The 72,089-nt window shown below is 39.1% G+C and overlaps 3 protein-coding genes across 3 annotated transcripts; 1 reads left to right on the forward strand and 2 right to left on the reverse strand.

Moving 5' to 3' along the window:
* Window positions 1-8,492: 8,492 nt before the first annotated feature.
* On the reverse strand, window positions 8,493-9,193 carry LOC122039865 (histone H3.2). Its single transcript, XM_042599286.1, has one exon. It carries the CDS (start codon window positions 9,108-9,110, stop codon window positions 8,700-8,702), a length of 411 nt encoding a protein of 136 aa, XP_042455220.1. The 5' UTR covers window positions 9,111-9,193; the 3' UTR covers window positions 8,493-8,699.
* A 7,823-nt stretch (window positions 9,194-17,016) lies between these two features.
* On the forward strand, window positions 17,017-17,409 carry LOC122043885. The gene has a single exon (XM_042604450.1). The coding sequence runs from the start codon at window positions 17,017-17,019 to the stop codon at window positions 17,407-17,409; it is 393 nt and encodes a 130-aa protein (XP_042460384.1).
* A 2,054-nt stretch (window positions 17,410-19,463) lies between these two features.
* On the reverse strand, window positions 19,464-21,914 carry LOC122043886 (zinc finger MYM-type protein 1-like). The gene is made up of 2 exons (XM_042604451.1): window positions 21,569-21,914; window positions 19,464-21,445 (listed from the first exon to the last, which is right to left on the reverse strand). Exons 1-2 carry the CDS (start codon window positions 21,912-21,914, stop codon window positions 19,464-19,466), a joined length of 2,328 nt encoding a protein of 775 aa, XP_042460385.1.
* Between the last annotated feature and the right edge of the window lie 50,175 nt (window positions 21,915-72,089).

Here is a 72,089-nt window from a genome sequence, read left to right on the forward strand (position 1 = left end):
CATGTCCGATCCTCGACCCACTAGGTCTTCCTGCCCATCGGTCCACCCGACCTACTAGGACTTCCTGCCTAGTGTCTGGTCCTCTTGATTCGAACATAGGAGCCCCCACTTTCTTTGTTCGAGGTCAATATTGTACCCACATGGCTCAAACAGACTTAGCTCTTGTGCACAGTCAGCGGTTAAACTTTCTGGCAGTCCGGACTCTGATACCAATTGTAGAATCGAAAAGAATTTAGATATCTCCACAATGACATGATATTGTCCACTTTGGGCCTAATCCCTCATGGTTTTGTTCTTGGGTTCTACCCAAAAGGTCTCATGCCAATGGAGATATCTTTTCTCTTATAAACCCATGATCTTTCCCATGTGTTTCCAATATGGGACTATGTTTGCAACCTTGCAACCCCAACAACTACCGGTTTCTTTGCTCTCCATGAGGAGATTACCGTTAGTTTTCAGCAGGTCCTACGAACTGTGCGAGCACCTGAGTAGCCCCACCTCTAGCTAATGATCAACTTTGACTTTATTTATTATACAGTGCATGTTTTGGATATTTACCACTTTTTACCTCTATTGTTTGATCAATCTAGGAATGTGTTTGATAGAATAGAATTGCTAATTTTTTTATTTTCTTTAAAATAGTTTAAAAATTCTAAGGAAAAATCTTTACTTTTATTTTCTTAAAATTCTAATTTTCTTAGACGTTTAAAATTGATTTTAGCCTTAGTCTAGATAAGATTCATAGAAAGCATGTTCATATAGATCTAGGACTCGAGTATCTCACAAATGCACTAGACTTACCTTGAATGTGTAATCACTAACTTTGAACTATGTGAGATGCATAGGCAGATTCTTTGGACTTAAGATGCTTATTTTTATGCATCAACACAAGTCTGGGTAAGAAATACCAAATTATAGTAATCATGTTAAGTAATTCATCTTAGTATAATACTAACTGGACACTTACTTAACTTGACTAACCAAGTGAATATTGCTATCTTCTGATGGTTAGTCAGTAACTACTAGCTAGACATGGAAGGACATTTTCTAGAAGTTTAAATATCATATTTGGGGGGGATATTTAAAATAAATTTTAAAAATAATTTCAAGTGTCTTTGAAAACTACTTTAAATATACTTTTGAAAAATATTTTCGAAAACACTCAACTTTTCCAAAATTCCTTTTTAAAAATTATACTTCCATATCATGTTGACTACATTTGCAAGTAGGTTGAAAAAGATAATACAACTTGTCTTCAAATATTTTCAAGTTCAAAATTCTTAATAAGGAATTATGAAAATATTCCAAATTCTTGTTTACGATTCTTTGAAATTCCTTATGCATAAATTCTTCAAAACTCATTTCAAAATACAAAACTACTTTTCAAACCACTATTATGCTATTTTTGAAAATTACCTTGAAAGTTTCTTCAAAGCTATTTAAACTTTAAACTTTGAAATTTATAAAAGTTATCTTTCAAAACCTAGTATAAAACTTCTAAACTTTTTGTGTACAAAATTATGATTTTTTTTATAAAATATAAGTGTTTTGATGAAAGTTTCTTTTAAGGTTTATAAACTCTTTAACTCTTTTCCCCAATAATCCTGAAAGCTTTTCTTGTGTTAAGTAAATTTTATTATTTTCACTGATTACTTTACTTATCACACAGTTTTTGTTAACTCATTTATTTACTCATGTTTTTTTTATGAATGTCAAAGGGGGGGGTTTAGGAGCTAAGTTAGAAAATGAACGCAAATAAGAATAACTTAACTCTAAAAATGATAAAGAGAATGAAACCAACTATCTCTTTTTTTTTTTGTGTGTGCCACTTCTCTTAGAATAATGTTATGTGTATATGTTATATTTTTCTCTAACTTAACCCAAGTTATCATTGCATAAAAAAGGGGAGATTGCTGGTACAGTTTTACACTAACGGTTTAACTCAGGTTTTGATGAATGACAAGTGAGTTAAGTTAGAGATTTTGTAATCAATTGTTTTACGAGTATGCAGGAATTGACGAGTCCAAAAGACTAGACTCCGGGTTGAAATCCAGTTAGGTCTACGAGACTAGATAGTTGGTGCGAAGTCCAGATAGGTCAACAGATCGATCGGATATCTAGCAGGAAGTCCAGTTGGGTCTGCGGGATCGGACAACCGACAGAAGTCTAGCTCGGTCTGCGGACCGGACAATTGGCATGAAGACCTAGTGGTCAGAAGACTAGTCAACCAACTTCAAGATGGTAAGTAAAGGTAAGTCATTAGAGGAGAGTGACTTTATGAGGACGCGCCCCAGTTTAGGGACTGTAGGCGTCAGTCCAGGTTATGCCCATTTTGAGTCTCTAATCTGAGACCTTGGCTAGTTCCTGGTCCTGGAAGGATAGGAGTTAATTACTACTTATTTTCACTGTGTTAACTTTGTTTTACATGTTAAATGTTTTAGTTTTGGACTAACACAACTTGCAAGGCAAAAAGAAGCAAAAAGTCTTCGGATGAACAGTACTCGAAGGTGCCTTCAAGCATTGGAAGATGTCTTCACACTGTTCATGGAAGGTATAAAATTTAGATCTCAGTGCAGATAAGGCACAGCAAAAATAGGATAAAGTGTGTCTCATTGGAGGTGCCTTCAACACCTGTAGAAGGCACCTTTCATTCCCTATTTAAGGCAGTCTCGACCAAGCTTTAAAAAACAACTAATATACGAGCTACTACGCATCTATTTGAGGTCTGCTACGAAGGTGCTGCATCCGACTACTACTTCGAGAACTTTCGATCGCGGCCAGTACATCGACACCAACACTCGAGCGCTCTCATTTCAATTCATACGCGTCAGTAATAGAAGTTTTTTTTAATTAATTATTGCAAAAGAACAAATGTAGGATGTTGTACTTGTTTTAACTTTCTTTGTACTCGATTACCTCTTTCGGAGGTACCGAAAAAGGTATTTTAGTGGATTATCCATCGATAGGTCAATGAGACTTGAGTCTTAGAGTAGGAGTCACCAAAAGCTCTAAACCAAGTAAAATCAACTGTATTTTCTTGTGTTATTTTTCTTCTCAATTTTCCCTTGCGTACTTAAATTTCACAAAGAAGCAAGTTTTCAAAACCACGTGATTCACCCCCACTCCCCCCCTCTCACGTGCAACTCGATCCAACATGGTCCATTGCTGCAGAATAAACATCATTAGAAGTATTCAAAATGAAAGAAAGTCGTAAAGTTAAAGCATACCGTAGTTAAATCATATGAATACTCGTTCGTCGATTTCGCTGGACTGTGCTCGCCAAACCAGCTCATAGTTGTCTCCCAGGCTTTCATTAACTGGCCTCTCAATAATATTCAACTACTGAGCGGTTGAGGAGTTGATAAAGAAGTTATTACCTAGGCGGACGGTAGGTTATAAGCGGTCGAGAATTGGTAGATCCTTTTTGGCTCGCTGATGGAAGTTATAGTCGATGGAATCTTATCAAGTGGAGCAATTTAGGGAGGGAATAGTGGACGCAAGGCATAAGTTGGAGAGCTGCCCGGTTGAGATATAACCTCCTCTTGGGCTGGATTGCTAGGAGGAAGAACGGACAGAGTCTGCTCGGAGGATTGAGCTGAGGTTTCCTCCTAAACAAGGTGAGATGGGGAAAAGACACATTAATGGGAGACGCTCACCCCTCAGGAACTTGGGTCGAAGAGGCGAATCAGCATCTCTTGCGCCTCCTCTTTAAAGGCACCTCGGCTCTAGAGGATGGAGAATCTTCGAGTGTTGGCAAAGGGCGAAGGGTTCATCTGCAGATATAGATATCGTGCTAGAATTTGTCGCCCGACTACTGGACACCTCGATAGAGGGGTCAGCCAGTTGTTACGCTCGCTCAGCCAAAAGCATTCTCTTGCCAAGCAAATTCTTCATCTTCTAGCTAGATATGCTTGAAAGCCAAGGCCTTGGAACAAGCATCCACTATGTAAAAAAAAAAAAATCTTAGTTAGTGATAACATAATGAACAAGTTAATAAGGCTTATCGAAAGAATAATGAAACAATGCTCGAACAGAACTTAGTCCAAACAAATAGAGTTGGCCCTCTTATAGTAGCTTAGGAGTCTTGAATTGTACACCACCTAGCTTCTTTGACTATGAGGTGAAGGTCGGGGATAGGAGTAGGTCGGACCGCCACTCGGTCGACCAAGAGACAGACTCGAGTATTTGAATAAAAAAGTAATGGGATTTCCATCATTTATTTGAGGAAGACAGTTCCTTAAAGAACACTGCCTTGGGACGAGATTGGAACAAAAAGACCCATGATTCCAATTTTTAGGATAAGAAAACAAATGAAAGTTACGAGGAGTTGGGGAATGTCATATAGGCAAAACAAAATGAACATCCCGCACATAGTGCGGAAGGTGTTCGGGGCAAGCTGTTGGAGAGGGATATTAAAGTAATGACTTATCTCAGACAGAAAACAGGGGATTGGGAAGCACAAACCGATTAGAAGTTGGTCTTTAAAAAAATAATATGACCGGGAGGAAGGTGATGGAGATGATCCTGAGGGGTTGGGATGCGAATGAAGTAGTTTTTGGAGATTTCAAAAGAAAGGCAAAGCAACTCTCAATCTGCGTTATCGAAGTCAGAACGAGTGAAGGTGTATCATTGAGCGAATGTTTCCTGTGCCATGAGCAAATATGAGGAAAGTAGAGGAAGATAGAGGGAGAAACTTACTAGCATTGGTTACAAGAAGAAGGTCATTGATAGAAATCGCCAGAGAGAAGGTCAGAGAAGATGAAGCACAAGTGATTGATTTCCTCATCACTTAGGGTTTTAAACAAAAGTCATGAGCTACTTACCAATCTCAACCGTTCGATTAAAACTGCCTACTCACTGATAACCATTAGATTGCAAAGAAGAGAGTAACATTAGTCCGTACGAAAAGTCATGCGTCAACTATTGCTTTGGAGAATAAAATAATGGGGCATATGACGTTTATCCATAAATGGGCATTTATGATAAATAAGACAACCACATCATTATGCTAAAAAAATACTTTCACACATATCATTAACACATTACTTGGCTTGTCAAAATCCTGGCATGCATCTTTCCAAGATAAAAGATGATCAAAATATTGAAAATATGAGTGGGAACATGGTCGAACGGTCAGGTCAAAAGAACATCCAGTCAGTTGAACCAAAAAATTGGGCAATCAGGCGAAAATAAGATTCAGGTCCAGTCAGTCGACTATGAACCTTCTTCGACTAAATTTGAAGGGGAGGCTAGTGATATACAACGATACGAGAGGACCCAAATATAACATGACAGTCAAAGTCAAGGTGAGGTGCTGGTCAAAGTCAAGGGAAAATGATAGCCAACGGGACACCCTCAACATGACTTTACTCCCCATCCAGCTCTAAGGCCTTCAATACGAGAATGATTGGTCCAAAGGCCGGTCGAACCCAAGGGACCCAGTGCTCCATTTCTTTGCTAAGATATCTATATTGTATATCTAATCAACCAATAGATGATCAAGTTTAAGGAATGGTCAGCCTACTAAGAAGTCGGTCGGTAACAATACCAATCAGGTTTACGTAGCTCGATACGCTTGTCTCCTATACGCACATAAGATAAATGTACAAGACAATTCTAATTATAGATTCAATCGAGCTTCCAGATCTCAAGTTATTATCTCAAGGATAAGCCTCCAAACATATGGACGATCAACTAAAAGTACCGATCGAAGCTCTCAGAATATAGTTCCCCATTTCTAATAGTTAAGTATCCCAATATATAATCGGTCGGTCATAGAACTGACCGGGCCTGTGAGACTAGCTCCATATTATTTCAATATCAAAGCTCTAGCATTACACAATACATAGTGACTCAGCTAATAGGTTAAACGACCCTACCATACTAGATACTTCACTTATGTATTATTCTACCAATATACAACCAGTTGGTTAAAAATCCAATCAAAATATATTTAGGGGACAACATTGTCAGAGAATCACAATAACTTATTAAAGAATAATAGTTATTCGTTAGAGAATATTCGTCTATTATAACAAATGCATTCAATAAAATTTTTCCGAAAATGATTATAGATCTTCCAGCAACCAACAGAATAATCTCTTAACCTCCTTACTAATTACATAAGTTACAAAAGGAGTGCATATGTATAACAAAAGATTCTTCGAACAATGGCTATATATCTTCTAAGATATACTTTTGTTTTACTTGATAAATACTTAAGGGGCGTTTGGTTCTCTCTTAGAAATCGAAATGGAAATGGATATCATAGTATTATGGAATGTGAATGAGTATGAGCTTGGATATCATTCTTAAAAATGATGTTTGATTAGTTAAATATTTTCAATCGGAATGAACCTAAATTTTCTTTTTTACCCTTACAGGAAAATAAGAGAAAAAATTAGATGGAGAGAAAATTAATGTGAGAGAAACATATGATAAGAGAAAAAGTGTGATGGAAAAAATGAAAAGAGAAAAAATATGATGAGAGAAAATGAGACAGTGCATGATAGGAGATATTGAGAAAAGAAAAAGTATGTTGAGAGAAAAAGTGTGCTGAGAGAGAAAAAATGAAGTGAGAGAAAGTATTATGAGAGAAAATGAAAGAGTGAAGAGAAAGAAAGTACGATGAGAGAGAAAATGAGTTGAAAGAAAGAGTGATGGGAAAAATGAAAAGAGAGAAAGTATTATGAGAAAAAAACAAACTGAAAAGAGAGAAAATATACTGAGAGAAAAAGAGTGATAGAAAATGAATAGAAAGAAAGTATTATGAGAGAAAATGAAAAGGTGAAAAGAGAGAAAATATGATGAGAGAGAAAGTGAGTTGAGAGAAAAAGTGGGTTGAGAGAGAAAAAGTGATGAAAAAATTGAAAAGAAAAAAAATATAATGAGAGAAAATGACAAATTCGGGAAAAAGAAAGTATGATGAAAGAAAAAGTGTACTAAAAAAAATAAAAAGAGAGTCTAATGAGAAAAAAAGTATGATGAAGAAAATGAGGAGAAAGAATATGTTAAGAGAGATTAAGGAGAGAGAAAATACGATGAGAAAAAAAGTACGATGAGAAAAAAAATATGATAAAAAAATAAGGAAAAAATGTGTAATGAAAAAAAAAATGTAATAGAAGAAAATGAAGAAAGAGAAAATAAGGAGAGAAAATATATCATGGGAGATAATATAGAAAGAATATAATAAAGAATATATATGTGATACAAAAAATGAGAAGAAAAAAATATATTGAGAGATAAAATGTGATGATAAAATAAGGAGAGAGAAAATATGATAAAAAAAAATAAGAAGAGAAAATTTGAAATTTTAAAAAATTGAACAAATATACTAAAGATATTTTTATTTAAAACTTAATTCACATTTTTATTCCATTAAAACCCAAGGGAGGAGATAAATTTCATCCATACTCAAGCTTTTAGATTTTATTCCAAAATCTTAATTCCATTTCCATCAACCAAACACAAGATTTAGAAATGAATTCATTCCCTTATTCCTAAATCCATAAATTAAACACCACCTCATACTCAACATTTTCTATCATCTAATAATTACAAAGATTATAAAAAATGACATATAAAATAATTCCTATCCAGTGACAAAATATACATAAACGTTCACACAATTTACAACAGTATCACTTTCTTTCCACTCAGGTGATCTACTAATTTTATAACAATTCATATTATTCTACCAATATACTTAACTCGTCATCTCTTCAATTTTTAGACAAAATCAATTATAATTATTTATTATACATATTTTCAAACTATTGTTATTATTAATTTAATTTATTAAAATTTTAATTAATAACAAATTAATTAAATTTTAATTGATCATTTTAAAAAAATGATAATATAATACAATTCTATAATCCAATACCAACCAATCCAATTCTAACTCCAAATTAATCCACAATAAAATCACAATCCTACAAACTAGAGAAATAATATTAAAAAAATAATTATAATTTAAGAAATAAAGGGTTACTAACTCAGTTATTTTAAGTTCTATTTTAATCTATAAATTATTTATTTATTATTAACAAAAATGGAGCCAACATTATCTTTTTCACTTCTTTATATCCTCAACTTTCTCCTCTCCTCATTATTATTATTATTATTATTATTATTATTAAACAAAACTATGCCTGACAAGAAAATTTAAAAAAAAACTAAAGAAACAAATTAAAATCTAACTTGGGATGTTGATCCGTGCTAAATATATCAACTAAATTAACAAAAGGATTAGTTCGGGATTAAATAAAACCTAACTTGTCGTCATTTTATTTATTTTTGCACATTAGATGCTTCGACGAAGCGTACACATGAAACCTTCTCCAATTTGATATTATTTTGTAGACATCGTTTATTCAATTCTGAAATACGTAAAAGGCCACACTGCAAGAGTTGAGGCGATTTAATGCATGAAAATGGATGTTCAGATAACATAAAAGGATTCAATAGATTATTTTTGTAGAACTATTCCAAAGAAGAAAAGAATCAAACGAACCATCATCAAAAGTTTAGAACAGACGCAATAACCAGCTAAAAACGAAGTAACAAAGCTCTAGATTTGTAAACTGCTAGAATAACATCTTAACAAGCCGAAGATAAGCAAAGCGTGATGTTAAGAAAAATCCATCGAACCTTCTGGAAAAGTCTAGAAAATACAACATCGAACAGAGAAATCGCACTCAAGCCCTCTCACCGCGGATGCGACGAGCAAGCTGGATGTCCTTGGGCATGATGGTGACCCGCTTGGCGTGGATGGCGCACAGATTGGTGTCTTCGAAGAGGCCGACGAGGTACGCCTCGGCCGCCTCCTGGAGCGCCGCCACGGCCGAGCTCTGAAACCGGAGGTCGGTCTTGAAGTCCTGCGCGATCTCGCGAACGAGCCGCTGGAAGGGCAGCTTGCGGATGAGCAGCTCGGTGCTCTTCTGGTACTTGCGGATCTCCCTGAGCGCCACCGTCCCGGGGCGGAAACGATGGGGCTTCTTCACGCCGCCGGTCGCCGGCGCCGACTTCCTCGCAGCCTTCGTGGCCAGCTGCTTCCTGGGGGCCTTACCACCGGTAGACTTGCGAGCCGTCTGCTTCGTCCTCGCCATCGCTTGCCTATCCGAAGAGGAATCCACGAACCAACGGGCGAATTGAGAGATCGAGAGCCGGTACGGAGAGGCAGCTCGGAGAAGGGGGCATTAAGTAGAGGGGAAAAAACAGGCGGGATTGGAATCAAGAATTCGAAGGTTTCGAGATTTTAGGCGCCGCGTTGTTACTGTTCGTCGGATTAGATAACCTCGAACGGTTAGGATGAGTTTAGTGGATGGCGATCCGTGGGGTTCCCGCTGATTGGTTGTTCTTCGTAAATTTGTTTCAGCCCATAAACCATTTTTTTTAAAAAAAAAATCAAATACATATTCTAGGTTTTCTTTTATTTGTCAACATATTTTATATAATTTTTAAATTATATTAGTGATCTTAAATAACAATTTTATTTTTTAATTTTTTTTCATGATTTTTATTGTTTTAAAATAATTTTGAGCTGATTGTTTCGCCTTCATCATTTCGTCTTGATTCGATCTATCGTAGTTCGGTCGACATCGTAAATCACTGACGACCTAAATTCATCGGGGAGATCGGAGCGAAAGAAGAAGGGAGGGCTTGTTTCGTAGGTGAGTTTGGCTTCCTAATATTAGTTTTTGTCTTGTGGCTTTTGGAATTCTTAGTGATACGGGATATTATGAGCGGACCCACATATGGCGTGGCAGTCAAAGTCAAGAGGAGGTGGCAGCTAGCGTGTCACCCTCCACAGGACTTTGCTCCTCGTCTAGTGCTAAGACCTTCAGTACAAGGACGACCAGCCTAGGAGTCGGTCGAACCTAGAGGACCTAATGCTATATTTTTGTATTAAGACATTTATTATATATCCAATCATTCGATAGACAACTAAGTTTAAGGGATGTCTGACCTACCACAGAGCTGGTCGGTTGTACATCTAGCCGGAGTAAGGGTATCCAGCTTCCTACTCAATACAAGTTTCTCAGCATATAACCAATCGACTTTATTGGTTTTCTCACATGCTACTCCTTATTCATATAGCAGGTCAGTAATAACTCCGGTCAGGTTTATACAACTCTACATACCCATCTCTTATACGTACAAAAAAAAAAGTGTAAAACAACTCTCCTTATAAACTTGGTCAGCCTTCTAGATCTCAGATTCTCATTTCAAAGGCAAGACTTCTCTCATATGGACTACCAACTCAAGGTACTGATCGAATCTCTTGGGACTTAATTCCCCATTTCTCAGATGCAAGTATCTTGGTATTGTTGGTTGCTACTGGGAATATCATACCGGTTCCCCTGTACAAAAATTTTGTACAAGTCCTGAACCATTCCTAATAACCTATTGTGTTCTTTAGAAATTAAATTTGGAATCGCAAACAGAACTTATCATTACTGATTCCAAATTCAACTTATCTGTTCTTAGAGGTTTAGACTTGGATCACAAACGATGCTTAACATTATTGATCCAAATTCACCCATGTTACAAATTCAATTAAATATTAATTTTAGAGATCGGCTTTCAGGTTAAACATGGTGAGGCACTAGGTCTTCTTGGGTATGGGAGCATTCACCACTTCCTAGACAAAGCCTTTCAATGAAATTCAATATTTAATTTTCTTATAGTAACCCTAGGTTTAACCAAAAAGAACAATCGAATCATAAATTCGAAAAAGCAAAAGAAATACAAAATCGAAAATATAAATTTGATAACCTAGATTCATTAGCCTCTTGTGTTTGGTATTTCAAGATCTAAATAAAAGGATGAAGTAGTTATGATGCGGAAACTAATAACTAGTTATACCTTTTATAGCTTATAGACCTCACGATCTTCTACTGTATTCCTCTTCTTATCTCGGACAACGTGTGGGCGACAATCTACCGAGATGAGAATCCACCCAAGCTTCCTTTTCTCCAAGCAAGTTTCGGCCAACAACAAACTCCTTGAGTTGAAGAACTTCGACCACCAACCAAGCTCCAAGGGATGCTAAGAAACAATACCTCCTATCTCTCCTTCTTCTCCAAGCAAAATCTGGCACCGGCCACTTAAGAAGAAGAATAGGGGAAGAGGAAGAAGAGAGGGCCGACCACAACAAGGAAGAGAGGAATAGAAGACAGATTGTATAAGGTGAGGCACCTCTACCCTCTCTTTTATATTCCTTGGTATTGGCAAATAAGGAAAGTTTTAATTAAAACTTCCTTAATTTCCTTGCCAATGAAAAGGAAAATTTAATTAAAAATTCTTTTTATTTATTAATGTGGCCGGCCATATCAAATCCTCCAAAGAAGGAAAGTTTTAAACATAAAATTAAAACTTCCTAATTTGTTTTCGAAAAATTTTAAAATAAAATTTTCTCTTTAAAAAATTTCCTTCATGGTTGGTTATAAAAGGAAACTTTTATAAATTAAAATCTCTCTATTAAAATATATGGATGATTACAATAAGAAAAGTTTTCTCCAAAATTAAAATCTTCATTTCAATCTACAAATAAGGAAAGATATCAATCATTTCTCTTAATCTTTTGTAGAAACTATAAAAGAAAAGATTTAATTTTAAAACTCTCTTTTAAATCATGAGGATGGTTACAAAAAAGGAAAGTTTTATCACAAATTAAAATCTTTCTTTTAACTACAAATAAGGAAAGATATCAAACCTTTCTCTTAATCCTTTGTAGAAAACTATAAAATGAAAGATTTAAATTTTAAACTCTCTTTTAAAACCATGACTTTCACATAAGAAAATATTTTAAAAATTAAAATCCCTTTTAATTTATTGTGGCCAACCACCTAAGCTTGAGTTCAAGCTAGGGCCGACCACCAACTCACCTTGGTTTGGTCGGCCCTAGCTTGGGCTCCAAGCTAGGCTTAGCCGACCACCTTAAGTTGGGTAAGAAGATGAGTATGAGTGGGTATAAGACTTTATAAATAAGAGGCTACGACAGGGACTGAGAGGAGGAATTGATTTTGGTCTCCTGATGAACTTGAGCTTCCCGTGTTCGCCCCAAACACCCAACTCGAGTTCATCAATAATAACTCATACCACTAAAGAGTTATTATTGAACTACCGCACCAATCTCATATTACTATATGGGCTCCTTTTTATCATGAGTGTGTTAGTCTTCCTGTGTTTAAGATATCAAATGTCTACTAATTAAATGAGTTACTGACAACTCACTTTAATTAATATCTAGCTCCAACAGTAGTACCACTCAACCTTACCGTCATGTCGGACTAAGCCCACCTGCAGGGTTTACATGACAATCCTTATGAGCTCCTCTTGGGGGCATCATCAACCTAGATTCCTAGGACATAGTTTCCTTCTATAATCAACAACACATACTATAAATAATATTATTTTCTAACTTATCGGGCCTATTGATTTATCGAACTAAATCGCACCCCTTGATTAATTAAAGAAATAAATATTAAGTATATGTGCTTGTTATTATATTAGGATTAAGAGCACACACTTTCATAATAACAGAAGTCTTGTTCTTTTATTTAGTCAGTATAAAAAGAAGCTACCTCAAATGGTCTTGCTCAATATACTCAGAGTGTACTAGTGTAATTTTATAGTCAAGATAAACTAATACTAAATTACACTACGACTATTCTAATGGTTTGTTCCTATCCATCTTAGTCATGAGCTATTGTTTATAATTTATAATGAATTGATAACATGATCTTCTGTGTGTGACACTACACACCATGTTATCTACAATATAAATTAATTGAACAACTACACTTAGCATAAATGTAGACATTTGACTAATGTGATTCTTTATTTCAAAATAAATGTTTACAAAAAGCTAGGCTTTTAGTATACACTCTAATAGGTATATGGTCGATCGATCATAGTACCGGTCAGGCCTAGGGGACTTAGCTTCATATTACTCCAAGTGCAGATCTCCTGCATCACCTAGTGCATAACCTAGCAGCTTAAGGGAATGACAACTATACGGTCAGCCGATTTAAAGGTATGGTCGAGATACACTCAGCAGACAACATGATCAAAGAATCATAATAACCTGTTAAAGTAACAACCGTTTATCAAAGAATATTCCTATATTATAATATGAGAATTCACCAAAACCTTCTTTGAAGGTGACTTTACACTTCTCATCAGCTGACATATTATGACAGTATTTTCCTTCAACCGTCTCATTATTGATATAAGTTACAAAAGGGGTGCATACGAGTAATGAAAAATTCCTCGGATGGTGACTATGCACCTCTCTTGCTCTATATATTCCCTTACTCAACAACTTCTAACACTCGACTTTCTTTGTCATCTCATGATGTGGAGGTTATGTGAGGTGGTATTTAAAGAAGGAGTCCTCTCTGTTGGCTAGGTAAATGAGATCAAATTAAGTTACTCTCAATTATGCTCGGCTATCCACACTCATCTACTATTCTTATTTCCGCTCGGCCAACATATTGACTTGAGCATCGAAGAGTCTACACCAAAGACCCCTTCCCTAGTTTTTGGCATTGATGTCTTGTCTTTTCTCTTTGGTGTCTGTAAAAAGGAAGAAGAAGCTCATTTTTCTCTAATTCAAAGTCTCCATGCAGTCAACAATGCATCCACCTGCCTAGCACGTCATCTCTCCAACTTTCAGACAGGATCAAATTTGGCGTTGTCTGTGGGAACTTTCGCCTGAATCTGAAGTGTAGAGATGGACGAAGTTGGACAATTCACTATCGTCACCTTGTCTCAAGAAGATTTTGAGCTGCTAGTCACATCCCGAGCCCAAAAGATGATGCAACAATAACAAGCAACTATCGCTGGTACACTGTCGCATGATCCGGTCACGTCCTGGACGAGTCCTCATACCGAAAGGGGGACTTGAGTAAAAGGCTCCACTAGGTTTCAGCAGATCCTCCACCAGTGGCTGGCTTCGTACAACCACCCATCCAGCCAATAAACCCACCACCTATGCCACCATCCTTGATAGTGAATCATTTATTCCACACTCCTTTCAAGGAAATGGGCTGAGAAGAAAAAACTAAAGTATCATCTTCTAGGGATGCACCCCTTGCAGGATGCGCGCAAGGGGAAAGCCTCGAGAGTTAGCGTCGCTCTTGAGCTGGTAAGCATGTCATTCTCCCAGGAAATATTGGGAGACAATATGTTAAAACATTCCCCTAACGATAAGGGTACATGGAGAATCAACTGATCTAGAATATCACCTCCTTAAGTTTGAGAACGCCACCCTCTTTCACCAATACACGGATGGCGTGAAGTGTTGAGTGTTCCTCACTACACTCTCTAGCTCGACACAAAGGTGGTTTAAACGATAGCTGCCCGAATCCATCTATTGTTTAAGGATTTTCACAAGGTTATCCTTCATCATTTCGCCAGCAGACATCATTACCACAAAACCCCCTAAGCCTTTTTTCACTCAAACAGTGGCCCAAAGAGATACTCAAGGTCTTAAGAAATTCAATCAGGTGCCCATGGATGCCCCCTCGGCCACCCTGAAAATTCTTACGAGTGTCTTTTCTCAAGGGCTCACAGATAATGATTTCTTTTGTTCCCTAATAAGGAAGTCCCCCAGAGACTTCGATCATCTACTGGGCTGAGCGACCGAGTATATCAATGTCAAAGGGTGCAGTCTGCCCAGAAGAAGGAAGTCGCCATGCCCACTCCACCCTCAGCTCCCAAGCGCCTAGTGCCACCATCTCTTCCATATAAAGGACCTCGGGTGGGCCCTCAGCCTCATCATCAAGAGTCGCGGCCTCACGTCGTACAACATGTGGAGGCAGAGTGGGCAAGATATCGTGAGCCCCTAAGATGGACTCCGTGAAAGTTTTGTACATACCACCGATCGGAGATCCAAGATACCCGGTATTATTACAATTTGGGGAATCATCTAGCAGCCAACCAAGGGTTCTGTTGGCGCTCACCGTAGCCTAATCATCATCATTACCAGCAGCCGAATGGACCTCCACAAAGAGACTACCAGGGCACTGAGTGGAGTCAAAGAACACCTCAACAACAAGAAGATCGGGCCCCGACCCCAACCTGAGTCCAATAGGAGCACCCCCCACCCCCCGACATGGCAATAGGAAAATAGTAATAATGCTGCTCGGGGGATATTGGCATGATCACAGGAGGCCCGACTGATGGAGACACCAACCGGGCGAGGAAGTCACACACTCACCGACTGAAGATCTACACGGTCAACTGTAATAAGGAGCAAGCCCAGGGACCTGAAATAAGCTTTGGGCCCAAAGATTTGGAAGGGATCGAAGGACTCTAGGATGATGCTTTAATAATTAAGGTTGTCATAGTCAATTATAACATCTATCGTACCTTTATTGATACAGATAGCTCGGTTAACATCATCTTCAAACAAACATTCGAGTAGCTACAGATTGACAAAGGTGAGCTTCAACCCATGATGACTCCGCTAATGGATTTACGGGTAATGAGGTCCAGTCAATCAGCCAAATTAAGTTGGTCATATCCTTTGAGGAGGAGCTCCTAATGAGGACATGTCAATCGACTTTTATAGTGGTGGATGCGCGGGTGAGCATTCGGTTAATTCGGTCCATAAATTAACCGAATTAATCGAAAACCGATTTAGTGTTGGCTAACCGAATCAAATCAAAGTTTTACTAAAACTGAATTAACCGAATTAGTTATTTCAGTTAACATCGAATTAACTAAATTTGTTTAAAATAACAATAAAAATAATTTATACAAAATAAATATCAAATTAACCGAATGCTCACCCCTAGATGCGCCCTGCATCTATAATGTCATTTTGGGCCGACCGGCCCTAAATGAATTCCGAACAATTGTGCCAACCTTCTACTAAAAAATAAAGTTTCCCGTGGATGTTTAGGCCAGGGAAGTTAAAAGAGATTAACTGGTGGCAGGTAAGTGCTACGTTGACATTGTCAAGACGGAGGCCAACGTTGCTCGGAAGATTCAGCAGATGAAGGTCAACACCATTTGGGAAGCTCCTCCTACACTCATATACGAAGAAAAAGAAGAGGTGCAAATTTGACCAGACCGGTCGGAGGCTACTACTCAAGTGGCAGTTGACTTGTCCCTAGAGCTTAAAGCAAAACTCGTTGCGTGTCTAACACGCAATAATGATGTATTTGTCTGGGAGCCCAAGGAAATAATGGGCATCTCACCTACAGTTATGGATAGGGGCGTAGCCAGGATTTACAATTAGAGGGGGCGAATTCAATAAATTTTAAAAAGTAATACAACACAAAATTAAATTATCCAATTCTAAAATTCAAAAATATTTTAAAAAATATTAATTATTTAAAAAAGGTAGATCCGCTACCTTAGCGGCCCCCCTAGTGCTGGCCCCACAGATATGGAGGGAGGTCCATGCAGATACACAGGCCATAGGCGCATGGTGGGATAAACCCTAGGTCGTTAGTTCCTGAGAATCGACCCCTGACTATTACGCCAGAGATATCATGCGCCTACCGTCTGCGCTAAACATTAGTGTAGATCGACTTTCACAAACTAAAAGCTTAAATTTTGAATTTAAATAGTTGAAAATTAATTTAAAATCAAAATTTCATACTTAGTCTTGGTTCTATTTAAAACAACAATCCGTCAATCCCCAAAGTTTATCTATAACTCAAAGTCGAAGAATCATCTGTGACCTCATTTCCTCATAATATTTAACATTCTTACGTTTGAGACTTCCATTTCGATCTAAATAACTATCAACTATCAACCTACTAAAAAAATGTTCATAATTTTTCAATTCTCCTTCAATTAATAAACAACTTGTTTCTTGTTGACATGATTTAAAAAAAAAAACAAAGGGAAAAAAGAGTTGAGTAATTTGAATTAGTCGAACAAATTCCATTTTTTAGAATTTTAAAATCAGATGAAAATTTAATCCAATCAATGGAGTAGGAGCTTGTGGGGTTCAGACATTGTAGTGGAGAGGCAACGAGGGATCAAAATGTGATGGTGATGCATCACGACAACTGGATCGACCACATGAAGTCGCTCTGGGCGGCGCACGAGCAGCGTCCTTGGGACATGCCGCTGGCCGACGAGGGCCGGATCTGGCCGTGGACAGTCGGGAAGCAGCTTCATGTTTCTGGATTCCTAATCCATCGCGTCGTCGTCTCTCTTTTCCTCCGCTGCTTGCAAACATATGTCGAGGTTGTCTGCACCCTCTGTTGCGTCGTCGATGACCACCAGCTCCTGCTCTCCATGGAGACAAGCTGCTATGCTTTCCTCAATCCCTCTCATGTCAAAGTGCACCTCATTTTTCCTTGCTCGTTTCAGATTCTTCTCAAATATTGTTGCGATTCACCAATCTTTACCCCTCAAATCATTGCTTCCTCATTGTAAAGGGGAGTAATTCAATTTACATGAAAACCTAAGATTTTTTTTTTAAAATCTGAGTTGGGGGGGGTGGGGCGATCGCACCCTCTCGTCCTCAAGTAAATACGCCCCTGGTTATGTAACATGCGTTCCATGTTTATCTAGATACCCAGCTGATCATGTAAAGAAAACGGGATTTTGGAGCCTAGCAAAATAAAAGGGCTAAGATAGACAAACTACTAGAGGCTGGTTATATTCGAGAAGTGTAGTTCCTGAGTTGACTAGCAAAGGTGGTCTTGGTGTCTAAGATAAAAAATAAATGGAGGGTCTGTATTGACTTTAGAGATCTCAATAAGGTGTGCCCTAAGGACTTTTATCCCCTACCTCGCATTGAATCAAGAAAAAGGAGTGGGAATAATATTAATTCCAATATCTATATCAAGTACCATCAATCCAACATTCATTTCCATTACCATTAACCCCTCAATCAAAACCTATTGTCATTCCCATTACTAAATGTATACCAAGCACCTCCTTAATGTTGTAATTATGTTATTCTTCATAGTTTAAATTCATGTATAGTTATTCCATTGAAATTTCTGAGTTTGTTGTAACAGGTAAGGCTTTCTTCCTCATGTTATATGATATAGATATGATGAATTTCTTCCTATCTTAATATGATTGTTGAAGTTTTATTCTTCTCAATTGATTAGGATTTAGTATAATTCTTTAGATTCTAGTAAATTAGTTTGATTTGTAATGGTATAATTTGGTTGAATCACCAAAAACACGCTTTACTAAGATTTTAAATGCAACTTATTCAGAAAAAAAATGCAATTAGTTTGAGGTATTCTCATGTGCAGGGACGGATCCAGGAATTTGAGTTGGGGGGGGGGCTTGAAATTAATGTAATAAATTATATATTATTATAAAAAATAGATGTATAACAAAAAAAAGTCATTATATTATTTTATTCAACAAAGTTGTGCTCTACGAGATTTTAAAACATAAAATTCATCTATAATAGAATCTACATCTATATCCTTAGCTAAATCTCGTTCAATATAAAGTGTCAAACAATCTTCAAGAAATTCATCCTCCATTTTATTGCGAAGTGCTGTCTTCACATTCTTCATTGCTGAAAAGGCTCGCTCAGTAGTGGCAGTAGAAACAGGTAACGTCAAAACTAGCTGAAAACAGGTAGTCACACCCCCTCGTCCTCAAGTGACTACGCCCCTGGTTATGTAACATGCGTTCCATGTTTATCTAGATACCCAGCTGATCATGTAAAGAAAACGGGATTTTGGAGCCTAGCAAAATAAAAGGGCTAAGATAGACAAACTACTAGAGGCTGGTTATATTCGAGAAGTGTAGTTCCTGAGTTGACTAGCAAAGGTGGTCTTGGTGTCTAAGATAAAAAATAAATGGAGGGTCTGTATTGACTTTAGAGATCTCAATAAGGTGTGCCCTAAGGACTTTTATCCCCTACCTCGCATTGAATCAAGAAAAAGGAGTGGGAATAATATTAATTCCAATATCTATATCAAGTACCATCAATCCAACATTCATTTCCATTACCATTAACCCCTCAATCAAAACCTATTGTCATTCCCATTACTAAATGTATACCAAGCACCTCCTTAATGTTGTAATTATGTTATTCTTCATAGTTTAAATTCATGTATAGTTATTCCATTGAAATTTCTGAGTTTGTTGTAACAGGTAAGGCTTTCTTCCTCATGTTATATGATATAGATATGATGAATTTCTTCCTATCTTAATATGATTGTTGAAGTTTTATTCTTCTCAATTGATTAGGATTTAGTATAATTCTTTAGATTCTAGTAAATTAGTTTGATTTGTAATGGTATAATTTGGTTGAATCACCAAAAACACGCTTTACTAAGATTTTAAATGCAACTTATTCAGAAAAAAAATGCAATTAGTTTGAGGTATTCTCATGTGCAGGGACGGATCCAGGAATTTGAGTTGGGGGGGGGGGGCTTGAAATTAATGTAATAAATTATATATTATTATAAAAAATAGATGTATAACAAAAAAAAGTCATTATATTATTTTATTCAACAAAGTTGTGCTCTACGAGATTTTAAAACATAAAATTCATCTATAATAGAATCTACATCTATATCCTTAGCTAAATCTCGTTCAATATAAAGTGTCAAACAATCTTCAAGAAATTCATCCTCCATTTTATTGCGAAGTGCTGTCTTCACATTCTTCATTGCTGAAAAGGCTCGCTCAGTAGTGGCAGTAGAAACAGGTAACGTCAAAACTAGATGAATCAATCTAGTCAACATAACATAAACCTTTGACCGTCCACTCTCAGTTAATTGCTGACATAACTCAACAAGTGTAGAAGCCTTCAAATTTTGTATCACATCAAGTTTATAATGTACCAATTCATACTTCAAAGCAATGATGTCTTGATTTGTGAAATCTTCAGGATAAAACTTCGTTGCAAGCTTGCAAATATCATCAGTGTTAATTGATTCAAACGAATTTTTAGGATCTAAAGCGGTACTAAGAGAAAGAAGTTCCACTGATGACTCATTAAATCGAGTATTTAACTCCACCAAGATAAAATCTATTGCTGCATTAAAAACATCAAAGTGGTAATGATGTTCAACTGTAGTTTGCTGACGGGAACGACCAATCTTATATAGACAATCAAGGTCAGGCGCATCAATTTCATTTCTCGTACAAAAAACTTTCACTTCATGAAGAAATTCTTCCCACCCGCATTCTCTAAGTTCTTGGAGGATAGTTTTGGTAGTAGAGACAAATGTAATAGCAGACAAAATATCTTGAGATTTTCTTTGAAGAATTTGACAAAGAGTATCTGTTGTTCTCATAATTTTATGCATTAAATGCAAAATGAACACAAATTCAAAACTTGCCATGTTTCTATAAATCCCCCGAACTTCAGCCTTAGCCCTTCCATTTGGAGAATGGTCACTAAGAACTTCAAAAACTTTGCAAGTTGCAGCATACATACCTATCAAGCTTTTTACTGAGTCATAGTGAGAACTCCAACGAGTAGCTCCCGCTCGCTGCAAATTACCAATCTGATTAGCCCCACTTCCAGAATCACGTTCTCCAATTGCCAACATATGCTCGATTTCAATTCTCTGTGCAGTATGTAACTCAGCAATGCATTTAGTAGCAGAAGTAACAATATTTACTATATTATCCAAATGAGAAAAGAATTCCCAAATAACACTGACATCCTTGGCTGCAGAAACTAATGTGAGTTGTAATCGATGGGCAAAGCAATGGACATAGTATGCATAGGGACAATCTTTGAGAAATAATGCCTGAAGTCCATTCCATGCGCCACGCATATTGCTAGCACTATCATATCCTTGGCCTCTGATTTTCTTAACTTGTAGGTCATGATGAACAAGAACATTTGATATTTCTTTTTTTAGGTTCAATGAGGTAGTATCGCTAACACTTTTGATGGCAAAAAATCTTTCTGTCAAAACCCCATAATTATTCACAAACCTCAAGATAATGGTCATTTGCTCTCGTTTAGATATATCTCGTGCTTCATCAACAAGAATACAGAAACATTTATCACTAACTTTTTCACGAACCATCTTTCGTACTCTATTAGCCATAATATGTAAAATCTCTTTCTGAATTTCTGGAGCGATATATTGAGCATTTTTTGGAGCATTCTCAAGTACAACTTCATCAATTTCTGTACTCATTTTTGCAAAAGCCTTTACTAATTCAAGAAAATTCCCACGATTAGATGAAGATAGAGATTCATCATTACCTCTAAAGGCACACCCTTGAAGAGCTAGCCAGCGAACAGTGACAATTGAGGTCGGCAAACGCAAACGATTTTTTTCTTTTTCCTCTTTAGATTGGGCATGCATGACATTATCAATATGTTGCGAGGGTCTCATTAAATTTTCAGCCTTTCTCTCGCACATAGTATGAGGCGAAGAAGCTGCAGAACCAATATGTGCAAGAAATGCACATGTTTTTCCTTGATTTACCCTTTTCCAATTGTCAAATCCTTCATTGACCAATGCTGAGATATTAGACGAATTAACATCATTCAGGAAAAGAAAACAATAAAAGCAATATGCCTTATTTGTTGAAGGCGAATACTCCAACCAATGAAATTTCTGGAATCATTTTTTTTGAAACCGACGATTTTGACTTCCAAATTTTGTAGCCGGATACTCCAACATATCTGGTTGATAAGGCCCCATCTTTAGATATGAACGTCTTATCTCATCTCGTTCATTAATATGATATTCACATATCTGTTTTCTTTTTCCTGGATCTCGCTCAATACAACTAGAGGATAACTGATGATCGTTGCTAGAAGTGGAAATTGAAGGAATTTGGACACTAAGAATTGGAAGACTTTCACTAGATTGATGTTGTATTTTAGGGACGGTGGGAATTGAAGTGCTTTCACTAGTTTGATGATCTCTTTTCTTAAAATACGAAGCTATCGTCTTTCCTTTCTTTGCAGCAGATTGATGTTCCATTTTAAAATAGTTCAAGTTATGTCCCTAAATAAATAATGAAATAACAATCGAATAAGTAAACAAGTAAAAGTAACAATAGATATGCTACAACTCGAAATAAAATAGACAAAATCAAAATCAAATGATTAACCATAAAAAACCAAGACGGTAGTAGCAGTCACAACGACAGCGGTTGTTAATTAGTTTTTGGTTTTCTATTTGGCCCTTATTTTTGTCCATCTTCTCACAGTATTCCCAGCATACATCTTTTTCTCGAACCAGAGGTAGCCAATTATCATAAGCAATCACTATTTGATTTTTAAATAGTGAAAAGTAATTGAAAATTCACTCATTAATCTGGACAGCATTAAAGATGAGACCAAAGAAATGAAAATGGCAAGATGCAATATCTCATGTTTTGATGGCTCAAAATGATGCTTAATAGAATAATAGTGGTGATAAAACTAAGAAAGTTTAATGAAACTTATTGATGCTAGTGGAACAATCAACAATATCCAATATGCTCTCAGCTCTCCTCTCTGTAAAATTTGAGCAAAACAAAAATAAACAAATATTATCAACGCCCGAACGCCGTATTTTAAGAAAGGATAAATCATCATAGACTCATAGTCAATAGAGATTACAGATTAGAGAAGATGGGAAATCAAAATTCCTAAAACAGTAAAGCACAACAGCCGTTCTTAAATCCTGAAAAGCAACTCCTGAGAAAATACTAACCTTTCTTGATTTCTTCTGTCGATGATGGACGATGGTCGACCGTGGACGCCGACGCTTCCTTCTGAGTTCTCTTGCTGATGCGGTGATACCTTGCCGATTAGCCTATTCGCCGATCGCCGATCGCCGACTCATACGCACGAAGGACGAAGCGTCGAAGCCAGAAAGGCAGAAAAGCAAAAATTCCCTTGATCGGACTCTTTATTATATATATCCTTATAAAAATATTTTTTGGGCTGGGCTATATCCCAGTATAGCCCTAAGGAAGATCCGTCTCTGCTCATGTGAATTTAATGTGAGAAAATTTCTTCAGATTAAAGCATTTTCAAGAATGTCAGTATTGAACTTCTAATATCTGATTAAAAATAATGTATTTATCAGTGAATTAAATAATTTTAAAAGAAGAAAATTTGATAGAAAATATCATATTTGCATAATAAATATGAGATAATTCTTTGTTTTGTGCCCAAATGATAGTGCGTCATTGAACTCGCTCATAAAAGGCGGATCTTGATGGTGCTCGGGAAGAAAATCCGGAAGCCAATCTTGTAAGGTCGATCCTCTTTGAGTTTACAACTCCAAAGTTCCATTAAACATTCTTAAATAGTTATGAAAGATGTGACCTATCAATTACCAAAGGTGTGAGATTGTTATTGAAGGTGTCGCTAATAAGTTCAGAAAAAAATTTAAACTTCTTATGGTTCATAGCCCTAAGTTGCCACTAAAGAATTATTTAATGTGTCACTAACCAATTATCAAAGGTGTTGCCAAACAATTATCTAAGGTGCCACCAATCAGTTCAAAGAAAGTTGTCTCGGTGACCTTTGAATTCTTGTTATCTATACTTGTGAAAAGGAAAGGAATAAAAGTTTTCACCAAGCAATAATCAAAGGTATTTTCTTACAAACTACTCTGTTTCTTACAAAACTACTCTATTATCGGTGAAGCAATACAGTGCTGCATTGCTTCTTTTTTGATCATTTATACAAATAAAAACACACATCCTCAAAAAGTATAAGCTTATCTCGAAGTATATCTAAAAATTCAGTACATAAATTATATTATAAAAAGAATCGCTAAGAATTTGATCAAACTATATCGATTTATTTTTAAAAAATGATTAGAAAATAGGACAAAGAAGTGACAAGACGAAAGTAGAAATTCACATTAAAATTTTCATCTTTTTAAGGATGACGAGATCGGTGGCATGAGAATTGCTCAAAACCGTACACAGGGAGAGATCGGGTTGCTTCACTCCTGGGGCGGAGGGTTTAGCCAAGAAACCCTAACTGATTCAATTAAATCGAGTTGATTTTAAATTTTTAATTGTTTAGATCCGGTTTGAATCGGACATCCCAATTACTTTCCAAAATTTTTCTAGAAAAAATATTTTAGTCTTTTTAGATTAACGAAATCATAATAAAAAGATTTTAATAATCAAATATATATTTTCTTATCTTTATTAATTATTTTTCAAATTATCAAAAAAAAATATTAGGAAAAATAATAACAACTAAGAAAATGTATATCTTTACCGAAATCTTAATAAATTCTTTCTATATAGAAAAGGAAAAAAAAATTCTAAAAGAAAATTTTTTCTTCCTGTTCTCCATCAGCCCATGTCTCTCTTGCTAGGCTTCCGGAGAAGCTGCCTCCAAATCAGTTTCATTAATTTTTGAGGTCTAGGAAAAAAAAAACCTTAATATTTTTTAAAATAAATAATAAATTTTTATATAAAATATTATTAAAGAAGTTTAATTTTATTAAAAAAATTTAAGAAGATAGCTACATTGCAAATGACTATTTTTATTTCACTAGTAATAATTTTATCTTACGATAAATTCACTTCTTGATTAGTCAAATTAAAAAATTCATTTATATTAAACTTGTAAGCATAATTTATTAAAAATTAATATATTTATCTAATAAATATTTTTAATTAAATAAAGTTAAATTTCATCAATAAAATAAAAAATATTAATTAATTTGATAATAAATGATAAATTATTATAATACTTTTAATATATATTTTAATTTTTTAATGATCGATTTTACGAATTATATAAAGAAAAAGTTTGCATAATAACTTAGGGAGGAATAAAAACATAATAATAATGGTATAACAATGATAATCAAGTATAAGAAAGTTAAGAAAAATAAAATAAAATTTAGGGAGAAATTATAGTGTGATATTAAATATGCTTTTGACTTTGAAAAGTAATTTTATACAAAATATCAATTACTAATAAGTATAGTCTATAAATATTTTTAATTCTTAAACTTAATTTTGATCCATAAATTAAATTTTTATTAATAAATAATAAAAAAATAAAAAAATTAGAATCAAATTTTAATACAAATAAAAATAAATCTTGATTAAAACTTAAACCCTAAGCTAAAAAATTACTTACCTAGTAAAAAATTTTAAATTATCAATCAAATATAATTTTGATGAATAAAAAAATTAAAAACTATTAAATTTAACTTTGACAAATCAAAAAAATTAAAAATTACTTATCAAATCTAATTTGACTAGTAAAAAATTAAAATTATCAATCAAAACAAATCTTGATTGAAACTTAAACCCTAAGCTCTTAAAAAAAATGTACCCTAAGTGTTCATGGGGTGTATAATATAACAAAATCCTATATATATTATGTTGCACACCTTATGCTACACACCCTGTGAGCACTTATTGTAATTTTTTTTAGAGATTAGAATTTATGGCATATTATTTTGGCTTAAGAAAGTGAAAAAAATTACACTAGGTGCTCACATGATGTACAACATCATTAAGATGTGCAACATATCATTCCTCATATAAGATTTTGTTATGTTGCACACCTTATGTTGTACATTCCATGAGCACCTAGTGTAATTTTTTTTAGAGCTTACGATTTAAGATTTAGGATTTAGAGTATAGTATTTAAGTTAAAGAAGGTGAAAAAATTATACTAGGTGCTCATGGGGGTGTGCAACATAATGTTGGATCGAGAAGCGCTAGAGAGGAGGGGGGGTGAATAGCGCTCGTGACTTTCACTAGTTTCGGAATCGCAAAACTCGAGTAATGACGCAGCGGAAATTAAACAATCAACACGCGAACACAAGTGATTTACTTGGTTCGGAGCCTGTGGCGACTCCTACTCTAAGGCCCACGCTCGTTGAGTGTTTACGTTGGGCAACAACTATAATCTCGTAAAATTCAGTACAAGTATAGAATGAGTACACAAGAACTTTAAAGTAATACCGACAACTAAATTATAGAAAACGGAGTGCCTGGTTGTCGAGAACTTGTCGTAGCTTGATCGGAAGCTTTCGTTAGAAGCATGTTGGAGATGGATCGCTTTTGAATTGTTATTTTTGGTTGCTGATCGAATCCCTCTTTTATACAGTGCTAGAGGCGTCTCCAATACCATCCAAGGTGCCTCTAGGTCTCCGAGTCAACCGCGTGGATCACTGTTGAACTCGTCGCACCTTATCAGCTTGAAGGCGCCTCCATGGTCGCCCAAGGCACCTCCACTCCCTGGTCCAAGGCGCCTTCAGTCCTCATGAAGGCGCCTCCAGCTCCTCTGGATAGCTGGTGTCGGCTTGCACCCGAGGCACCTCCAAGCTCCATGGAGGCGTCTCGGACACTGTTCATCCGAGGTATAAGTTGCTTCTTTATTCCTGCAAAATGTGTTAGTCCCAAACACATACCCTGCAAAACAAAGTTAGCACAGAATAGGTATACTAAATGAAATACCGACAGTCAACGGACTGTCCGGGTCTGACTTCAGATTTTCGACTAGAAACCCTAGGTCGACCCGACACCTACTGTTCCCTCTGCGGGGAACGCGTCCTCACCTACTCCCCTCAGGAGAGATTACCTGGTGCCAGTCCGGTGCTCCAGACCGACTGGACTTTCTGCCTAAGGTTACCACCCCCTAGGACCTAAGGTTACCGCCCCTTAGAATTTTCCTATCACCTAGGGTTACCACCCCCTAGGACCTAAGGTTACCCCCCTTAGGATTTTCCTCCACTTAGGGTTACCACCCCCTATGACCTAAGGTTACCGCCCCTTAGGATTTTCCTATCACCTAGGGTTACCACCCCCTAAGACCTAGGGTTACCACCCCCTAGGGTTTTTCACCTGCCTAACCGCAGTTAGGACTTTCCTACAATCTCATTTAAGCACAATAGATAACAAGGAACCTTAACTTTAAATCTCTTTGTCATTATCAAAACTTAGGTTCGATCGTCGGATGCTTCTCGCACCAACAATCTCCCCCTTTTTGATTATGGCAACAAAGATTCAAAGTTAAGTAAAACAAGATGCACAATATCAAGATAAGCAAGCTATAAGCATGATTTAAGCATCATGTATAAGGCCCCCTTAATGAGAGCTCTATTTTTCTTATCACTTAATTCAAATTAGCATACTTAATTTGAATTTGTCCTACTCTCCCCTTTTGTCATATATCAAAAAACTTTTGTAGAAAGAAGGGGACAAGTTGAAATGTCTAAGTTTTTAAAACCAATAAGTTACGTTTTCAACCAAGCAATATTTCTAGTAGGTTTAAAATTACCTTAGTTTTGAAGAACTTAGCCAAAATATGGGCAAAGGTAGGTTAAATTTTAAAACGATTTTTGAAAGGCAAGTTTCGAAAAATATTTTTGAAAGGTAGCCAAAATAAAGTAAGTTTTGAAGAACTTCCTTTAGGCTAAGTTTGCAAAAGAGAAATTTTTGAAAGGCTTTGTTGAAGAAATATTTCGTTAAAAAATTTTTAAAGCCTTTAAAACCATTAATTTCGAAGTTTGTTTAAAAGCTCTTTTTAAAAAATTGGGTTAACTGGAGACCCTAATTTTTGAAATACAGTTCAAAGAGTGCTTAGTTATTTTTGATTAAGGGTATAGAAGTCAGAAAAGAAATTTTTAATAGGTTTGAAAATCCTTAAAGGCAAGGGAGGAGCAGTAAGGTTAAAACCCTAATGTCCAAGTATGAGTATGAAAATTAATCAATTACCTTTAGCAGAGTATTAGAGCCTTAACGTGCAAGCTGAGTTAATTTGAACTTTTAATATCCTTAACTAGCTGTTTAACCTTTAGCTACTGGCTGAATACCTAGAGGGCACCAGTTTTCACTTGGTTAGTCAAGTTAAGTTAGTAATCCAATTAGATTTGACTAGGGTTGGATCATTTAACTTGATTAATGTAGAGTTAGTTTTTAACGCCCAGACCCACTATGATGCACAAATATAAGCATTTTGGAGTCCAGGCTGTACCCTATGCATCTCACGCCGTTCTAAGTTTCTTTCAAACACAAACAAGTTATGCCTAGTGTGTTTGTGAGATGCTTTGGCTGAAGCTACGGGAGCCTGATTTCTAAGGGATAGATTCTAGGCTAAGTCCAAATTTTGAAAAACTAATAAGATTGTGATTTTCAAAACATTATTTTTCCTAGAATTTTAAAAGATAATTTTGAGATTAGACAATTTTTTGAAAAAAATTTAAAGTTTTTTTGTAGGGAAGTTGTTTGAAAATTAAGATCTATTCTACCACACATATCAAGCAAAATAGAAGACCATAAAGGACTGGTACGCAGAAATAAGTAGAGTAGCATAAGTACAACTAGACGAAGAAATGAAAGTGTCTGTGTCCAAAATCCACGGTACAATGCATAAGATGAGAGCGTCAAAGAGTAGGGTCATCAGCTGGAGGGTCGTCAGCTGGAGGTGGTCCAAGAGGCTGCTCGGGTGCAGGCTGTCCCTGGCGATGTATCTCACCCCGGAGAGAAACGAATCCGGCAGCTATCTCGGATCGTAGGGATCGGAGGAAGCGATGGCTATCTAGAACATCCCGTCGCGTCTGAATAGACTGAACCTCAAGATGAGCGAGTCTATCCTCGACGGAAAGTGGTGCCGAAGTCGAAGGCCCGACTGAAGTGGAAGACCCGGCGGAGGTGGAAGGTAATGGATCTCCGAAAAACTCCTCGGCTAGGAAGTCGGGCCACTCCTCTCCCTCACCTGGGACAATGTCGGGTGGTGCATCCTCAACCTCTGGATCAATCGGAGCAGCGGCTGGCTGTGGTCGACCCTTCCAGGCTAGAATCCCCTCAGCGGTGACCTCTATACTGGATAATCAAAGACTACGCTGCCCTAACTCGTCGTATGATGTAAGCAGGATAAGTGTCCCTACGGCTGTGTCTATCCTGAAGGTCAAAAAGATCTGAGTCAAGATATGACAGTAGGGCATGTGGACTACTCTAGATGTGACTGTACTAGATGCACGTATGATGTTCTTAAACATATGCAGTGCAATATCTATATCTAAACGCTGACTCAGGGCGTACAGAAAGAATGAGTGAGAGGGTCACATCTTCGGGACTTCCCAAGATGTGATCGGCAAAATGCATGTTGTCAGGATTCTGTACATAACGTAGTCTTGAACCCTAAGAAGAATGGACCTGAACTTAGTCAGGCCGAATGATCTCTCCTCCCCGAAAAAATGCATATAGATGGTGTCTAGTGTGATATGCGAATAGGGATCACCAAATGGTAGATTTCTACCCGGGTAGCATAGGAATGCACATGTAGACTCCCTAAGCTCTAAGCTAGTGCGAATCAGGGAGGGAGTAAACTGGAAGTCTGTTCCACCAACTCTGGTGGAATACGTACTATTATCAACCCTCTTGAGGTTGTGATAGAACTGTGCACATAAATCCTAGTTTACTGTATTGTTACAGTACACCAGTTTCTCTAACTGAAAGTGTTCTATCATCTGGATTGCGGGGTGACAGAACTGGGCAAAAAATGACCTACCTACGTACCTAGGTTTAATAGTTTCAAATTTGAATCTAGCAAAGTCTACCCTAAGCCGCTCTGAGGGGAATCTAGGATCCGTAGATGGGGTCCTAGCCGGTGTAGGATCAACATGTCAATGCTTTCTGATTTATGCAACATATAGCTAGAAAAAATGCAGAATAATAACATATAAGGACAATAGTGTTGGTGCAACCTTAGGTCAAGGTTGACCTGGTTGACCCGACTCGAGTTGACGTGACTCGAGTTGTATTTTGATGTTTGACTTGGGAAGATTGTCGGTGCAACCTTAGGTCAAGGTTGACCTAGTTGTGTTGCATGTTGATGTTTGACACTCGTGAGAGAGTTCTATTCTTGATGTGGGACAAGAATAGATGTTTGGGAGATTATTGGTGCAACCGTAGGTCAAGGTTGACCTGGTTGACCTGACTCGGGAAAAGTCCAAGTATGAAGACTTGGCGGAAAAGTCAAGCAGGGAGCTTGGCTGGAAAAGTCCAAGTATGGAGACTTGGCTGGAAAAGTCAAGCAGGGAGCTTGGCACGTGAAAAGTCCAAGTATGGAGACTTGGCAGGGAAAGTCAAACAGGGAGTTTGCACGGGAAAATTCACAGTGAGTGAAGCCGGCGGTCGGAAATCTGGTGAGTGAATCCGGTGAAAATCTAGTGAGTGAAGCTAGGTGAATGGGAAAGTCCTAAGCGGGATGTTAGGCGGTGTGGAAAGTCACAGTGAGTGAAGCCGGGCAATGGGAAAGTCCTGGTGAGTGAAGCCAGGCGGTGAGAAAGTCCTAACGGGATGTTAGGCGGTGTGGAAATCTGGTGAGTGAAGCGGTGAAAGTCTGGTGAGTGAAGCCGAGCGAGGAAAATCCAGATGGATCGGGATGATCGGACTTACGGTGTTGGAAAGTCCAAGTAGGTCAAAGTTGACCGGACACTTGGCGAGGAGTTCTAGCGAGTCGAGGGTGACCGGATGCTAGGGATGAAGTACCAATAGGTCAAGGTTGACGGATATTGGTTTGGAAGTCTTGGGACTTGGTTTGGGCAAAAACCAAGCTCGGATCGGTCACCGGACCGATCCGGTGATCTGTTTTCTCGATCGGTCGATGACCGATCGAGATCGCTCTCTGTTGATTCTTGTCGATCGTGTGACCGATCGAGCAACAGGCGAAAAAGGCGGTGATCGGTCCGCGGCCGATCAGCCATCTGATCGATGCGAGGACCGATCAGGAGCCAATGTCGCGAAGCACGGCGGAGTTAGGATCGGTTTGTGGACCGATCCGGTGTCTGATCGGTCCTGACCGATCGAATGCCTGATGAGCTACGTGCGCGGCGGTCGATGCGGGGACCGATCGGCCAGTCTGATCGATGCATAGACCGATCGAGTTCTAACGTTGCGGCGCGGCTAGTTTCTCGCCGTTCTCCTTCGCGGTATAAAGGTGAGGGCTTCTCTGAGGCGATGACTTCCTTTCTTCTCGAGCTTCGCTCTTCGACTACTGAGTGTGCTCTTGAGCTTTGCTGAGCTCTCATCGCTGCTGAAGCTCTGCGTGAGTTTCCTGCTGGTGTTCTAGCTGCTGGATCTGAGAAGCTGCTGCTTCATCAAGGTTCCAGTCGACAACAAGAGGCAAGCAAGTGTTTTACAATTTCTATTGTTCTTGTTTGTTGTCTCTATTGTTGTACTCCTTTGTTTGCTGTTGCAAAAGATTGTGGTGAGGTTTCTCCACCCACAAGGAGTATATTATTAGCCGGTTCTCCGGGGACTCATCCACCGACGGATTGAGAGGCTTCGTCCACCTTACGGACACGCCGAGGAGTAGGAGTATCATCTCCGAACCTCGTTACATCGACGTGTTAAGGTTTGGTTTTCTTCTCCTTAGTTTCTTCCTTGTATTTCCGCTGCGACTAACCCTAACTGTAGGAAGAACGCAAGAATTTGGGACGGCTATTCACACCCCCCTCTCTAGCCGAGTACGAACGATCCCAACAAATAGGATGGTTTAAGGTGTACCTAGGAGGCATTGGAGGATGATTGAAGGGGTGTGGACGGGTTGAAGGCGCCTTAGAGGGGAGAAATCGTCGGATTTGGACGGGTTTAGGTGTCACCATGAACGAACAGAAAGTGTTCTATTCGTTTCTGAAATTCGGGATTTAAGGCGCATTAGACGATGCTTAAGACGCCTTAAGTAGGCTGTTGGAGGCGTCTCGGTGAGCATCCGAGGAGCCTTTAGTTGAGGCGGCAGGAGATTTCCCACCGTGATTGAGGGCGCCTCCCTTGCGTGGGAGGCACCTCCGACGCGTGCCTATGTGTCTAACTTTTTTTTTGAATAAATAATTAGGTTAAAAAAATAATTTTTGTTTTGAAAATAGTTAAGTAATTTTTAATTTTGAAAAATATTAAAGTTAATTAAATTTGAGAAATTTTAAGTTAATTAAATTTTAAAAAATATTAAGTTAATTAAAATTTGAAAAATATTTAAGTTAAATGATTTTTGAAAAATATTAAAGTTAATTGAATTTGAAACATGAATGAGTTAATTAAATTTTGAAAAATATTTAAGTTAATTAAATTTTGAAAAGTATTTAAGTTAATTAAGATTTGAAAAATTAATTAAATTTGAAAAGATATTAAATTTGAAAAATGAATGAGTTAATTAAATTTAAAAAAAGTATTAATTAAATTTTGAAAAAGTATTAAAGTTAATTAGATTTTGAAAAAGTATTAATTGATTAAATTTGAAAAATCTTAAGTTAATTAAATTTTGGAAAAAGTATTAAATTAATTAAATTTTGAAAAATATTAAGGTTAATTAAATTTGAAAAAGTATTAATTAAATTTTGAAAAAGTATTAAAGTTAATTAGATTTTGAAAAAGTATTAATTGATTAAATTTGAAAAATCTTAAGTTAATTAAATTTGAAAAATCTTAATTTAATTAAATTTTGAAAAAGTATTAAGTTAATTAAATTTTGAAAAATATTAAGGTTAATTAAATTTTGATAAATATTAAGTTAATTAAAATTTGAAAAGTTAATTTGAAAAATATTAAAACTTTGAAAATTTAATTAATTTTAAAAAAATATTAAGTTAATAAAAATTTTGAAATGTTAATTAATTTTGAAAGATATTTAAGTTAATTGATTATTGAAAAATATTTAAGTTAATTAAATTTTGAAAAGTTAATTAAATTTTGAAAGATATTTAAGTTAATTAAATTTTTAAAGTTAATTGAATTTGAAAAATATTTAAGTTAATTTAAATTTTGGAAAAATATTTAAGTTAATTAAAATTTGAAAAGTTAATTAAATTTTGGAAAATATTACGTTAATTAAAATTTGAAAAGTTAATTAAATTTTGGAAAATGTATTAAGTTAATTAAAATTTGAAGAGTTAATATTACGTTAATATAATTTTAATTTTAATTTCAACTTGATTTAATTTTAATTTTAACTTGATTTAATTTTAATTTTAATTTTAATTTTAACTTGATTTAATTTTAATTTTAATTTGATTTAATTTTAACTTGGTTTAAATTTAATTTTAACTTCATTTAATTTTAATTTTAACTTGATTTAATTTTAATTTTAATTTTAACTTGTTTTAATTTTAATTTTAACTTGATTTAATTTTAATTTTAACTTGATTTAATTTTAATTTTAATTTTAATATTAACTTGATTTTAATTTTAATTTTAATTTTAATTTTAACTTGATTTAATTTTAATTTTGTCCTTAGTCATCTCACCCAATCTAGATTTTCAATCAGGGGACCCTATAATTTTGTGAGATAAGTTAGTTTTATTATAGGGTTTGGTTTAACTTTATGTTAAATTCAGGTTTAGCTTTGGGCTCAACAAATAAGCATTCTTTGGATAAACTTCTGGGCTATGGTGAGCCACTTGGACATCATTAAAATAACCATGTCTTCGAGGTTTTCCAAATAGTTCTATCCACTAAACTTAGTACAAAACCTTGGTCTAACTAGTTAGGATCCATAAAGGGTAGCTTCGGTCAGTTCCACTTAGTTAAATGCACCAGGTCGACGTCATATCTTCCTAGACATGCATAGACTAAGCTTCCCCAACGTACTATCATCCAATACTTCACCAGTACCGTGGGTCAAGTTAAATTTAGCCCTTTTTATTCTAGTCCTAATTACCCTGCCGGGTTGGTTGCGTTCGGTTACCTTGTCGGGTAGATTCCTTTTTGGAGGTGCCAGCTATTCTAGAGCCGCTATTAATGATTATTTATTTGTTAAGATAATTTTTATTTATTTATTAATTATTTATTTGTTAAGATTATTTAATTAATTATTTGTTAAAATTATTTTTATTTATTTATTAATTAAAATAGTTTTTCTTTTTGCTCCCCCTGGATCATAGCCTCGATAAGGTTTTTCAAGGTAATGTACTTGATCCTTGGGGACCCAATATTTACCAAGTCTAACTTGATTGACCAAGTTGGACTTGGGTACCCATGCTTGGACTAGTTTACTATTTGGTCTGTTGACTAAGGATAGATAGGATCTATATTTATTTTTGGATTTAAATCCTAGTCCAGTTCTATTGTAAACGACTCTTTGAGTCCCAAGAATTAGGTCAAGGTTCTTGGACCCCAAAGAAAACTGTTCTAGGGTCTTTTCTAAATCCTTGACCTGAGTGTTCAGGCTAGAATTTTCTTCCTCAAGCTTTTGGACTTGAGTTGAATTTCTAGTCTGAACTGGGTCAGGCAAGGTTATGGGGTTAGTCACTTCTTTAAGGAGTGTTACCTCCTTTAGAAGCGACTTGATTCAAACTTTCGACTTAGCTACTTTATGCATTAAATAATTGATTAAACTATATAAATGACATTTACTTACAGAGGGGTTTGGCCCCTCGGAAATGGATGCGGATCCGTGGCTTCTCTCGGACTCGGCTTCCGATTCGTCCTCGCTTTTGGTGTAGTCCTGGGCTGTCAATGAGAGGAGGCTTGCCTGCTCGATTTCTTCATCGTTGGATTGCTCGGAAGAAGATTCGTCCCAAGTGGCCTTCAGAGCTTTCTTTCTTCTTGGTTTCTTTGGATCCTTTTGGCTCGGGCAATTCGCCTTGATGTGCCCCTTCTGATTGCATCCGTAGCAAGTCACCTCGAATTTGACCTTTGAGCTTGATTGAGCTTCTTTGGTCTGGATGACCTTTTTGACTTCCTTTTTGTTGAAGCCCTTCTTTTTGTAGAGTTTTTTCATCAGGTTGACGAATTCGCTTGTGAGCTCATTATCGTCTTCCGAATATTGTTCCTCTTCTGATTCTTGTTCGGTTCTACATTTTGATTTTGGCTCGCGTGTTCTTCCTGTACTTACAATCAAAGCCAACCCTTTCTTGGCCGGACGTGAGTTAGTCTGTTCATGAAGCTCAAACTCAGAAAATAACTCATCTAATTTAATAGTAGAGAGGTCCTTAGAAACCTTGTAGACATCTACCATGGATGCCCACAAGGTGTTCCTCGGAAAGGCGTTTAAGGAGTACCTTATGATGTCCCGGTTATCTATCTTCTGTCTGATCGCATGAAGTCCATTTAGTAGTTCTTGAATTCGGGCGTGGAGCTGGCTAGCCGTCTCACCTTCCTGTATTTTTAAGTTATACAATTTATTGAAGAACAAATCTTGCTTACTTACTTTGGTATCGGAGGTCCCTTCGTGAAGCTCGATCAGCTTCTCCCATAACTCCTTGGTGCTCGAGAATAGACTGGCGCGGTTTAGCTCCTCCTTTGTTAGTCCGCACTAGAGGGTACAAGTTGCTTTGGCATTTGCCTCCACCTTCTTGATTAATGCTGGTTCCTAGTCCTCGCAGGGTGTAGGTTTGCTGTCTTTATCAGTTGGTAGTTCCAATCCAGTCTTAACAATCATCCATGTCTCGAACTGGATCTTCAGGAAGTTCTCCATTCTACCTTTCCAGTAACCGAAGTCCTCTCCGGTGAAGAGCGGGGGACGGACAGTACTATAACCCTCTTGTTGGGCCATTGATACCTTTCACGACAAAAACAATAAAATCTATTCTAAGACTTGGTCTTGGATTAGTAGTGCGGGAATAAAAAGAAAACGAACTTGAGTGGTATTGCACCAGCTTTGAGCAAAACCGATTCAAGCGAGAAATAGATCGGAATATAGTAATTATACTAATTCCGGTCGACTCCGAAAAACTGAAAATACCACGAAAAAATTGCTTGATTGGTGGTTGTACCAAATCAAAGCGACCCCGCTCTGATACCAATTGTTGGATCGAGAAGCGCTAGAGGGGGGGGGTGAATAGAGCTCGTGGCTTTCACTCGTTTCGGAATCGCAAAACTCGAGTAATGACGCAGCGGAAATAAAACAATCAACACACGAACACAAGTGATTTACTTGGTTCGGAGCCTGTGGCGACTCCTACTCCAAGGCCCACGCTCGTTGAGCGTTTACGTTGGGCAACAACTATAATCTCGTAAAATTTAGTACAAGTATAGAATGAGTACACGAGAGCTTTAAAGTAATACCGACAACTAAATTATAGAAAACATAGCGCCTGGTTGTTGGGAACTTGTCGCAGCTTGATCGGAAGCTTTTGTTAGCAGCACGTTGGAGATGGATCACTTTTGAATTGTTATTTTTGGTTGCTGATCGAATCCCTCTTTTATACAGTGCTAGAGGCGCCTCTAATACCATCCAAGGCACCTCCAGGTCTCCAAGTCAACCGCGTGGATCACTGCTAAACTTGTCGCACCTTATCAGCTTGAAGGCGCCTCCATGGACGTCCAAGGCGCCTCCACTCCCTGGTCCAAGGCGCCTTCAGTCCTCATGAAGGCGCCTCCAGCTCCTCTAGACAATTGGCGTCGGCTTGCACCTGAGGCGCCTCCAAGCTCCATGGAGGCGCCTCGGACACTGTTCATCCGAGGTATAATTACTACAACAAAAGTGACTTTCAGCAGCGCATCATCAACGGCGTGCGGTTAACGCGCGCCGTTAATAATATTTTTTACAGCGTGTCAAATTATGTGCGCTGTGGATAATATAATATTTATATAAACGACAGCATGCAGAAAAAATATGCTGTCGATAATTATTTCTACGACATACAATGTGCACTGTTAAAAGTTAATATTAACAGCGTGCGGAGCGTGCTGTTAGTAGTTATTATACATATATAAATAACGGCGTGCAAAAATGTATGCTGCGAAAAAATATTATAAAAATTTAACAGCGTACAATGTGTGCCGTTAATAATCCACAAAATTTTCTAAACATATCAAAATTTTTCACACCAAATTTACCTCCCTCGCTAAACATCCTCACTCACACGCCCGCGAACTTAATCACACATAAAACATCCTCGCGCAAAACCTAAAATCGCGCCACACATACTCCCTCCACCTCCCTTCATCGAAACCTCTCCTCACGCAGCCTCCTCCTCATGCGAACCCTAAACTCCTCTCCGCCAACAGTGAAGACCTCTCCGTCGAAGCCCTCCTCCTCACGCGAACTCTCTCCACCGAAGCCCTCTCTGCCGAAGCCTCCTTACGCGAACTCCCTCCGCCAAAGCATCCTCACGCGAACTCCCTCCGCCAAAGCATCCTCACGCGAACTCCCTCCGCCGAGATTAGTTCCTAAGGTCTCTTCTAACTTTTTTCCCTTCCTTTTCCTTTCTTTATTGATGTTGATTTTAGGTTAAAGACGTGCCAATCTGAGTAAAAGGGCTTTGTTCAGTATCTTCTCAATGGTTTGCATATGAATGGGTTGCGATCGGAGCTCTTGTGATGTTTTGCTTTCGTTGGGTGGTTTCTCTCGGTTTCTTGTAATGGTTTAGGGCATGCGGAATTTAATCGAGTGTTGATCAATTTCTTCTCAATGTGTTGAATTTCTGGACTGGATTTTTTGTGGTTTTTGACTAGATTCGCGGTAGGAGAATGTCTCCTTGCTACCTCTACTGCTTTTGAGAATTGAGGAAGATTGGAGATGGTTTTGAATTTAAATGCCAAGGATTGTTTCTTAAAAAGTCTCTGAAGGTCGATGAAGTTTCTAGTTGCGTAAATCATGGTGGGTAACATTTTTGGTGTTTTGCTACTTCTTATGTTGGTTGCTGGATTTTTTATGGTTGCCAAGGATTTTTTGTTGGTTGCTGGATTTTTGGACTGAATTGGAGTATTTAAGATGGTTGTTCGATGTGTTCTAGTTTGGGTAACAAAATTGGATTTGATACCATGATTTCTTGTTGATGATTTCCATGTGTGCTAGCTTAACCTTGGTAGTTCGAGTTGGATGATTGTTGTTCTGCTCCATCTTATAGTTTTTGAAATTTCTGGAAATATTTCTAATGGGTTTCCCTATTGTAAAATACCGAAAATAAGCAAATATTAATAAGGGATTTTTCCAAAATTTTTGGAAATTTTTCTGGAATTTTTCGGAGCTCGTACGGACGAGTTGACGGGGATAAAAACGGGGTCCGGAAAAGCCTGTTTAGGCTACCCTGTTTTAATGAGGAAAATTTTATTTTTCTTTTCCTTTTTATTTTCTTATTCTTTTTCTTTTCTCTTATTCCTCCCGCGCGCCTCTCTTCCCTTCTCCTCTCACGCCCGACACCTTCCTTCTCCTCTTTGCCCTAACCGCCGGCCACGGCAGTTTCCTCCGCCGCTACATCTTCTTCCTCACCGATCTTGTGCCCTAGCCGCCAGGAACCCCAGCGCCGGCCGTTGTCACGAGTGCCCTAGCCGATTTTTTTTCAGACGCCTTCCTCTTCACTGCCGTCGGGACGCTAAGCGCCACAGCACACAGCCGACGCCGCCGGAGTACTGCCGACTCAGCGACGCCGTCTCAGTGCCCTAGCCACCGTTGCTGACACCCTAGCGCCGGGCCGCCGTCGAGCCCTAGTTCTCCGACCGACTCTTCCTTCCCGAGCCGCACCAGGCGATGCCATCACTTGAGGCCGGACGGAGCAGTGCATACCCCTACTTCAATTGCCCAGATTCGGTAGCCAATTTGTTCCTCTGCCTAGTGTCAGTAAACAAGCCTTCTTCCCTCTGTATTGTCGTCGGCCACAAGATTTCGAGCATCAACAGATTTCTATAGCCTATTGACAGAGAAGAAGAAGATTTGGGTAAGGCAGGTAGGGTTCTGTGTTTGCAAATTCTTGTGTTAGTGGGTTAATTGATCACATTGGTGTTTTATTTGTTTACAGCAGCAATATACCTTTGCTGGCAACAACAAACCGTGTGTGTGGATCAACAATCAAGGCTGTGAATTTAGGTAAGGGTAGGAATTTGATGCGTTTTATAGTTAGATGTTTATGTGTTAAGGGAATTAGGTTTGGATTTAATCTAATGGGTTGATTGGGGATTTAGTTGCTAACCCTAATTAACTATTAGATTTAAAAAGGTAAATTGAGGATATGTGATTAGGGTTTTACCCTAAATTTAGTCCTAGGGATTTTATTTAGCTGTTCTTATGAAGTAGCTAAATAAAATATTTGTATATTGTTTGATACAGGACTTTGACGCGAGACGAGTATCTCGACGTCGTGGATCAGATTGGACTTTTCTATTTTCGGAGGCGGGTACTTTTGACTTATGTCATTTGATATGCTTAGTAATTAAATTAACATGTTGTATTAATTGTGTTTCTTATCTGTTTCGGTTAATCATTACCCAAATCTTACATGCTTGATTGATTGATTTGTTTTGCATCTCAGGTATATTTTACCTGTTTATACCTGCTTATAGGGGTAGTGATATACCATGTTTCACCATGTTCAGGACCTAGGTTTTATACCTTCTGCATACCTTTGGATTGTTTTGGATTCGTTGACTTTTGATGCATTTTATATATATGTGGATTAGGTCAGGATATTCTTGTGGTTAGTGCCATGCACCATTTGCATGATTGCATGCTGTGCGATAGTCCGCTCCATTATTGTTGAGCACATCGCCAGTTACATGGATCTGTACACACCACCACTCATGGGTTAGTGGTCGATTCAGGCTGAGTGTGTTGCAGCAGGGACTCTGTTAGGCACCGTTGGTCCGCTCATGGGTAGTGTGACACAACGTGTTATCCGGCAGGGATTCCTCCCCGTCTTTGAGTAGTTGAGAGCATTGCGCTCCCCCATCTATGATTTGGGGTAGGAGGATAGGTGTACTCCGACAGCATCCCGTCCACTCGGTCACTCATCAGGAGTAGTGACGACAGAGTGCACGGTTGTCACAGCCCTACCCACTCGGCCTCACTTTTGTATGAGATGATCGACTGGCGTCAGGGGTGACCAGGACGCATCATTGGCATCATATGCATGATGCATTTATTGCTTGTGTTTGTGTTTGCTGCATTTATATGCTGCATATTGTTTGGATACCTATGTTTGACATGCATACAGGATTTCCTTATCCCTCGGACTGTTTGACCTTATACTCAGGACCTGATTAGTACAGTATTCTCCTGTTTTTTCAGATGCATTCTTATCTTTCTTATCAGGAGACTGTACGCATGATTAGTGCTAGGTGTTGTTTCTTTGCATATCAATTGTGCTGAGTGTTGGACTCACCCGCCTCCATTGTTGATATTTTCAGTTGATCTGTCAGGAGGGAGTTCCAGTCGCTAGTCCTCACTGCACGTAGTGCTGGTCCTGCAGACCTCCAGGATATGTTTGGTTTTCTTTGGTTTCTTTCTGTTCTAGACTGTTTGAACTCGTTATATTCTGGATTTATTTGCTTATGGACATGATATAGATTTTATTATATCGATGGATTTGGATTTGGTTTTTATTCTACTACATGCCTGCCTGGATGGCAGAAGAGGTGAGTTCGTCGGTTTTGAGCTTTACGAGTGTAGTTGAGTAGGGTGATTTTTGAGTCAGAGTATTATTACTGCGTGGTTGTGTCAGCCAGATGCTGAATATATATATAAACTGCGTGGTGACTGATTTTTATTATTGTTATGATTCCAGCCGCCTGTGGCTGAGTATTTAGTGCTTGTAGAAAATTTTTGATTGTCCGCCGTACAGGGGAGATGCTGCCGAAATTTTCTCGGACAGAGACTCTTCTGGGGGCGTGACAATTTAGTGGTATCAGAGCACAGGTATACGATCTTTTGTTTTATTATGTTGGATGTTTGGGATAACCTGATACCAATTTATTTACTTGGTATCAGAGCGCCAAGTTTGGCGATACTTGTAGGATTTTTGTATTATGGATTTTCGAGATTTATCTGATACCAATTTATTGGTATCAGAGCAGGTTATGGATACCTGCTTTTGGTGTTTTGGATTTTTGGATGTCTATTTCGGTTTGTACGAATTTCCGTTATGGTTATGTTTCGGACTTCCGTTTCGGATTTATATGGATTTCCGGCGATTTTCTCGTTCGGAATTTTGAGGTCAAATTGGGGACTAGACAGCGATGGAACATCTCCAGACGGCAAATAGGTATGATGTTTATTTTATGATAGTTATGACATCTATTAACACTTTATCTTTATTACCTGTCTGGTTGTTGTAGCCATATTACATGTGATGGGTTAGCCACTGATCATGGTCGACCCTAATAGAGATCAAGGATTATAGTCTCTGGTGATTTTTCATATCATATCGCCGGTAGTTTTAGTTTCTGTTACTACTAGTAGGAGTTGGAGGCACATACCAGCCTCTGCTATTGTTAGCTGGCTAATGGATGATACCTACATATTCCTGTTGACTTAGCCAGTAGAGTTTTTATACTCATATTTTTTTGGATATTAGGGTATTCGATACGATGAAAATTGGTCATTTGGGGAGTTATCATGTTTGATCATTGTTGAGAATGATTTGAGGTTGAGGAATATTAGGAGATCAGATATTGTGATGTGTTGATTTTTAATGATTTATGAGAGTAAATGTTATGTGGTTGTCTGATGATCTATTTCTAGATTTTTGTTTTGATGATCTATTATTTGGGTTGTCGTTGATGGTGACATAGTGAGTGTCATGTACGATATCCACAGGTTTGATGATTATGGTTGGTGATCAGATTATAAATTGGGTGCTGGAGAGTTTTACGGTTGAATGTGCCTATGAGATTTTAATAAACCTGGTTGGTTATGGATAGTTAACAGGATGATATAAAAAAAAAAATGATATATGCTTCCTCTGATATGGGACTATGTGGATAAATAATGATTGATGTTTTGAATGCTAACTTGCCCTCATGGGGAGTAGAGATTTGTTCATCTGATATAGTGTGGGCTGATGTTTTTGAGGATGAAGATGAGAGTGTCTTGATGTTCTTAAATTCTGACTTTTTCTTTTGGGTCGTACACATTTATACATATGATATTATGTGGTTGGATATACCTGAGTTGCTTGTGGAGAATTAAGGTATTCTTGATTAGTTAGTAGATGAATGATTTAGTTTTGTTGGTTGATCAGTAGAGGATTGCCATACTCTATTTTTAGAGGTTCGAACCTTTAGGTTATTTGTGCTTAGTTATGTATCTAGAGCACATTTGAGTACATGTTTTGTACTGACGTGAAAATGACTGATTTAGCCATATATCATTATCGGCTTGGATAGGTTATAAAGGATCGATGTATCTTATTCCATGAAGATTTTGACCGTGGATTGTATATACCTGGTGGGATAACTTAGAGGGTGCTTTGGGATATGTGACCCCGCTGATGTAAGGAAGTGTAGAGCTAATTGCTTAACACTTATGGGATACAATCGTTACTAGTGTATACTGGAAGAGTACATTTGGATTTATGATGATAAAATTTTCCCCATTAGATATAGTCTTGGTAGTGTATGACATTGACTTGCAATGTTACACCATGGTGTGTATATCTTTCTTGTCTGATACTAGTTCCTTTGAACCTATAGCAGGGTTGTTACTGGATGATTAGGCTGCTTTATTTTGGGTTGCTTTTGATTGATGTATTCATGCTTGATACATATGCATGAATTTTGTTTAGATATACCTGTAAACCATGAGTGTTGGTAGCATAAGGTTGGTCTCTTTGATTGAGCTGGTATGCTGATTTTGCATGTCTATATTGCATGTATATTATGATTGTTATGTGTTGTAGGAGTCCTATGGTAGACTGTCCATTTGCAAGTAGTATATGTATCCATGTTCTGATATGGTTTGAAGGTTCCTTGTGGATCATAGATATGTAGTTCGGTGTATGTATCTGGATGTATTATTGAAGATATCTTGTCGATTAAATCCGAGTTGTAGTATAGTACATCGGTGGTGTTTTGATGGAGACATTTTGTCGATTTAATCTGAGTTGTGATATGTACATATGTGTTTGGTGTGGTATCTGAGGTATCTTTTTGATTATGTTGATATGTGAGTGCACCTGGGTTTAGTATGCTTTATTGGAAGTATATGATGGTTATACTCTTGGCATAGGTGTATATATGCCATGTGAGGTTGTTTGAGGTGTATTGTTGATTTTACCTACATTGATTTTTACACACGTGTTCGGTATGTATTGTTGGAGGTATCATACTGAATATACCTGAGTTGTGAGTAGGTTTGGTGTATAATAATTGGAGGATTTTGTTGATCATACATATGTTGTGTGAGCATGTGTGCTAGGTGTATACATTGGTAGAAGTATGATGATTCTACTTATACTGAATGCAAAATGTGGAGTGACTGCATTATGTCATTTGTTGAATTAACCCATCAACTAATTTTCCTATCAGTGGATGACCCACTAGGATGCTGATAGAGTTGATGATGGATTTGATTAGTTACTAGGTTGTTATATCCTAAGCTAACCACAGCGAATTGTGGTAGAGAGATCTTGTACAGTCTTTAGCTGGATAGTTAGGTGCCTTGGGGTACTTAGGTATTGTTTTGTGGTGGAGCGTTGCTCCCACATATCACGGATTGCTGGTAGCGGAGCATTGCTCCTATATTTATTGCAGATACATATTTCAGATTATTTATGGTGGAGTGTTGCTCCCACATATGTGGTGTTTCCTGTGATGGAGCGTTGCTCTCACCCTGGAGGATTTATTCTTGGGTGATTTATGTTATTGATGATCAGATTTTCGACTTATTATTGGAGATCTTATGGTTAGAAATGTCTGTGATACGGACATTATGTGTCTTGGTTTTTGCTATATAGGCTTACAGTGCCTTAGATGTTTTCAGGGACTCGATGATCCTGGTATGTCGAGGATGTTTGGATAGGTTTTCATTATGTTTGTGGATGATGTTGTGATCTATTTCAGATTCGCGGTGAGTCACGCACATCATCTTTGCATAGTCTAGAGATGTTTCGATGGGAACATCTATATGCAAAGTTCAGTAGTGTGTTTTGGGTTTGTCTTTTATGAGATGTTTGAGACACACGGTTACCAGTAGGAGTATACCGTGGTTCCACAGGATATAGAGGTTGTTACCGTTGGAAGTAGACGGGGTGTATAGAGGAGGCTCGCAACTTCCTTTGTTTGACTCAATATTTCCAGAGATACATTGAGGGTTTCTCATGGATTGCCATGCTACTTACACGCATGACCATGCAAGGCGTGAAGTTCACTTGGATTGAGGATTGTAAGACCAGCTTCTAGGAGCTGAAGCGGAGACTAGTGTCGGCTTTGATTTTTGGCTTTTACCTTCTGGAGAGGACGAATTTGTCCTCTACACCGACGCGTCTCTACAGGGTATGGGTGCTGTTCTGATGCAGCACGGTAGCGTATTCTCATATGCTTCTCGATAGTTGAAGGAGCATGAGAAGAAATACACGGTTCATGATCTGGAGTTGGCCGCTATTATTTTGCCCTGAAGATTTGGCGGCATTACCTGTATGATATACATTGAGATTCTCACTGACCATAAGAGTCTCAAATATATTTTTACTCAGAAGGAGATTAATCTCCGACAGAGGAGATGGATGGAGTTCCTGAAGGATTATGATTGTACCATTAGCTATCACCCGGGGAGAGCTAATGTGGTTGCCGATGAGCTTAGTAGGAAGTCCGTAGGGACTTTAGCTTGCCACCGAGTTGTGGTCACAGACTTGATTTAAGGTTCCTCTGATTTGGGCCTTGAGGGGTAAGGACAGACAGAGCAGGGTACTCTGGTTACCATGGCTGCTCAGTCGTTGATCAGGACGAGGATACGAGAGCCCTAGGCTGCTGATCAGTATTTGCAGTTTATTTGCAGCCAGATAGCTTCCGGGCAGCAGACCGAGTTCACACGAGACGAGGAGGGTGTTATATACTTCCGAGACAGATTATGCGTACATCAGTCTCATCCGGTCTTACAGGAGCTACTTCAGGAAGCTCATCGCTCTCGATTTACGATCTATCCAGGCGGGACCCGTATGTATCGAGATTTAAGACGTTCCTACTGGTGGAACGGTATGAAGAAAGACATCGCGGAATTTGTAGCTAGATGTCTTGTAAGTCAGCAGGTGAAGGATGAGCACCAGAGACCTGCCGGGCTACTTCAGCGGATTCCTATTCCTGAGTGGAAATGGGAACATATTACTATGGACTTTGTGGTAGGTTTGTAGAGGACACGACGAGGCCATGACGCGTTTGGGTAATCGTTGATCGATTAACCAAATCCGCGCACTCGTGAGCGATCCGGAAGACTGATTTCCTAGATCGATTGGTAGATCTGTTTTTACCGGGGGATCATCAGATCATGTGGTGTCCCGTTGACTTTTATTTCGAATAGAGGCCCACGGTTCACGTCTCATTTCTGACAGAGTCTGAAGCAGGCCTTGAGCACGCAGCTCTGTTTCAATACAACTTTCTGTCCGCAGACAGAAGGACAGTAGAGCGGACTATTCAGACTCTAGAGGACTTGTTGAGGTCTTGTGTATTGGATTTGGAGGCAGTTGAGAGGACCACCTGCCATTGGTAGAGTTCGTCTACAACAACAGTTTTCATTCGGGTATCCAGTTGACACCGTTTGATGCGTTATATGGTAGGTCTTGTCGGACACCCACCCTTTGGGATGAAGTTGGGGAGGCCCTGTTGTTGGGACCTCATAGAGCTCAGCATGAGGCAGAGTTAGTCCGTACTATCAGACGAAGGATGTTAGAAGCGTAGGACCGCCAGAAGGGTTATGCAGACCGGAGTCGAAGACTCTTAGAGATCTCTATTTGCGACCATGTATTTCTGCGGGGTTCACCCACGAAAGGGGTGAAGAGATTGGATTTCAGAGGTAAGCTAGCTCCATGATACATTAGACCTTTCCAGATCTCGGAAAGGATTGGAGCAGTAGTTTACTGGTTGACACTATCGTCGTCCTTGGCAGGCGTTCACGCCGTACTTCACGTATCTATGCTGAGGAGATACGTACCCGATCCGATACATGTGTTGATAGATAATCTCAGTTCCCTTCAGCCTGACGTCACCTATGAGGAGGTTCCAGTATGGATTTTAGACCGGAAAGAGCGTTAGTTGCGGAACAAGACTATTTGGCTGGTTAAGTCGGATGACAGTATCATTTGGACGAGGAAGTTACTTAGGAGCTGGAGGATACGATCCGAGCTCGATATCCCCATCTTTTTACTTGAGGTATGTGATTCAGTTTACCGTTCAGCATTCATACTTTCTATATCTGTTGTTAGTACTTGCTGATGGTAGATAACGAAATTTGGGGACCAAATTTTTATTAGTGGGGGAGAATGTAAAATACCGGAAATAAGCAAATATTAATAAGGGATTTTTCCGAAATTTTTGGAAATTTTTCTGGAATTTTTCGGAGCTCGTACGAACGAGTTGACGGGGATAAAAACGGGGTCCGGAAAAGCCTGTTTAGGCTACCCTGTTTTAATGAGGAAAATTTTATTTTTCTTTTCCTTTTTATTTTCTTATTCTTTTTATTTTCTCTTATTCCTCCCGCGCGCCTCTCTTCCCTTCTCCTCTCACGCCCGACACCTTCCTTCTCCTCTTTGCCCTAACCGCCGGCCACGGCAGTTTCCTCCGCCGCTACATCTTCTTCCTCACCGATCTTGTGCCCTAGCCGCCAGGAACCCCAGCGCCGGCTGTTGTCACGAGTGCCCTAGCCGATTTTTTTTCCGACGCCTTCCTCTTCACTGCCGTCGGGACGCTAAGCGCCACAGCACACAGCCGACGCCGCCGGAGTACTGCCGACTCAGCGACGCCGTCTCAGTGCCCTAGCCACCGTTGCTGACACCGAGCAGGAGCCGAGCGATTTCTTGCCCTAGGTACCGACGCCGCACCTCTCTGCCCTAGCGCCGGGCCGCCGTCGAGCCCTAGTTCTCCGACCGACTCTTCCTTCCCGAGCCGCACCAGGCGATGCCATCACTTGAGGCCGGACGGAGCAGTGCATACCCCTACTTCAATTGCCCAGATTCGGTAGCCAATTTGTTCCTCTGCCTAGTGTCAGTAAACAAGCCTTCTTCCCTCTGTATTGTCGTCGGCCACAAGATTTCGAGCATTAACAGATTTCTATAGCCTATTGACAGAGAGGAAGAAGATTTGGGTAAGGCAGGTAGGGTTCTGTGTTTGCAAATTCTTGTGTTAGTGGGTTAATTGATCACATTGGTGTTTTATTTGTTTACAGCAGCAATATACCTTTGCTGGCAACAATAAACCGTGTGTGTGGATCAACAATCAAGGCTGTGAATTTAGGTAAGGGTAGGAATTTGATGCATTTTGTAGTTAGATGTTTATGTGTTAAGGGAATTATGTTTGGATTTAATCTAATGGGTTGATTGGGGATTTAGTTGCTAACCCTAATTAACTATTAGATTTAAAAAGGTAAATTGAGGATATGTGATTAGGGTTTTACCCTAAATTTAGTCTTAGGGATTTTATTTAGCTGTTCTTATGAAGTAGCTAAATAAAATATTTGTATATTGTTTGATACAGGACTTTGACGCGAGACGAGTATCTCGACGTCGTGGACCAGATTGGACTTTTCTATTTTCGGAGGCGGGTACTTTTGACTTATGTCATTTGATATGCTTAGTAATTAAATTAACATGTTGTATTAATTGTGTTTCTTATCTGTTTCGGTTAATCACTACCCAAATCTTACATGCTTGATTGATTGATTGGTTTTGCATCTCAGGTATATTTTACCTGTTTATACATGCTTATAGGGGTAGTGATATACCATGTTTCACCATGTTCAGGACCTAGGTTTTATACTTTCTGTATACCTTTGGATTGTTTTGGATTCGTTGACCTTTGATGCATTTTTATATATATGTGGATTAGGTCAGGATATTCTTGTGGTTAGTGCCATGCACCATTTGCATGATTGCATGTTGTGCGATAGTCCGCTCCATTATTGTTGAGCACATCGCCAGTTACATGGATCTGCACACACCACCACTCATGGGTTAGTGGTCGATTCAGGCTGAGTGTGTTGCAGCAGGGACTCTGTTAGGCACCGTTGGTCCGCTCATGGGTAGTGTGACACAACGTGTTATCCGGCAGGGATTCCTCCCCGTCTTTGAGTACCGGGAGTTGAGAGCATTGCGCTCCCCCATCTATGATTTGGGGTAGGAGGATAGGTGTACTCCGACAGCATCCCGTCCACTCGGTCACTCATCAGGAGTAGTGACGACAGAGTGCACGGTTGTCACAGCCCTACCCACTCGGCCTCACTTTTGTATGAGATGATCGACTGGCGTCAGGGGTGACCAGGACGCATCATTGGCATCATATGCATGATGCATTTATTGCTTGTGTTTGTGTTTGCTGCATTTATATGCTGCATATTGTTTGGATACCTATGTTTGACATGCATACAGGGTTTCCTTATCCCTCGGACTGTTTGACCTTATACTCAGGACCTGGTTAGTACAGTATTCTCCTGTTTATTTCAGATGCATTCTTATCTTTCTTATCAGGAGACTGTACGCATGATTAGTGCTAGGTGTTGTTTCTTTACTTTGCATATCAACTGTACCTGCTGAGTGTTGGACTCACCCCGCCTCCATTGTTGTTATTTTCAGGTTGATGCTGTCAGGAGGGAGTTCCAGTCGCTAGTCCTCACTGCACGTAGTGCTGGTCCTGCAGACCTCCAGGATATGTTTGGTTTTCTTTGGTTTCTTTCTGTTCTAGACTGTTTGAACTCGTTATATTCTGGATTTATTTGCTTATGGACATGATATAGATTTTATTATATCGATGGATTTGGATTTGGTTTTTATTCTACTACATGCCTGCCTGGATGGCAGAAGAGGTGAGTTCGTCGGTTTTGAGCTTTACGAGTGTAGTTGAGTAGGGTGGTTTTTGAGTCAGAGTATTATTACTGCGTGGTTGTGTCAGCCAGAGGCTGAATATATATATAAACTGCGTGGTGACTGATTTTTATTATTGTTATGATTCCAGCCGCCTGTGGCTGAGTATTTAGTGCTTGTAGAAAATTTTTGATTGTCCGCCGTACAGGGGAGATGCTGCTGAAATTTTCTCGGACAGGGACTCTTCTGGGGGCGTGACACCTATTGTTGATACAGTCTGACCTGGCTGTTGTTTTGATGTTGACACTGATTTAAGTTTGTATCAGATATTAATTAAACTCAGACTGATTATTGATCAAGGTTGATTATATGAAGAAGAAAAGTCCAAGTATGGATACTTGGCACGCGAAGTCAGAGAGGGCTCGGTAGCTCGTTCTCTGGACCAGATGAAGTCGGAGAGGGCTCGGTAGCTCGTTCTCCGGACTAGGTCAGAGAGGGCTCGGTAGCTCGTTCTCTGGACCAGACAAAGTCGGAGAGGGCTGGGTAGCTCGTTCTCCGGACTAGGTCAGAGAGGGCTCGGTAGCTCGTTCTCTGGACCGGACGAAGTCGGAGAGGGCTCGGTAGCTCGTTCTCCGAACTAGGTCAGAGAGGGCTCGGTAGCTCGTTCTTTGGACCAGGGAGACGTTAGGGTTTAGGGCTGGGAAGCTCTAAAACTAACTCAGGGAACTTGGATCGGTCTCCAGACCGATCCAGTGATACTCTGTGTGACTGGATCGGTCGGCAGACTGATCCAGTGATACTTGAAGTCTCTGATCGGTCTATGGACCGATCAGAAACCACACAGAAAGTTTAGAGAGTTTCTGTGGGTATTCTGATCGGTCTGTGGACCGATCAGTAACCACACAGAAGGTTCTGTGGGTATTCTGATCGGTCTGTGGACCGATCAGTAACCACACAGAATCGTTCTGTGAGTTTTTCTGATCGGTCTACAGACCGATCAAAAAGAGATCAGAAAGAAGAGCGAGAAGGGGGATCGGTCTGTGGACCGATCCACCCATCGTCTGATCGGTCCACAGACCGATCAGACTCCCTCCAGACCGATCAGGATGAGTCCTGATCGGTCTAGAGACCTATGGATCGGTCTGCTGACCGATCCACAACATGTCGTTTTGTTTCTGCGCTTCTCTGATTTTGCTGATTCACTTCTGATTCACTTCCGATTCACCTGACCTAACTATCTGCTATGAGATCTTTTAGTTACAGGTTGCAGGTACCGTGCCATTGGTTGATTTCAAATGAATCTCCATCAGAAGAATAAGAACGAGTGCCTTTTACGCTGTATTTCACTGCAAATGATGCATTTGAAGCATCAACGGATACTGGCGATCTGAGTATGTTCTGGCTGCAATCAGCTTGACTCCTTGGCATTGGTTCGAGCTCAGAAGACACCAGTGAAGACCATGGATGGTATTGGTGTGAGTTCAGAGGACCAGATGAGGAGGAGGAGTGATTGGCTACGCCTGAGTTGATTGCAGTGATTCGATACAGATTGCAGCGATTCTATGCAGCTTGCAGTGATTCAATGCAGGAAAACGCAGTGAAGAAAGCAGAGAAATAAGAAGGAGGAAGAAGAGAGGATTGCCAAGGTTCTGAAAAAAAAACTCTCTGTCGACCAAAGCAAGGGCGCTGTGTGGTTGAGCTCTTGGCTGAGGAATCCTTCTGTCTTTGAGTGTTGTTTTTCATTGTGGCTGTCGAGTTCATTTGTTCATTCCTTTAGCCACAAAGCTCTGTAAGTCTGTGCTTCATTTCATATCATTTTCTGTGACTTCTGTGGAGAGGTTACTCCACCGAGAAGGAGGATCTTTAGCCGGAATTTATCCGGGGTGCGATCTACCGAAGATCAAGGGGTCGTCCACCTTACGGACACGCCGAGGAGTAGGGGCAAGTTATCCCCGAACCTCGTAAATCCGTGTGTTAGTTGTGTTTTGTTTTCTTCCTTGTATTAGTTTGTTTTTGCTTATTTCCGCTGTGCTAACAAAGTTCTGGAAGAAAATTTGTGTTTAAGTTTTTAAGAGGCTATTCACCCCCCCTCTAGCCATCTAAGATCCTAACACCTATGAGGTTGTGCTGGTTTTCTTGACTGGATTTAGTAGATTGAGTTGCTGGAATTTTGTTTTGTTTTTCTCGGAGTCCTCTTGTGATTTTTGGAATTGGGATTGGATGGGTGTTACTGTCGGTTTTCCTTGCACAGTCGTGATGGTACTATGGTATAGTTTGTTTGTGCTTTGCCTACATGTGAATAGCATGTCTTATTTCATTATTGGCTTGTCTAATTTTAGTTTGCATATGCAAGTTTCTCTAGCTCATGTGATAAGCTAGGCATACATGGTTTTATTCTACTTATAATATTTGCCCATGTTTTTATTCTACTTATATTAAAATCAGATAATGTAAGCTTTAAATTTAATGGAATTGTCTCATTAAATAACACATCAAGGATGTGTATCTTCAACATAATTAGCTAACTCATCTAGTATTAATATGAAAAAGTAGGAGCTTAAAACTCTAAGACCAGAAATGCCAATATCCCAAATAACTTCTATTACATTAATAAACAATAAGAGAATTATTTTCTCCTAGTTGTTTACAAATTTAAGCATATTTTTAAATAAATAAAAATCTTATGCAAATCCTTTCTATATTTTCCATTATCAAATAAATAGTAATTATAGTTAATCTGCATTGTAATCTGACAAAGTTTTACCTTGGTGAATGATCCACTTAGTTGTGCTTTTGCTCACCTCAGTTAATTAAACTATGTTTATTTTTGATATTTTATGTTTCTTTTTGGTATTATTTTTTAATTAATTAATTTAATTTGGTCATCTATGCACAACGCTTAAGCTATGTTTGCTCCCCTTGTTGTGAGACAGAGATCACTTTCTTTCATCCGAAGCTTAGATCATTTATCAAATGGATAAGGAATGGATGCGTCTGCCTTCAAAGCTTGTACCCGAGTATGAAGAAGGGGTTCAAAAATTCCTTGCACAAGCTAGGAACTATGCCAAAACACGTGAAGTAATCTTATGTCCTTGCAAGCGTTGTAAAAATAAGAAGTATATGAAATTTGACCAAGTGTACGAGCACTTAATTATTAAGGGGATAGATCCTTCTTACACTAGTTGGGTCTTCCATGGTGAAAGTTATACCTCACAAAATCAAGGCGAAGGTAGTTCCGGAGGAATTCAAGTAGAGGATGATAAAAGTAGAGAGGAATATCACTTATATAGGAATGTCTTTGTGTCGGAAGAAGAGGTTGGACACACTATATCTGAGACAAAAGATTATGAATTTGCTGATTTATTAGAAGATGCAGAAACTCCTCTCTTCCTTGGTTGCACAACTTACACAAAGTTGTCAGCAGCCATCACATTATATAATTACAAGTTTACTAATGGTCACACTGATAATAGTTTCAATGAGCTTCTTAAGATCTTAGGTGGTATGCTTCCAGAAAAAAACACACTTCCAGAAACTGTTTATTCAATGAGAAGATATTAAAACCATTTGATTTAGGATATGAGAAGATTCATGCTTGCCCAAACGATTGTTGTCTATTTAGAAAGGAGTTTAAAAATTTGGACTCATGTCCAAAGTGTGGTTCCTCAAGATGGAAGGTGGACAAAATAACCACCAATGTTCGTAAAGGAGTTCCTGAAAAGGTACTACGGTATTTTCTCGTGATACCAAGATTAAAAAGGATGTTTACATTAGAAGAAAAGGCTGAAGACTTGATTTGGCACTCCAACCACAAAAGTCAAGATCATATGATGCGTCATTCAGTTGATTCAGTAGCTTGGGATATAATAAATCATAAGTGCCTGACTTTTGCATCAGATCCTAGAAATCTCCGACTTGGTCTTGCTACAGATGGATTCAACCCTTTTGGTGACCTTAGTTCTAGATATAGTTGTTGGCCGGTTATTTTGATAAATTACAACCTTTCTCCATTGATGTGTATGGCGAAGGAAAATCTTATGCTAACATTACTAATTCCAGGCTCAAAACAACCTGGAAATGATATAGATTTCTACTTGGAACCCCTTGTGGAGGATTTAAAAGAGTTGTGGGACACAGGTGTAGAGGCTTATGATGCATTTAGCAAGTCAATGTTCAATCTGAAGGTCATTTTGATGTGGACGATTAATGATTTTCCTGCTTATAGAAATCTAGCTGGATGTGCCACAAAAGGAAAAGTTGGTTGCCCAATATGTGGTGAAGACATATGTTCAATGTGGCTTAGTACAGTAGAAAGTTTGCATACTTGGGTCACAGAAGATTTCTTGCTCCTGATCATCCATTTCGTCAGAAAAAAAGTGGTTTAATGGGAAAAAAGAGAGAAAAGGGAAACCTAGACCTTTGACTGGGTTACAAATTCTCAATGCAGTGAAAGATATTGAAAATGATTGGGGTAAAAAACAAAAGAGTGAGACTATCAATACTTGTCAGAAAAAGAGGAAGATGCGAGAGAGTTCAAAAAGATTACAAAAATTAGTTCAAATGTGGAAGAAAAAAAATCATTTTTTTCGATTTGCTATACTGGAGTGTAAGTTAATTAACTCTATATTTAATAGTTTTTAATAATTTTTTATATTCTTGACCTAATACTATGAAATGTATTGATGATTACTTACAGGGGCTTCTATTACGTCATAACTTAGATGTGATGTATGTTGAAAAGAATGTTTGAGGGAATATCATAGGTACATTGTTAAACGTGAAGAAAAAAAAAATCCAAAGATGGTGTTAATGCTCGCAAAGATTTGATGCACTTAAAAATTAGAGAAGAATTACATCCTCAACAAAAAGGGGAAAACATGTATCACTTGCCTGCTGCACCTTACACATTATCTAAAAAAGAAATGGATGTATTTTGCTCTAGGTTGAAGAAAATAAAGTTACCCGATGGCTATAGCTCAAATATTGGTAATTGTGTTTCTTTAGAAGAGCGTAAACTTATTGGGCTGAAATCTCATGATTGCCATGTTCTAATGCAACAATTGCTATCAATTGCATTGAGAAATCTCTTACTGAAAGGTCCACGCAATGCTATATTTCTGCTGTGTGCATTTTACAATGAATTATGTCAAAGAGTGTTAGACAGAAACCGTTTAGAACAACTCGAGGAGAATATTGTTGAAACTCTATGCATGTTGGAAAGGTATTTTCCACCTGTTTTTTTTACCATTTCGATTCATTTGACAATTCACTTAGCTAGAGAAGAATGCTTGTGTGGACCAGTCCAATTCCGCTGGATGTATCCATTTGAAAGGTAATAAATATTATACAACGAATTGTATTTTGTTATCAACACTTCTTTTATCTAATTTATTTTTTTATTTAGATTTATGAAAATTCTAAAAGGTTATGTGAAGAATCGAGCAAGGACAGAGGGTTGCATAGCTGAGTGTTACCTTGCAGAAGAAAGAATGCAATTTTGTAGTGCTTTTATTAATAAAGCTGCTAGTATTGGTGTCCGTTCAAATCGGAATGTGGATTTGGAGAATGGATTAGTGGAAGGTCGCCCAATTTCTCAAGGAAAAGTCAAGATTTTAGAAGACCATGTGTTGCAAGCCACACATCGATATGTGTTGTTCAATAGTGCAGAAGTTGAACCTTACAGTGAGTATAGTTAATTGCAAACCCTATTAAATAATCTTAGATGGATTACATAATTCATATATTTTAACAATCACCCTTCAATGATTTTAAATAGGATGCACATTGCGGAGCTTAAACAAGTAGATCGTCGTTTCATAAGGAATGAAACGTTGTTACAAAAACAACATATGGAAACATTTGCTCAATGGCTATTAAAATATGTTCCTGATACCTCTTTAGGCCGAATTCAATGGCTAGCACATGGTCCAAGAAAGCATGTCATATCTTATACAGGTTATATTATAAATGGATATTGATTCCATACAATTGATGTTGAAAGGTTGACACAAGATAGTGGTGTTTCAATTGAAGCCGATACTGTTTGTCAATCTAGTGCTAATGGTTATTCATATACAGTAGGAAGACTCATATTATGGGGTTATATGAGATATTGTTTTACTAGACTACTATTCCTTCAAAGTGTCTGTCTTTATGTGTGATTGGGCCAATCATGGAACTGGTATTAAAATCGAAGATGGTTTTACACTGGTCAACTTACACCAAGGACTAAGAACTTTTGAAAGTGATCCTTTTATTTTAGCATCACAAGCAAAGCAAGCATTCTATTCTAGGGACAATGATGAATCAAATTGGTATGTGTTGCTAAAAGCACCACCTCGGGGTATTCATGACATAAATTTGATTGAAGAGGATGCTTATACGTCATCAACACCTCTTGATGTATCTAGCCTTGATATTAACATTACTGAGAATGAACCATATGTAAGGAATGAGTGTGAGGGAATTGATGTAATTGATCCATGACTTAAATTTTATAGTGTATATTTTATAGTTAATTAGTTCTTTTCAAGTTTTATTCATACTTTGTTTACTGTTTTATTATACTTTTCTAGTTGTTTATTTTCAACGATGATCATGTCATGTTGTAAATGAGCAGGTCATTAATTATAAAAACATTCAAAAGATGAGAAAAATGGGTAAAAAAACGTAGCAAAGCAGTTGTAGATGAAATTCAGGTGATTTTGTATTCTGTTTAAATCTTGGTTTATTTTAATAAAGTATACTTATACATTTCAATCTCTTTATGTTATTTTGCAAGAAAATATAACTTCTAACAGTCCACTTAATTCATCACAAGATTTATACGGTAAAGATGGAATTGATGATGACAAAATTGAAAAGAAAAAGGGACGTGGTCCATCAAAGTTGAATTTAGTTAATGGTCAACAAAAGCGCTAAGAACTGGAGCGTAATGAATTTGGACAACCGATTGGAGATAATTCAGTGAAGTATGCGTCTTTCCTAGGTTGCATGATAAAAGAATTTGTGCCATATACATTAGATGGATGGAATGACGTAGATGAAGAAGTAACGAATAGGATGTGGAATTGTCTTCAGGTAATGTCTTTGGTTACTAAATTTTTCTTGTCCGGTATTATTACAAAATGTAAACATATTTTCATGCATCTTAATGTACAAATGAATTATAATGTTGAGGAGTGGGAAAAGAAATCAATCTTTCAAAAGTTGGCTAAGTTATGGCGTGATAGAAAGTCTAAACTACAAATACTCATACGAGAAGCTAATGCTGGTCCAATGGTTTCATGAAATCTTAGTCTTTTGAAGCCTGAATTTATGGATCAAAATCAATGAGAATTGTTTGTAAAGAGGACACTATCATCTACCTTTCAAGTAAGCATTAATTAACAAATCTTACTTTTAATGGTTAAAGTTTCTTTTGTTATTTTATGTGCTTCATATACATTATTTAGTTTTACATCTGTATTGTGACATTATTTAGTTTTACATCAATAGGTTATAGTTAAATAACACAGACAGGTGCTAGTGGAGAAAATACTTGCATCATCACACTCTTTATGCCATTTAATTGGGGGCATCTGTTCTTTAGTTAATAAACAAAACAACTGCACTAGTGATGTGCCGAGTTGTGGTTTGTGGGGTTGAGGCATCCTTCGTTTCATTCGCTACGCTTTGGTGGACTTTGAGTAACCATCTCTTTGCCAACTTCACCAGTTATGTTAGATCCTCCCACGACAATGTTGTGCCAAATCTCCACAAAGCCCATGCCAACCTTAAGCTATTTTCCTCAATGGAATCTCTGACTCACCTTGAAGTAACTCTCTATTTGTCCTCCACAGACAACTAACCAAACCACGTCAAAAACTTTAGCTACAATCATTTGTTGGGATAATGTTTATAAAAGAATGTGATTCTCTTTACAGCACATTCGGACCAATGTTTCCCAACAATAAGAGGTCTTAGTGATAATGTTCATCCCAACAGATGAACTGCGTACTAGATTTGTTTTATTTGGTATCACTAATACTCTATTGTTCACTAATAGAGGAGGATTAAGGTTATCACTAATACTCTATTTTTTTTATTCTCAGGAAAAAAGTGCAAAATTCAGAACAATGAGGAAAAATCAAGACCACATTCACACAATGAGTCATAGAGGTTATGCCCGTTTGGCTTGCATGATGGTAAAAAATTTTATTTATCAAACTTTATATAAAAGCTTTTACATATACATTTAATTAGTAACATTATTTGTTCTAACAATGTTTATATGTTTTATACTTAAGGAAAAAGAAAATCCTGCAGATACACCAATTACACGATCAAAAGTTTGGATTGAAGGTCACAAGAAGAAAAATGGAGAACCTAGTAGTCAAGCTATTGGAGAGAAAATGGTAGTAAAACCATCTCTTTATTATTTGTAGAATTTGCAAGAAAAAAATAGATAATCTAAATTTTATATTTTATCATTTTTAAAAGTTTTCTTTTTTTATTTGTAGAAAGAAATAGAACGATGTCCACCTGAATCTCACAACACAACTAACATTCTTGATGATGCAATTAGTCTTGTATTTGGCAAGGAAGCTCGAGGTAGAGTGCGCGGAATGGGCTTTGGAGTAACACCATCGAAAGTTGGAGCATCTGTACAACAAAATGGAACTGTTAAACGACTTGAAAGTACGGTGAATAACCTTCAACAAGAAATGCAAGAAATGAGGTTCTTGTTTTTTCAAAATATGAGGCAACAAAATGAGCAAGAATAGGTTAGTAATTAAAAACCAAATATATAATATGAAAAAGTTTGTCATCAATTGTCTTAATTACTTTGAGTTATTTTGTATTCTTGTTAGTAAAATTATCTTATGGTGATATTAATTGACACAATTTGTTTATAAAATTAGGTTGGTAGCGGTGGCATTGGTAGCGGTATAGGTAATGATGTTGGTGGCGGTAGTCATGGAAAAAAAAAATAGTAATGTAAACCAACCTCTAACTGTAGCTTAGGTAATTATTTTACAAATTTTGTTTTCTAAATTACATATTTGTTATAAAATAGATATGGTAGAATTAATAATTTTGTATTGTTATACAGTAAAAAATGAAGGATGTGAGTCATGGAGATTGTAACACCCCACCCTCCTCGCTATTGGACTGTGAGGGCGGAACGCTACTGGACTACTAACTTTACTTAACTATCCTTGTTCACATGTTGATAGTAATTCCTAAAACTCTCGGAGAACTCAAAACTTACAATTAACTAGCAGCGGTAAACTAAATGCCTCATCTAATACATTTTTAATAAATGACAATCTTAATAAATTCTTATGCTAGGTCCCAAGGCTTCTATAGTCCAGGCATCACACATCCATCCGCACCTCCTTTTCGTCTTCCTTTGCTATAACTTTTCCTTTCCTTCATCTGCAGTAAGAGGAAAATACAACTATAAGTAAAATTGCTTAGTAAGCGCTATCTAACTCACAAAACTCGAATATGCATGTAACTGGAAGAAGTCTAAAACTGAATGCTCAGAAAGAAATACTACTCATACTCATCTACTAATAAAAGAACAAGACATGCTGAAATGCTAAACATATAAAGCTACTCATGCTCAGAAAATAGCAAAGAACAGTAAGCTAATCTAAATAACATGCTAGCATAAAAGAAAACTCAGCTTGCTGATTTTAAACCAAAGTGAAACTTAATTCATCTGTTCTAAACTTATTCTTTAATTCACTTGTTTAAAACTTATTCTTTAATACTTTATACTTATGTAAAAATTGCTTTACTTGTTCAAAAACTTATACTTATAATACTTCAAAATAATAATCAACTTCTTCTTGGGCCCGACAACTGTGCTTTTACTTTTGTAACGACCCGACCCATTTGGCGGCCCATTTGGCGACCCTCGGGTCGTCGACCGTCGACCGTCGGCCGTGCCGTTACTACTAGGTTATCTAAACCTAGGGACGACTATGAGAGCCCAACCCAAGGACAACTGAGAGTCCAGCACAGTGCCACTGATAAAAGTAAAATACTTGTTATCTTTTAATACTTCTAATATATAATGCCTCGGCATTTTCTTTAGCACCTTGTGTGCCAAATTCCCTAAAGTCTTGACTTTGGGATCTACTTAAGGCCTTGGCCTTTTTCTTTCTTTTCTTTATCTTTCTTATACTTTTCTTAAACTCAAAATACTGATAGGGAACTCAAAATTTGTAATTGAAATGCTTAATGAAAAATCTACACTGCAATGCTTAATTAAAATCTGCATTATAAGCTTACATAAAAATCTGCACTTATAAGCTTAATTAAAATCTGCACTATAAGCTTAATTAAAATCTGCACTATAAGCTTAAATAAAAATCTGTACTATAAGCTTAATTAAAATATGCACTATAGGCTTAATTAAAATCTGCACTATAAGCCTAAATAAAAATCTGCACTATGAGCTTAATTAAAATCTGCACTATAGGCTTAATTAAAATCTGCACTATAAGCTTAATTAAAATCTGCTCTATAAGCTTAATTAAAATCTGCACTATAAGCTTACATAAAAATCTACATATGAGCTTAATTAAAAATCTGCACTATAAGCGCTCATCATGCTTCGAATTCAAGAAGAACAAAGGTTCGAAACTACTCCTACTGCAGGTGAGAATCACTTACCTTGATTCTTGGACTCACAACCGAACAAAAAGGGCTTCTAGGACCTTGGTCGGCCGCCGGAGATGATGCCCTAACTCCCTTTCATTTTCTGCCCGAGCTCCGCCATCGTACGCAGAAGAGAAGGAGAGAATGGTTTAAGTCACGGAAAAACAGAGCATCAACTTATCCCTTTTTATAACTTAATATTTCTGTTAACTGCTTAAATAAATTCGCTATCTTTTCTAAACAGACAAATCCAACATCAGCTTATCCCTTTTATAATCCAATATTCTGTTAATTATCTTAAATAAATTCGCTACTTTTTCTAAACAAACAAATCCAACATCAACTTATCCCTTTTATAATATTCTGTTAACTATCTTAAATAAATTCGCTACCTTTTCTAAACAAACAAATCAAAGATCAACTTATCCCTTTTATAATCCAATATTCTGTTAACTATCTTAAATAAATTCGCTACCTTTTCTAAATAGAAAAATCCGTTTGCCCACCTGGTTAGCTGGGTTTTGACCGAGTCAAAGGTCGTGGGTTCAATTCTCGGCTTAGACATTTTTTTGTCGAATTTCCTTCGTTTAGTAAAAATACCAAACGACCTCCAAAAATTACATAAAAATACTCTAAAAATTTCTAAAAATCCCTAGAACATTTCTATAGCATTTTTAAATATTTTAAAATTACTTTTAGGACTCTAATTGAGGATGATCCTGTCCGAATCACCGAACCAAAGGACGCTGGGCACGTGGCGCGCTCCTAGTCGAGGACGTAGGCCTCCGTCTGGTCGCACGAATCTCCGGCGAACCTGCACAGAAGTCGGGCCGGGAAGGGTTCCCGGCGTCGACCCTCCGACGCTCAAGTCAGGCAAGCAGACAGCAGATATGAGGCTCCAACATGCGAGAGAGCGTACCTCCGGTGAAGGGTGAGGACCTTATATAGGGCTGTGAAGAGGCATGTGCACTCATACCGAGGTGCACACGTGTTCTGTGCCATACCTTAGTATGGGCTTGTCAGATGAGCTTGCCTGACCCCTTACTGCTACAGTCCGAGCACGTATCCGATGGGACAGGGAGCCCATGCCCTAAGATCCTGCGTATCACCTGCTGTCAGAGGATGTTTCTGTCCTTGTCTCCATGTCGAGCGTCCGACCGGTCGACGGTTTCCTCACATCCGACCGGTCGGATGTGCTGATCCGCTCGGGAGCTTCCTGGTCGCGTGCTCGGGACTGTTTGCAGTGTTGATACTTTATTCCTTCGGCCGAGCGGGTCATCCTCTCGGCACTACTATACTGTTCATCATGAGCGTCGGAACCCCGACTCCCCGCCGGGGTGCCTCGCTTCCGCTCGGAAGCTTCAGTCGGTCGTCACCATCATAATCAGCTCGGCCAAGCTTCTGGTTGGCCTTTTACCTTTCGACCTCCACGTGGCGTTGACTCTGCGAAATGGGGTCCCCCATTCTTACTGCCGGATCACTTGCCTCCCCTTCAAGTCTAGTCGAAGGAGGCGAAGTCCGACTGACTGGACTGCCGATCTGACTGAGCAATGATCCTTGCATTAGTCCGCTCGAATGATTTATAGACGCCGGCTCATCTCTCGATCTTTAACGTCGGAGTTCGACGGTCTTCCGCTCGGAGGGTTTATAGACGTCGGCTCATCTCTCGATCTTTAACGTCGGAGTTCGACGGTCTTCCGCTCGGATGATTTATAGACGCCGGCACGTCTCTACGGTTTAACGTCTGGGCTAGACGGTCTTCGGCGCGGATATTTATAGCCGGTCGACGCGGCTCTACGGTTTAACGTCTGGGCTAGACGGTCTTCCGCTCGAAGGGTTTATAGACGCCGGCTCGTCTCTACGGTTTAACGTCTGGGCTAGACGGTCTTCGGCGCGGATATTTATAGCCGGTCGGCGCGGCTCTACTGTTTAACGTCTGGGCTAGACGGTCTTCCGCTCGGAGGGTTTATAGACGCCGGCTCGTCTCTACGGTTTAACGTCTGGGCTAGACGGTCTTCGGCGCGGATATTTATAGCCGGTCGGCGCGGCTCTACGGTTTAACGTCTGGGCTAGACGGTCTTCCGCTCGGAGGGTTTATAGACGCCGGTTCGTCTCTACGGTTTAACGTCTGGGCTAGACGGTCTTCGGCGCGGATATTTATAGCCGGTCGGCGCGGCTCTACGGTTTAACGTCTGGGCTAGACGGTCTTCCGCTCGGAGGGTTTATAGACGCCGGCTCGTCTCTACGGTTTAACGTCTGGGCTAGACGGTCTTCGGCGCGGATATTTATAGCCGGTCGGCGCGGCTCTACGGTTTAACGTCTGGGCTAGACGGTCTTCCGCTCGGAGGGTTTATAGACGCCGGCTCGTCTCTACGATTTAATGTCTGGGCTAGACGGTCTTCGGCGCGGATATTTATAGCCGATCGGCCCGGCTCTACGGTTTAACGTCTGGGCTAGACGGCCCTGAGGGCTAATTCAAACCCGGCCGATCGGCTCGGGGGTCTTCACCATCGAGCCCGTGGCAGCCACGGGCTCGTATATAATCCTCCCGGCCGATCGGCTCGGGGGTCTTCTCTATCGAGCCTGCAGCTCGGATATAATCCTCCCGGCCGATCGGCTCAGGGGCCTTCGGGTTCGAGCCCCTGACTCAGATATAAACTTCCCGGCCGATCGGCTCGGGGGCCTTCGGCTTCGAGCCCCTGGCTCGGATATAAACCTCCCGGCCGATCGGCTCGGGGGCCTTCGGCTTCGAGCCCCTGGCTCGGATATAAACCTCCCGGCCGATCGGCTCGGGGGCCTTCGGGTTCGAGCCCCTGGCTCGGATATAAACCTCTCGGCCGATGACTTTGCCCGGCCGAACAACACGGATCATTCGCTCGAGTTTAAATATATAAACCTCCAGGCCGATCGGCTCGGGGGCCTTCGTTCTCGAGCTCCTGGCTCGGATATAAACCTCCAGGCCGATCGGCTCGGGGCCTTGTTATTCGAGCGCCTGGCTCGGATAAGTTATATGCCCAGGCCGATCGGCCGGGGCCTTCACGCGGCTCGGATATAAACCTCCCGGCCGATCGGCTCGGGGGCCTTCGGCTTCGAGCCCCTGGCTCGGATATAAACCTCCCGGCCGATCGGCTCGGGGGCCTTCGGCTTCGAGCCCCTGGCTCGGATATAAACCTCCCGGCTGATCGGCTCGGGGGCCTTCGGCTTCGAGCCCCTGGCTCGGATATAAACCTCCCGGCCGATCGGCTCGGGGCCTTCGCTATTCGAGCGCTTGGCTCAGATAATTTATATGCCCCGGCCGAACGACAAGGGGTCTTCACGCAGTAAGCCGTTCGGCGGAGAATGCTCAATGTGTTTTGCTTCCTGCATCGCAAGTACATAGGCGACCGAAATGTATATAAATTTACATTTAGGGCACCTTTCACCCAGTTCGGATAACGTACTCCAGGCCGAACGGCTCGGGGTATGCTTCGTCGAGCGCTTGGCTCGGATATTATACCTCCGGCCGAACGGCTCGGGGCCTTCTTTGTCGAGCGCTGGGCTCGGATACTGTACTCCTGGCCGAACGACGCGGGGTCTGCCGATCAGCATAAGATCTGACTCAATTTCTCAACTCCCGAATACCCGTAGAGTGAGGTGGATACAATGTACTCGTCGAAATTTATCAAGGTCAGGAGGATGGCGAAACTTCCCGCTCGGTCCTTCATGGCCGCTCGGCCCACCCAGAGGTGGAGGCGGCCCGCTGCGTTATCCTTTTACTTGAGCCTTCTGCTCCCGTTGCTCCACGAGCCTTCGTCATCGAGCGCTTGGCTCGGATACTTTACCTCCAGCCGAACGGCTCGAGGCCTTCTTCATCGAGCGCCTGGCTCGGATCTTATACACCATGAAGACAGGCCGCTCGGCCGATAGTGCCCATTGTGTACATTACAACATTTTTCCTTCTACATTTCAAATATACAACCAAACGAAAAATATACAGCATATATCCTATTGGTGCACCTTTCACCCTGCCCCGGATAGGCTGGAGATAATTGGCGCTCCATGGTGGATCCAAGTGTCCATCCATCTTCATCTGCTCGGCAGCTCGTCCAACCCACTCCCTCGTATGCGGTCGATTCATCGCCTGACACCAAACTCCCGCTCTTGAGGTTCCAGAAGGAGGGGCTTGCTATAAGTTGAATTCGGGAGATGAAGTATCTGCTTTTGAGGGAAATGGGACTGTGGCAGTCGGTGCTTCCGCTCGGGAGAAGCGTCCGCTCGGAGGGCCTTGCCTTTTCTGTTGTGCCGTATTGGTATTTCATCTGACGAAGATCCCCGATTGTAATTCACTGCTACAACATCAAGAGGCGTCCGGAATAGGGCCCGACGGAATAGAACGGCAGCCGGTGGTGTCTCCGCTCGACCACTAGACGCTGACGTTGCTTGCTTCTCCGGCTGCTCGGCTGTTGCTTTCTGTTTTTTCTCCACAAGCGTGGCGGCCCTTGTCTCGATCAGAGCGTCGAGTTCCTCATTCGAAAGCGTCACCACGTGTTGTCGTCCAGCCTCGTCCATTGTTCCCGATCGGATGCAGGAGCGTTCCCACAGACGGCGCCAAATTGATCCTGTCCGAATCACCGAACCAAAGGACGCTGGGCACGTGGCGCGCTCCTAATCGAGGACGTAGGCCTCCGTCTGGTCGCACGAATCTCCGGCGAACCTGCACAGAAGTCGGGCCGGGAAGGGTTCCCGGCGTCGACCCTCCGACGCTCAAGTCAGGCAAGCAGACAGCAGATATGAGGCTCCAACATGCGAGAGAGCGTACCTCCGGTGAAGGGTGAGGACCTTATATAGGGCTGTGAAGAGGCATGTGCACTCATACCGAGGTGCACACGTGTTCTGTGCCATACCTTAGTATGGGCTTGTCAGATGAGCTTGCCTGACCCCTTACTGCTACAGTCCGAGCACGTATCCGATGGGACAGGGAGCCCATGCCCTAAGATCCTGCGTATCACCTGCTGTCAGAGGATGTTTCTGTCCTTGTCTCCATGCCGAGCGTCCGACCGGTCGGCGGTTTCCTCACGTCCGACCGGTCGGATGTGCTGATCCTCTCGGGAGCTTCCTGGTCGCGTGCTCGGGACTGTTCGCAGTGTTGATACTTTATTCCTTCGGCTGAGCGGGTCATCCTCTTGGCACTACTATACTGTTCATCATGAGCGTCGGAACCCCGACTCCCCGCCGGGGTGCCTCGCTTCCGCTTGGAAGCTTCAGTCGGTCGTCACCATCATAATCAGCTCGGCCAAGCTTCTGGTTGGCCTTTTACCTTTCGACCTCCACGTGGCGTTGACTCTGCTAAATGGGGTCCCCCATTCTTACTGCCGGATCAGAGGAAATTTGGGTCGTTACAATTCCCATATCTTATAAAATGTTCGTCCTCGAACTTAGAATAATTCTATAGCATGTTCTCTACCTTGTACATGCATTAGTTAGTGTCCATAATCTAATGTACTAAGGAAAACCACATCAAAGGTATCTTAGGACCTCCTAACCTACATACAATGAACATAAGCATAACCAGTGACATAAGCATGACAACATAAACGTAAGCATGGTAGATGAACTAAACATAATGATAGACTCGATCACAAGCATGTCCATATGCATAGGCAAGAACATAACATGAACATAACGTGGACCTAAACATAAACGTAAATAGAAATATAACATGACTTGAACATACTTGCATGCATACTTATAAACATACTATTGTGGTGGCCTAGTTGCACTTAGTAGTACCGTAACATAAGTTGTTGATCAGACAACTACCCTAGCGCTAGGTTAGTAGGGGTCCGAACTTAGGACCGGAGTTCCCCTTTATTCTAGCGCGCTCACCGGGCTTAGGTCCCCGGATCATACCACCATCCTAGAGCATATCTTGTTTGATTCTGGCGCGCTCACTAGGCTTAGGTCCCCAGATCATACCACCATCCCAGAACATATCTTGTTTGATTCTGGCGCGCTCACCGGGCTTAGGTCCCTGGATCATACCACCATCCCAGAACACATCTGGTTATGTAAAAGAAACTAAGCAGAATTCTTAACTTTATAAGCACTTCTAAACATCTCCCTATTCTGTACATATGATCTAATACTTCTAAGGATTTCTCTTTACTGTAAAGAATAAAGAAAAGCATACTAAAAATTAAATACTTTCTTACTTGAAGACGACAATGTTGGTGCTGATGTGTGATGTTGGAGAATAGGAACTGCTCTGATACCAACTTGTAACACCCCACCCTCCTCGCTATTGGACTGTGAGGGCGGAGCGCTACTGGACTACTAACTTTACTTAACTATCCTTGTTCACATGTTGATAGTAATTCCTAAAACTCTCGGAGAACTCAAAACTTACAATTAACTAGCAGCGGTAAACTAAATGCCTCATCTAATACATTTTTAATAAATGACAATCTTAATAAATTCTTATGCTAGGTCCCAAGGCTTCTATAGTCCAGGCATCACACATCCATCCGCACCTCCTTGTCGTCTTCCTTTGCTATAACTTTTCCTTTCCTTTATTTGCAGTAAGAGGAAAATGCAACTATAAGCAAAATTGCTTAGTAAGCGCTATCTAACTCACAAAACTCGAATATGCATGTAACTAGAAGAAGTCTAAAACTGAATGCTCAGAAAGAAATACTACTCATACTCATCTACTAATAAAAGAACAAGACATGCTGAAATGCTAAACATGTAAAACTACTCATGCTCAGAAAATAGCAAAGAACAGTAAGCTAATCTAAATAACATGCTAGCATAAAAGAAAACTCAGCTTGCTGATTTTAAACCAAAGTGAAACTTAATTCATCTGTTCTAAACTTATTCTTTAATTCACTTGTTTAAAACTTATTCTTTAATACTTTATACTTATGTAAAAATTGCTTTACTTGTTCAAAAACTTATACTTATAATACTTCAAAATAATAATCAACTTCTTCTTGGGCTCGGCAACTGTGCTTTTACTTTTGTAACGACCCGACCCATTTGGCGACCCATTTGGCGACCCTCTGGTCGTCGACCGTCGACCGTCGACCGTGCCGTTACTACTAGGTTATCTAAACCTAGGGACGACTATGGGAGCCCAACCCAAGGACAACTGAGAGTCCAGCACAGTGCCACTGAAAAAAATAAAATACTTGTTATCTTTTAATACTTCTAATATATAATGCCTCGGCATTTTCTTTAGCACCTTGTGTGCCAAATTCCCTAAAGTCTTGACTTTGGGATCTACTTAAGGCCTTGGCCTTTTTCTTTCTTTTCTTTATCTTTCTTATACTTTTCTTAAACTCAAAATACTAATAGGGAACTCAAAATTTGTAATTGAAATGCTTAATGAAAAATCTACATTGCAATGCTTAATTAAAATCTGCATTATAAGCTTACATAAAAATCTGCACTTATATGCTTAATTAAAATCTGCACTATAGGCTTAATTAAAATCTGTACTATAAGCTTAAATAAAAATCTGTACTATAAGCTTAATTAAAATCTGCACTATAGGCTTAATTAAAATCTGCACTATAAGCCTAAATAAAAATCTGCACTATGAGCTTAATTAAAATCTGCACTATAGGCTTAATTAAAATCTGCACTATAAGCTTAATTAAAATCTGCTCTATAAGCTTAATTAAAATCTGCACTATAAGCTTAATTAAAATCTGCTCTATAAACTTAATTAAAATCTGCACTATAAGCGCTCATCATGCTTCGAATTCAAGAAGAACAAAGGTCCGAAACTACTCCTACTGCAGGTGAGAAGCACTTACCTTGATTCTTGGACTCACAACCGAACAAAAAGGGCTTCTAGGACCTTGGTCGGCCGCCGGAGATGATGCCCTAACTCTCTTTCATTTTCTGCCCGAGCTCCGCCATCGTACGCAGAAGAGAAGGAGAGAATGATTTAAGTCACAGAAAAACAGAGCATCAACTTATCCCTTTTTATAACTTAATATTTCTGTTAACTCCTTAAATAAATTCGCTATCTTTTCTAAACAGACAAATCCAACATCAGCTTATCCCTTTTATAATCCAATATTCTGTTAATTATCTTAAATAAATTCGCTACTTTTTCTAAACAAACAAATCCAACATCAACTTATCCCTTTTATAATATTCTGTTAACTATCTTAAATAAATTCGCTACCTTTTCTAAACAAACAAATCAAAGATCAACTTATCCCTTTTATAATCCAATATTCTGTTAACTATCTTAAATAAATTCGCTACCTTTTTTAAACAGAAAAATCCGTTTGCCCACCTGGTCAGCTGGGTTTTGACCGAGTCAAAGGTCGTGGGTTCAATTCTCGGCTTAGATATTTTTTTGTCAAATTTCCTTCGTTTAGTAAAAATACCAAACGACCTCCAAAAATTACATAAAAATACTCTAAAAATTTTTAAAAATCTCTAGAATATTTCTATAGCATTTTAAAATATTTTTAAATTACTTTTGGGACTCTAATTGAGGAAATTTGGGTCGTTATAGAGATATTCGAGATAATGCTAAATGTAAGCTACTTCATTGGTGTGTTGATGGAGTTGTGATAGAAGGTCGAATTGTATCTACAGATCCAAAATCAAAAGTACATCACGTTCTTCTTGGTGGATCATGTTGGAAAGTTTGGGTTAATAAAGTTTTTGTAGAGAAGGTGGACCTAATTAGACCAAATAATGAAATGCTTTTTCTCGATGATGCAATAGGAAGTACAGTTGCATGATTATCTAAGTTTATAGTTGTGTATGACTGATATAGTTCTATTTATTTTAAAGTCATATACTCTTTTGTACGAAAGAAATTATGTTACTTAGTGAATTTTGTGTTACTAGTTTTGATTCTTTTACTTAAGTGATGTTTATGGTTGAATGTGATATTATAATTGTTTGAGTTTTAATTTTATAATTGTGTGTATGTGGTATATGTATGTGATATTATAATTTGTGTGTGGTATTATAATTGTATGTAGTATTGTAATTTGTGTGATATCTGTATGTGGTATTTGAATGATTATAACTGCAGCGCGCGATGCGCACTGCGAATGCTCTTAATCACAGCGTGCGGCGCATGCTGTTAATACTTTTAATCGCAACGTGCCATGCATGCTGCTAATGCTCTTAACTGCAGCGCGCGGTGCGTGCTGCGAATGCTATCGATTGCTCATACCTACAGCGCGCAGTGCGCGCTGCGAATGCTTGTAACCGTAGCATGCGATGCGCACTGCGAATGTTGTTGATTACTCTTAATTACAACGTGTCGTGCGCGCTGTGAATATTTGTAACCGTAGCATGCGGTGCGTGCTGCAAAAGCTCATAATGGCAGTGTATGATGCAAGCTGTGAAAGCACTTAATCGCAGCGTGCGGTGCGGGCTGCCGATGTTTTATGACTTTTAACAACTTACAGTTATGTAGCATGCAGTGTGCGCTGCGGATAGCATATTTGCACGCTGCGGAAAGTTATATTTGGTGTAGTATATAAGTTTCTTCTTTGTTCCTGCAAAATGTGTTAGTCCCAAACACATACCCTGCAAAACAAAGTTAGCACAGAATAGGTATACTAAATGAAATATCGACAGTCAACAGACTGTTCGGGTCTGACTTCAGATTTCCAACCGGAAACCCTAGGTCGACCCAACGCCTACTATTCCCTCTGTGGGGAACGCGTCCTCACCTACTCCCCTCAGGAGAGATTACCTGGTGTCAGTCCGGTCCTCCAGACCGACTGGACTTTCTGCCTAGGGTTACCGCCCCTAGGGTTTTTCTCCACCTAGGGTTACCACCCCCTAGGACCTAAGGTTACCCCTCCTTAGGATTTTCCTCCACCTAGGGTTACCGTCCCCTATGACCTAAGGTTACTGCCCCTTAGGATTTTCCTATCACCTAGGGTTACCACCCCCTAGGACCTAGGGTTACCACCCCTAGGGTTTTTCATCTGCCTAACCGTAGTTAGGACTTTTTTGCAATCTCATTTAAGCATATTAGATAACAAGGAACCTTAACTTTGAATCCCTTTGTCATTATCAAAACTTAGGTTCAATCGTCGGATGCTTCTCGCACCAACACATAAGGTGTACATCATATCATGAGTCTAGATATGCGACTTACCTCATAGCGTTCACTTTGTGAGCACCATGTGTATTGCTTTTAAATTTATTTAATTTTAATACTATAACCCAAATTCTAAACCTTAAACCGCTCTAAAAAAATAAGGAAAAAAAATATACTTGGGTGCTCACAAGGTCAACACCATAAGATAAGTAGGGTAGCATTCTTGATACCCGACTTGCCTTATGGTGCTCACCTTGTGAGCACCATGTGTATTATTTTTTTTTAGTTTTTTTTTATTTTTTAAACTTTAATACTATAGCCCAAACTCTAACCCCTAAAGACTAAATTCTAAATTATAAACCTTACGGTATAAAAGAAATTCAAAAAATATACTTGGCGCTTACAAGGTGAGCATTATATGATAAGTAGGGCAACATTTTTGTATATATGTAGGAATTTAATATGGTACATGTTGGACGCCGTGGTTGTTTTGATGTGATCAACCAAGTTAGGTTAGGTCTTGTTTTGTTTTTGATCCTTGTGTCTAGTGTGTAGGAGCTTAGGAGCACAGGAAGTCGAGCAGAAGACGTAGCTGGCGAGAAGGACGACACGGGAAGGGAGCCGACAAGCTCGGTGCGTCCGAGGGATGAAAAAACTAGGGAAGAGTACACCGGTGGACGAGAAGAACATACGCGATGTTCGAGGGACGAGAAGCCGGAGCGGAAGCTTGCTCGAGGAGAAGGCCCGAAATTGGGTTCGAATGAGCCCTATTTCGATGGGCCGCAATCACCCAAGCGATCAGAGCTTCGGAAGAAGAAAAGGAGTGAAAAGAAGCTGGAGCTATTTATACCCTGCAGCATTGAGAGTACCCTCCATGGAGTTGAGGGCGCCCTCAACCCAGTCAAAGTGACCATTTCGCATTTGGATAAAACTTTATCCAAATGCCACGCTGGAGGCACCCTCCATGCTTATGGGAGGCACCCTTAAGCTAAAGATAGAGTTTCCAGGCCCTATAAAAAGGGCCATGAAGCTAGGAAATTAATCAACTCTAGTACTAACTTCCTAACAACGCTTAGAGCTTTCAGTGTATAAAAGGCTTCTCCACCTTCCAAGAAGGAAATTCTTAGTGAGTTGTTCAACCGTCTTGGATTAACCACCACCTAGGTTGTAACAAAGTCAAAACCTTGAGTCTTCTTTTCTGTTATATTATTTTATTATTGTTGCATTTTTAGAGTTGAAAGATCGAGAGGGTATCTTTTCTTTTTCAGGAAATTCACCCCTCTCCTCTTGCCGGCCCGCTGCGCCAACAAGTGGTATCAGAGCCCAATAGCCTCAGAGGGACTAACCTCCATCTGAAGCAGCAAAGATCAAGATGATGGCCGATGCAAACATTCACCCCTCGAAATTCGACGGAGACTTCGCTACATGGAAATGCTGAATGGAGGTATTTTTTAAAACGGATTTCGATATTTTATTAACAATGAAATACAGTTTTGTAGCACCTACGGATCATAAAGGAGTCGAGAAAGAAGAATATCAGTGGATGAAGAAAGAGCAAGCTGATTTCAAGGCGAACGGGAAAGTAGAGTTCCATCTGCTCAGCATCTTCTGCCCCAGAAAGTCAACCGAATCGACAGTTACATCTCCGCCAAAGATCTCTGGGAGAAATTCCTGGAGCTCCACGAAGGTACTTCAGAAGTAAAGTTAGCAAGGTGAGACATCCTCCAAACTCAGCTAACAAATCTTTGGATGAACAATGGAGAAAAGGTAGCGCAACTTCAAGCACAAATCAAGGAGCTGATAACTCAACTAAACAATCTCAGAGAATCGGTAACAAACATATATTCGATCCGGTATGCACTCAATTCCTTCCCAAGAACTTCAGAATGGACATCCTTAGTAGATGCATACTACATCTCTAAGGACTTTGAGGTAAGTATGCTAGAAAATCTATTTTCTACCTTCGAACTTCACGAATCTCAAATTACAGATTCAAAAGACATAGAAAAGACAAACCTCAACATTTCCCTAAAGGCAAGGACGGAAGATCAAGAGTTCAAGACATCCATAGATGAAGACGAAATGACTTACTGGTAAAAAGGTTCAATAAATTTCTTAAGTCTAATAAGTTTAAATCGCAGTCAAGAAGACATCATCGAAATAAAAGAACTGTCCGATACTACAACTGCAATGAAGAAGGGCACATCAAGGATGACTATCCAAAATTGAAGGAAAAGGATAAGCAAAAACACCCAACTTCCTCCAAATACAAGACCTTGAAGGCCACTTGGGATGATTCTTCATCCTCTGATTCTGAGGTAGCAGCCTTCTCGGGACTAGCGCTAATGGCCAACCATCAAGAAGAAGATGAGACCAGCTCACAGATGATCATAGATGAAGGGGGAAGATCAGAAGAAGAAAGCTGCGATGAAGGAGGAGCATTAGCACTTACGATAAGTAAGGTATGTACACTTTCACCTGAGCACTCTTTTAAGTTCATTAAAGTACCTTCAAAAGATTTAGTAAAAATAGAAAAAGAGAATGCTAAGTTAAACAGAATATTGGAAAACCCAAAATTAGAAAATAAAAAATTAAAGATAGAAAATGAAAAATTGAAAAATGATCATGCATGCTTAAATAAATTTCAAAAATCAAAACTTAAAATTTATGAATTTATGGTAAATTAAATTGATATATTAAACATCACCAATTCAATTGCACATCCTACTATTATTCTGCCTAAATTTATGTATGAACAGTGCACAATTTAACTGAAAACCAAACACACAGA

The sequence above is a fragment of the Zingiber officinale genome, chromosome 2A (genome assembly GCF_018446385.1).
Source record: "Zingiber officinale cultivar Zhangliang chromosome 2A, Zo_v1.1, whole genome shotgun sequence".
In the NCBI taxonomy this organism is placed as follows: Eukaryota; Viridiplantae; Streptophyta; class Magnoliopsida; order Zingiberales; family Zingiberaceae; genus Zingiber; species Zingiber officinale.

Bases quoted from the DNA above. Each gene is read 5' to 3' on its own strand.
- LOC122043885 (XM_042604450.1), top strand. From the start codon at position 17,017: ATGGTGATGCATCACGACAACTGGATCGACCACATGAAGTCGCTCTGG.
- LOC122043886 (XM_042604451.1), bottom strand. From the start codon at position 21,914: ATGGAACATCAATCTGCTGCAAAGAAAGGAAAGACGATAGCTTCGTAT. The intron at 21,446-21,568 runs GTCGGTTTCAAA...CTAATATCTCAG, and splicing joins AAAATTTGGAAGTCAAAATC to CATTGGTCAATGAAGGATTT.
- LOC122039865 (XM_042599286.1), bottom strand. From the start codon at position 9,110: ATGGCGAGGACGAAGCAGACGGCTCGCAAGTCTACCGGTGGTAAGGCC.